General features: G+C 37.5%; 1 long non-coding RNA gene and 1 pseudogene across 1 annotated transcript; both read left to right on the forward strand.

The window, feature by feature from the left end:
• Positions 1-26,654: 26,654 nt before the first annotated feature.
• LOC131493034 (uncharacterized) lies at positions 26,655-31,178 on the forward strand. The gene is made up of 2 exons (XR_009252405.1): positions 26,655-26,870; positions 30,881-31,178. It is a non-coding gene; the product is annotated as an uncharacterized LOC131493034 (long non-coding RNA).
• Positions 31,179-48,234: 17,056 nt separating this feature from the next.
• LOC131505945 (U2 spliceosomal RNA) lies at positions 48,235-48,346 on the forward strand (annotated as a pseudogene).
• Positions 48,347-72,089: the final 23,743 nt, after the last annotated feature.

The following is a 72,089-nucleotide window of genomic DNA, read 5'->3' on the forward strand; positions in this document are numbered from 1 at the left end:
TAAAACTATTTATAGCCAATTAAGCTATTTAATTTTTCATGTTTATTTTTTATGCTAATGATTTGCTAGTGATTCATAAATACTGTCATTTTTAATTTTCACATGGAATAATGACAAATGGTTACTCTGAAATTTACTGAGTATAAATGACAGTTTTCCAAATAATAGTATTTGGTGGATTAGATATAGCTACTTATTGGAAATACAGAAATGTGAATTACAATAAGAGGTACAATCACATCAAGTTCTTTGCTAATAGTAATAGCATTCTCTAAAGAGAAATACATTTTTGCTTCCTTCACCTTATTAATGGTCCATGTGGGGCTATTAAATAGACATGCCTAGATTCACAAGTATGAAAAATATTTTTATCTAATTTCTATGATGAGAATGTCTTCCAGCACAAATTGGATTTTCAGTCAGCTTCATGGACAAGTGAAAAGCAAAAGTGTGATTTAAAGAATAATTGCCAAAGTTTAGATGCTAGTGATCTGGAAATCCCATAAGGAATAATCATCTTGAAAAATTTATACCTTTTTCTCTTTTTGCTTGAATGAAGTATATTGTGAACAAGCAACCTGTCTCTTAGAATTTTGTCACTTATGTTACCAGCTGGTTCCAATCAATATAAAGATGAAAATCCAAAGCTCAAACCATCCATGTGTTCATAAAATGGCAGGGCAGTTCTTAAACATTTATTAAGAGCTGGCAATGTGTTAGGTGTTAAAGAAATGCAGGTGAGTATCTTAAGACTGTAGGTAATGCCAAATGTATGTATTGTTCACAGGAACAATACATAAAAGTGAAAGCCATAATGTTGTAGTTCAGCTGTGACACAACATTCAGTTGGGAGAGAGGTGACAGTTGGATAATCCCTCTGCGCTGACTGGGATACGGGCCATTTGGTTTGCACAGAGGGCCGGAGTGAACCGATAATGCAGTTGTCTGAAAGCCTCTCTGGTTTTCCTGTTGCTAATTCCTGTGTTGGGATAAAACCTGAACCTAGAAAGTCCTTTCTTTACTTGCTCTCTGGACTCATTCAAATTGTGGCAAACATTTCAACCTAAGTAAGAAATACCAGGGTATCAGTATCCCGAACATAAATGACTATAGTTTCATAACTTTAAAAGTTCTGCATTTGCTTCCTTGTTCAGATTTAAAAAAAAAAAAAAAAAAGAAGGAAACTTTAGCCCTTCAACTGTAGTGTAAAAACTAGATTGAGGCTGGATGTTTGTAATCTTCTCTAATAAAGCTGACCCTGTGCAAAATCGTATATGCTTTCACAGTAACCCTAAGTCAAATACGCACTTCGAAGAATCCCAGTCCACAAAAGGTACCAAAATGTGTTTCAGTCATTTCTTGCTTTATCATCTAATATACAAACCTGAAGGAGGGATGGGCTTGAGAAAATTGTTAGATATTGACATGTATACAAATATACTGAAAACCCAGCAGTAGGTCTATGTCTAAAAGTGCAGTGCATTTGAAAAATATAGGTTACCGCCAATAGTTGGTCTTAAGCTTTTTCCTGTAGAAGGGGAAATGGTCATCAAAAGGGTTTGTCATGAAACAGGTTAATTTCTTAAAATATATTTTTTTCTGTTGCATATTGATTAAGAACTTGATCTCTGAGCTCCAACAGCCTAGAAATGAATGTCTGTTTCATCACAGAACAGCTTACTTCTTAAGGGTGCATTCTTGCTCCTTCCTTTTGCCCTGAGGGAAGCAAGTTGCCATTAAGCCAGTGAAGGGGCCTGCCAAGAACCAGGAATATGAGCGTGAGACACGCAGCTAGGCTGTGACTGATTTCCTAACTCACAGTAACTATGAGATAATAATGGTTATCGTTTTAAGCTAGGATATTGGGGGATAGTTACACAGCAATAGTTAATAATACAAACTAGGATAATAACAATCCCCTTATAGGATGGTTGTGATGATTAACTGTGATAACGTATGAACAGCCTAGCTCAGAGTCTGACACACAGCACAATCACCATAAAGGACACTTGTTATTTTTTGCATTGAAAGGGAATTACTATAATCTGAATGTTTGTCTCCCTCAAATTCGCTTGCTGGAAACCTGATCCTCAAGGTGATTGTATTAGGAGGTGTGGCTTTTGGGAGGTGATTAGTATTAGTGCCTTTATAAAAGAGGACCAACAGAGTTCCATAGCGCTACCACCATAGGAGGATGCAGTAAATGTCCGCGACCCTGAAGAGGGTCCCCGCTTGATGGTGCTGGCATCCTGATCTCAGACTTCCAGCCTCCAGACCTGTGAGAAATAAATTTCTGTTTATGAGCCATCCAGTCTGGGGAATTTTGTTATAGCAGTCCAAACAGGCGAAGATAAAAATGAAAACTTCTTAGTTTTAGTATGTTAAAACAGAAGAAAGCTAATTAAGCAAAACCTGTTAAGTTAGGGTAACTTTTTCATATATAACTGCTCTTATTTTTGTTTATAAAGTCTGTTTATAAGTCATATCTTTTACTACTAAAGCCTCCTTACATTTCCCTTTCTATAAGAGGGAAAAAAACTTCTGTGATTAATTTCACGATATCATCCTGGGATCAAATTATTCAGAACACCCTTTTTTTCTCCCACCAAGAAAGCATCTAGTTAACCCACAACCTCCAAACCACACACACCACCCAGTATTTTGAGTTGCCCACACTAAACTGGAGGAAAAAAACCACTACTGCTCTTCCTGTGTATGGGGTGCATGATTGTGGAAATTGTGCTTTGTATTCATTTGAAAATCTCTGTGGGATTTTGTTACCGCACATTTTTCTAAGGGTTTTTGAAATTTTGTCTGGAAAAATTAGATTAATGAAAATAACTAGTAACTTTGCAGTATCCATTCATTTTTCTAGACATCTCTTTTGTAGCAAAACTCCAGCTTTCAGAAGACAGCTCTGACAATTGAAAATTCTGATGGGGTCATTAAAGTACGTCCAACATCTCAAACAGTAGGTCATGTTTGAAGATAGAAAAAGTATAGACAAAGAAGAATTTCTCTTGTATTTCTCTATGGTTTCTGCACCCTTTCATGTAGATAGTTGGAAAGAATTCCTTTTGTATGAAGTGGAAAAACTTGGTGTAGGACCAGAATTTTTAAAACCCCTCACACTCTTTAAAGTACAACATCATTATTCAAGTGCCATAAAAGTCAAGGCATGTGCCTGGGCCATGGTTCAGCAAGGATTGTGACCAGCTTGTGGATTCCACAGACATTAACAATACACTTGAGTACACTGTTCGATAGGTCAGGGACTCTTTTTCCAGACAGCCATTAGTGCACTTGACCTTTCCCAAGGAGGAGTGGAAATCATGAAGGACAGATTTTGGAGATGTCTGTCTGCCAAGCCCAAACATATTATTTAATTCATTAGATTGGCAATAGCTAAATAATCATTGGAAATTTCAATCTGTTCTCACAAGGTTTGGCTTAGGATTTCCATTCACACCACTTTACAAGAAGCCACTCTGTTGCCTTTGGATGTTTTAGGTAGATCAAAGTCATGCTTAGAGAGGCTGTGGAGTGTAAAAGAAAGATACCAATTAAGTTTTCATTTCTGCTACTGGTCCTATCTTTTTGTGTGACATCAGGTAAGTTTCTTAATCCTTCAGAACCTCTTTTTCTTATCCACAAAATATCTGCCCTCCTCCAAAGGGTGTCCTGGGGATTGGGTCTTGTCAATGAAGGGTACATATCATTAGTTAAATTAGTACATGTCATTAGTTAAATTCTTGACCGCAAGTTATATGTCTCTAAGTCAAATGAGCATAAAAAATACAAAAAGTATGTATTATTTTTGAGAATATGAGATGTCTCACAGAAATAGACTAGATTTGGGGTACCTGGGTGGCTCAGTCAGTTAAGTGTCTAACTTCAGCTCAGGTCATGATCTCACAGTTTGTGGGTTCGAGCCCCATGTCAGGCTCTGTGCTGATTCAGCCTGCTTCAGATTCTGTGTCTACCTGTCTCTCTGCCCCTCTCCCACTCGCTCTCTCTCTCTCAAAAATGAATAAACATTAAAAAAATAAAAAAAGAAATAAAAGAAATAGACTAGATTATACCCATGCCTCAATAACAGCTGTATCCAGGGATTCGAGTACTATTACTTCTCCTTTCTTGTGGGGCATCCTTATTCTTCTGTTCCTTACCTTTGTGTGTGTGTGTGTGTGTGTGTGTGTGTGTGTGTGTGTGGTTTTCTTGTTTTGTTTTTTGTTTTTGTTTGTCTTGTTCACAACGTAGGCAAGAGCTGCTAGTAACTCCTAAGTTTTATGGTTTAGCATGGATCAGATACCTCCAAACTACTAGTGAAGCAAGGAGATGGATATGTGGTAGCTGAGGAGAGGTTGGGAGGAGGAAGTTGCTGGGCAGATAACACGTAGGGCAGTCGTCTGTGGAGGGCCTCAGACCAACTGCTCCAGATGCCGAGGGGAAGGATGGCAAAAATGTGGAATGGTTAGAAGTCCTGCCAAATCGGTTGAAAGAGAGTGCCAAAGCACTGGTTCTTAGCCCTGACTTGAATGTTTAAATCATCTGGGGAGCTTTTTAAAAACCTAAAGCGAAGTTCTGTGTCTGTTGTCATCAGAATCACCTGGAGAACTTCTGAAATTTGCAGCCTTTTCAGATCTACTCGGACCTATTCAGTCACTCTCTAGAGTTGGTGGGGAGGGCTTGGGAGGAACCCAAGACTCTGCAGTTAAACTCCCCAAGGATTTTTTGCACATTGAAATTTGAGAATCATTGCTATAGATTGGTGATTCCCAAGTTGTGACTCTCAGACTAGCAGCTTCAACTTCACCTTGGAATTAGTTAGTAAAGCAAATTAAGGCCCACCTCGGACCTACTTAATCAGAAACTCTTTGGTACAGTCCAGCAACCTGTGTTTCAAAGAGCCATCCAAGAGGCATCTGGGTGGCTCAATCAGTTAAGCACTGGGCTCTTGATTTTGGCTCAGGTCATGATCTCACTGTTGGTGAGATTGAGCCCCATGTCTGCTGACAGTGCAGAGCCTGCTAGGGATTCTCTCTCCACCCCTCATCCCACTCATGTTCTCCCTCTGTCTCAAAAATAAACAAAGAACCATCCAACTATTTGTAACGCCCACTAAAGTTTGAGAACCATTGCTCCAGACCCATTTTATTTCTACAGTATTTTACAACTGTATTGATCCTGGGTTTTGGCATTTAAAATAAGCAATTGCTTTTCTTTAAATATTTGGTTTGAAAATGACCCTGTGACTGAATCATCACCCCAATGCCATTTAAAAATACAGTGTTGCACCAACGGAATGGGAAAAGATATTTGCAAATGACACATCGGACAAAGGGCTAGTATCCAAAATCTATAAAGAGCTCATCAAACTCCACACCCGAAAAACAAATAACCCAGTGAAGAAATGGGCAGAAAACATGAATAGACACTTCTCTAAAGAAGACATCCGGATGGCCAACAGGCACATGAAAAGATGTTCAATGTCGCTCCTTATCAGGGAAATACAAATCAAAACCACACTCAGATACCACCTCATGCCAGCCAGAGTGGCCAAAATGAAGAAATCAGGAGACTATAGATGCTGGAGAGGATGTGGAGAAACAGGAGCCCTCTTGCACTGTTGGTGGGAATGCAAATTGGTGCAGCCGCTCTGGAAATCAGTGTGGAGGTTCCTCAGAAAATTAAAAATAGACCTACCCTATGACCCAGCAATAGCACTGCTAGGAATTTATCCAAGGGATACAGGAGTACTGATGCATAGGGGCACTTGTACCCCAATGTTTATAGCAGCACTCTCAACAATAGCCAAATTATGGAAAGAGCCTAAATGTCCATCCACTGATGAATGGATAAAGAAATTGTGGTTTATATACACAATGGAATACTACGTGGCAATGAGAAAAAATGAAATATGGCCTTTTGTAGCAACGTGGATGGAACTGGAGAGTGTGATGCTAAGTGAAATAAGCCATACAGAGAAAGACAGATACCATATGGTTTCACTCTTATGTGGATCCTGAGAAACGTAACAGAAACCCATGGGGGAGGGGAAGGAAAAAAAAAAAAGAGGTTAGAGTGGGAGAGAGCCAAAGCATAAGAGACTGTTAAAAACTGAGAACAAACTGAGGGTTGATGGGGGGTGGGAGGGAGGGCAGGGTGGGTGTTGGGTATTGAGGAGGGCACCTTTTGGGATGAGCACTGGGTGTTGTATGGAAACCAATTTGAGAGTAAATTTCATATATTAAAAAATAAAAATAAAAAAAATACAGTGTTGCATAAGACACAAAAAGTAAATTATCAACATCTATACAACTGAGATTAAAGATAGCTTTTGTCATGTTTTTGTTTCTTAATTATCATTTCCTCAACATCTCTTGAGTGTATTCCTCCCTTCTGTAAGTCTGGGAACTCTAATGTTTGTTTAATAATAATTTTAAGCATCTTTAATCATAGCTGCACAGCCAAGTGCATAGCTGACAGCCAAGTCAGTGCAGAACCTGATGTGGGGCTTGAACTCACAAAACCATGAGATCATGACTTGAGCCGAAATCAAGAGTCCCACACTTAACTGACTGAGCCACTGAGGTGCCCCCTAGAACAAAATACTTTTGAATCATAAAATAACTTTAGATAAGTGTAAAAGTTTAGAAAGCTTTGTAAAACAATTTTGAAATATCATTTGCAAAACAAGACCATAAAGTGTATGTACTTATTGTGTTTCCACATAGGGGCAGGGAAAACTTTAGAATTCCAAATATGATGATTTACTGAATGAAGTGGTTACGAAGATCTTAACAGCTATAACAGAAGATAGCTAACAAGAGAGTAGTGGAGATACTGAGGAAAAGGTAGATAAATATCTGAAAACACATGTTTATGTCCTAAACCTACTACTTTTGAAAACTGTAGAGAAGAAAGAATATACAAGTACACAGTTCATTAGCCAGTAGAGCAAGGATGTCATCCCATGTCAAGTGGTCTCTGGGAACCTCCAGTCTACATTTATGGCAGAAGAGCAATGTGAAAGCAAGTAATGTCTTAATACTATGAAAATAATTTTACCTCAGAGATCCTCTACCAGGATATTGCGAGCTTTTGGGCATTCCAGAACTACAGTTTAAGAGTGGTAAACTGGGTCAAATCCATGTAGTTCAATTCAGATCTTTCACTCTGATAAATTTGACCAAGCATAAAGTGCCATAGTAATAAAAAAGTTGTGCCAGGGACATGTGGTCTTGTCAGAGGAGCCAGGCTACAGACATCTGAAGTGTACTGGAAAGCTATTTTGTTTCAAATTTTAGTGAAATATTATGAAGTTCTTGTTAAGAAACAGAGATTCGATATACCTGTTTTAGAAGAAACAGATCTGTTTAGAGTCTCTACAGGAGGAAAGCTTTAACGGTTGAGAAAGGGTGTTATAACTAAGGGAAACTAAGAAAGAAAGAAAAATAAGTATAATGGGATACAGGAAGGTCAACAGAAACCTACAAAAGAGAAGTACTCAACAAGGTAATCAGAAGGAGGGGGGATGAAGGGGTGGGGTAGGAAGAGAAAACACAAAGGAGACCTCAAATCACTAAGTAAATCATCACATATGAGTAAATCATAATAAAATAAACATTGGTGATATCGAAGACATATAAAACTCAAAGGTTAAATCTAACTAAATAAGTCTCTGAAAGAAAAGGAACTCTGCATAGCTTTTTATAAAAGTAAGTAATGTAAAGAAAAAAAAATTGGCTTGGACACTCAATGTGAGAGACCCGCTGGGATAGTCAGAGAGGAAAACCATATGAATGAAAGTTTTTGGTATAAGAACAACCATGTGGATTTTTAAAAAAGGTTTGTGAAGTTTGGGTGGGCCAATGCATGATCATAATTATGAATAGATGAAGGGAAGTTGGGTTTCTAGAAATGAGTGTTTATTATTCAAAGAATTAGAATGTGGGGGGAAGCCCTTTAGGAATGTGGTGGCCTTCTACCGCATCAGCTTCAGAAAACACATGTCTGGTCCCAGATCCAGTGCTCTCAGCAGCCCTCAACTGCTGGAGCCTATTTTTGAGGTCTTCTTTGTTATACCCCTTTCTCACATGTCTCGCCTCATGTACATGTCTTTCTCCCTACAAAGCCTATGAACGATCTGGAAGAAATAATAACAGTTTATGTAATGACAGGCTAAGGTACAGTTTTTGAATTTTCTAAGACAATTCAAGTCCCAGGGCACCTCTGTGGCTCAGTCGGTTGAGTGTCTGACTCCTGGTTTTCGGCTCTGGTCATAATCTCATGATTCATGAGTTTGAGCCCTGTGTTGGGCTCTGTGCTGACAGTGCAGATCCTGCTTGGGATTCTCTCTCCCTCTCTCTCTGCCCCTTGCCTGTGCTCTCTCTCTCTCTCAAAATAAATAAGCTTAAAAAATTTTTTTTAATTTAAAAAAGACAATTCAAATCCCATATTATCTATGTGGCAAAATTTTGGCATATGAATTTCTATATGGTCAAATAATCAATTTGTCAACAGAATAACTAAAAGCACAATTATGTCTAGCTATGAATCACCATAATTGAATTTGTTTCTCTGTTACTTGTGTCTGCAAATAATTTCATTTCACATACTTCTGTGTATCTTATAAACCCCATAACACATAACTGTTATTGCTTTAACCAGTAAAATGAGTATTGTAAATGAAAAATGCATTGTATATTTCTGGAGCTCTTCCTTCCTTTCTGAAGGTCAAGGCTTCCATATGGAATAATTTCCCTTTATCCTGAAATTCCTTTACTGTTTCTTGTAGTGCACGTGTGCTGGTAACAAATTGCCTCAGATTTCGTTCATCTGAAAATATTTTTATTTCACTTTCAATTTTGAAGGATGTTTTTGTGAAGTATGGAATTTTAGATTGACTTCCCCCGCACCCCCCACCCCCTGCCTTACAGCGCTTTAAAGTATCAATCCAGTTTCTTCCAGCTTCCATTATTTCTGATGAGAAGTCAGCTCTAATTCTTATCATTGTTCCTCTAAATGTAATGTGATATTTTGATTTTACTTTTTTTTTTTTTTTTTTTTAAAGATTTTCTGGTTTTTGTTTTAGGAATTGTGGCTGTTACAGGCTTTGGTATGGTTTTCTTAGCATTTATCCTAAGCTTTTCTTCACTTCTATTAAGCCCCTCCAACAAATCATTAATTCAGATATTGTATCTTTGCTTCTAGAATTTCTATTTGTTTCCTTATAAGAGTATTCATTTCTCTGCTGAAATTCCCCATCTTTTCCTCTAAGTTGTTTAAAACTTTGTTTTATTTAAAAAGTTCTTTTATGTTAATTTTTGCATGTGGACCATCTGTGGTTTTGCTTCTGTAAACTTTTTTAAAAAAATCTCAATTGTGGGTCATATTCTCCTAAAAACTATATTATAATATTTAAATTGTATGGCAGATACTGTGTCTTAAAGGGCCCATAGGTACTAGAATAAATCTTCTTTTCCCCAGAGAGGTCCTGCTTTTTTCTTTGTCAGAGACCTAGAGAAAGAGGATGATTCCTTTGATCCAGTCAGGAGTTGAGCTAGATCTGAGGCTGGGTTACAACTTTATTAAGTTCAATTCACCTGTTGTGTCAAATGTCCTGACGGCAAAATCTGTTCTATGTGTATAGAACAGCTCTTTCTAGTGAGGCTTTGGGATCTAAGCACCATTAGGACTGTAAGAGATCCTTCCTTGCTTTGCATCCCAGCACTGAGCATCCTAAACCCCTACAAACTTGTGAGATAGAATCAATAGGTCCACTTGGGAGGACCTATTTCTGCATTTGAGATGGCTTTAGATTCCAGTCCTTCAAGTAGTCTCATGAGATTGCTGAAAGTCTGGCTGACTTCTCCTTCCCCGGCATATCATCCCTCCGCTCCCCCTGGCCTATGGCAGGCAAGGTACTCTGCTTACTCATGCCCAGACATGGTCATTGCACCTATGGATGAAAGTAGTAGCTAGACTCAGATCAACTAGGGAGAGCTCATCCGTCTTTGCGATTCAGTTCCTTTGAGTAGATAGCTTACTGGTGGTTTAATATATGTGTACATATGTATATGCGTACCAATGTGTGTATATTAGCGGTCTGTTGTTACTCTATATCCTTGAATCCAGTTTCAATAGAATAATTATTACTCTAAAACAATATATTAATGAACTATTTTCAATCTTTCTCATTTTGAGTCCATTTGAACCACTTATGGGAGTGTTCTCATCTCATTTTTATTTTTCTTTGTAAAGCTTTGTTTGATCATCTAAACAATCTGAAACAAATACTTTTGACAATATTTTTAAAAGCTTATCCTTGTTTACTTTGAGAGAGAGAGAGACAGAGAGAGAGAGGGAGAGAGAGAGAACAAGCAGGGGAGGGGCAGAGAGAGAGGGGGAGAGGGAGAGAATTACAAGCAGGCTCCTGCACACTGCCAGATGGAACCTGACAGGGCTTGAACTCACGAACCATGAGATCATGACCTGAGCGGAAGTCGGAGCCTTAACCAACTGAACCACCCAGGTGCTCCACTTCTGACAATATTTGTGAACTATGGATTTCAAAAAAGATACTTGCCAGAAGTATTCACTTTCAAATCTTTTTGCTTTGGTTGCTCCAGGGGGAGATTTTATTGACCATTGGAATTTCTATGCCACAGTTTCAAATCTGTTTTCAGGGAAGAAAAATAATTTAGATTTGACTCTTTGATTCAAGCATGACTAAAATCTATAAAATTAGAATTAAAAAGAGAACAAATTTAGGGAAGTTCTAATATTTGAAATCACTGATTACCTTACAAGGTTACTTAGAAAATCTCTGTGTTTACTTAGAAGGCCTCTGCTGATAAGTTTGTGTCTGTGTACACAACTTCTGGGTCCCCAGTACATTCCATTTTAATGGAAGAGGAGAGTACCTCAAAACATAACGCTCTTCATGACTTAGACTTACAGACCTAAGTTACAGCACTTCAGAGAATATCTATTTATTCCAGTGTAACTAATTTGGAAGATTTAGACACTACATCATAGTTTTCTTCTTTTAAAGTTTTTATTTGTTTAGATTAAAAACCCCAGTTAAATTATAGTTTATATGTTGTTCACAGCAAGGTTATATAATAAAACCATTGAGTAGCAATCTGAGTTCTCTGCAGAGCAGGATACTGGGAAGTAGTAACACAGCTTGCAAATTCCACTTTGTTCCTTTTGCATTATTTAATTATCTTCTGGGCCTCAATACCCTGGCCAGCAATTATTGTTCTATCTCATATAAAAATTGTCCATGGGCCAACTGGAAAAAAATTCCCGTGTACCTAAATCTTGCCAAATAACAGCAAAGCTGTTTCAGAATAAGAATAACTGAGAAAAATATTAATTCTCAGTAGAACAGAATGCACTCACTTCTATTTATCACAATAGTAACTTGCTTTTTTCATGTGTTTTCTTGATTCCTATATGTACACTTAGTATGAAAACTCCAGTTTGGCTTTTCCTTGGGTTTGATGCAGAAGCAACTGGTGCAGATAAAAACCTAAATAGAAAGTCTTGGGAAGGGATGCAAGGGATTTGCCCACAGTGTTCTAGAATACATCACCTGAAGGCTGTAAATCACCTGAGCAAGAGAAGAGAATTATTGACTTAAGGATGAGTGAGCAATTGGGTGAATCCACTTAGCCTGAGAAAATGGAAATTTTCCATGCACCACTTTTCCAGCTTCATTTCTGTTTGATGATCATACCCTGCAGTATTTTAAACAGATGTAGGTGTTGAATTATGCTCCAAATGGATATTAAGCTGATTCTGATTTTTTAATCACATGGCAACATATCATCTTATGCTCTTTGTTACTGATGAACAGAGAGAATGCTTAGAGGCAAGGAGATAAAGGTGTGATGCTTTTGTATGTTAAACAAAAAACTTTATTTCTTACCAGGATACGTTCTACAGTTATATGTTTATCTAGTTAAAACCATATGGACTTAGGCCACTATTAGTAAAGAAATCATAGTCCCTAGCCTTGGAGTTCCAATGTGCTTCTTTGCTTTTTTGCTTCTTTCTTTTTAAGGCAGCTGATGGCACCCCAGGAAAGAGCTTAAAAATTGAGCAGAAAGCTCTGGTTTTTGTTATTGTTTGTTTGTTTTTTCCCAATGGAGAACAAGAGTAAACGTTAGTTATAATGAGTTGCCAAAAACTGTGTTCTAGTACTTCATTTTATCCTAAATGATCTGAACTTTGAGAAGTGTTTCTAATTACTGTGAAGTATTTCTGTTAAGTTCTACAGTATAACTGTGGTATTTCCCAAAAGATTAATGTTTCCTAAGAGTAAATTTATTTTTTTAATGTTTATTTATTTTGAAAGACAGAGAAAGAGAGAGAGTGAGTGAGAGAGGGTCAGAGAGAGGGACAGACAGAATCCCAAGAAGGCTCCATGGTCAGTCAGCATGGAGCCCAACTTGGGACTCCATCTCACAACTATGAGATCACAACTGTGAGATCACAACCTGAGCCTATATCAAGAGTGGGTTGCTTAACCAACTAAGCCACCCAGGCGTCCCTTCTAAGGACAAATTTAAAATGTGTTGCCTGATCAGAGGGAAAGAGGGGATTCTATAATAAATTTAGAAGTGACCTCCTTGTACCTTCTAAAAATGATATTTGGAATCACAAGAATTTTTTCTTCATATTGTTTTTCTCTTCTTAGTTTTAAACACTTTTTAGCAGAATACTAAGTCCTGAAAATAACCTTTGCTGAGTACTCATTATGCATCAGTGGCTCAGCTACACACCTCATATAATTTATTATGTATTTACAGAACACCATGAGGTAGAAACTGTTATGTTCTTGTTATCCAGTGGAGAAACTGAAACTCTGATTTGACCAAGAATTCAAAGCTGGCTAAGATCACATTTTTGGACTTCCATGTAGATGCGCTTTTTACTGCATATTTTATTTTCAGAATAATAAACAAGAAAGGTTTTGGAAATTCTTTCCCCTAAGGCCCAAGGAGGTGAACACAAGGGCACATTTATGAACATAAAGGCAACTGATTACTGGAGAGAGTTCAGTTACTCCCACAACAAGTAGCTGGAGAGTTACTGGCTGGCTTCTTCTCCATTTTTCCTCTCTGCCAACCATTCCCAGTTGGTTATGAAAACACCTCATTGGGAGCAGCGACCCAACAGGCAGATATCTATTCAGAAATTAGATGAATTAATTAAGTGTTTTTTAGAATAGTAAACCTAATAAATTGAGAACCAAGTCCGTTATAGAGAAGGCGGTCAAATGTAGGATTATGTTAAAAATTTTACATTCAGGACATTTCAGAAAGTAGCTTCGGATAACCAGACATACTTTGGTGATTGAGATTTTGGGATTCAAAACCTAGCTTCAGAAATCCACCTGGTGTCACCAGGGAAAAGGCATTGAGCTATTTCAAGTAGGGCAATTTGCGACGTGCTGGCTTGGTTCTACTTGTCGGCCTTACCACTGAACATCTGTTTCAGGTGCTACAGTCAATTGAGAACTTGCCCCATATAAAAATACTTCATAAACATCTTATCCTCTAAGATTGAAATTGCTCTTGGAATATTTTGCACATCCTAAAAAGATTGATGGAGTTTGGGTAGATTATGAATGTGTGCCTTGAGAACACTGTATTTTAATTTTAATTTCACTGACTCAGATTCAATTTAGCAAAACAATGTGGGCTGAAAATCATTACAGTAAACTCCCAGATTTAGTGAACAGATAACCCCTCCAGTCAATAAAGCAGGTCTTAACTGTGAATCTTGTGCTTGTAATAAGAGAACTATAGTAAATTCACAGGGCTCAGTAGCTATGGCAACTGCAGATTTCAGTCAATACCCTTTGATCTTCAACATTAGATAGTCATGTCTGATTGCCGCACACAATCTTTTTCCCAAAAGAGGTCAATATGTTCTTGCTGAAATACTTCAAAGTATTCTGGTCTTTGGAAATGCCTTGGGGTTTTATATTAGTTACTCCCATTTTTGATCAATATTCCTACTTGAAAAGTTATGTGATGCTTACACAAACACACAAACACAAGCCTACATAGAAAATATAACTTGTGGATGTGTACATGTTCTGTGCTAAAGATGAACATTGTTGAATATTTATGCAAATGAATCCATATCCAATATATACAAACAGTATATTATATATACTATGTGTTTTACATAAATGCAACCAGACCTGAAAATAAAAAGCCAAGGAAAATATTAGTAGTAGATTTTTTTAAATAATGAAAACATCTTTTAAATAATGACCTCAAAATAATTGGAGGCAATTCAAGTACTATCGTCATTAATATTATTAGTTTGAGATAACAATGATACCTTTATTTAAATAAGTCTAATTAAAAATAATAATTTATAAAGGGACAATTTAAGAATGTGTCTTAATGTACTTATTAATCCCATTTTTATCTATTCAATGAACATTTTTTGAAATTATGCTTTATGTGAGGTACTTCTAATCCCGCATGGAATAAAATAGCAAATAAAAGATAGCTTATAATGTCAAGAAACACATAATACCCATTTAAGGCACATAGGGCACACAAAAAGAACATTTACAAGAATAGACACACTAAGAAGTACAAGTCAATGCTCTGGGTTCCCAGGAAGAAGAGGTGCCTTTTTGCAGCAGAGATTACAGAAAACTTCATGGAGGAAGTAGCATCTGCTCAGGGCCACAAAATATATGGAGAATTGTAAGTGTATGAGTGTGGGTAGGGATGAGGTCAGTGGAGGGGCCACATGCGAAAAGGTATGGAGGTAGGGAGTCCTGGACATCCACTGGGTGGGGGTATACCTTCAAGGGTGCAGAGTGGGCATCTAATGAGGGGATCCTGGTCAATCAAATCACCTAAGAGAACACTTCAGAAAACACGAATTTTACAGGAATGCCACCACAAAAATAAAAATATAAAAATCGAACACGTTTTGGACTATTTTTTAATTAGAATTCTAAAAAATACTTCTCATCCTGGAATACTAAAACATTCTCTTGGGTATTATGGTAGAAAAACAATTGTGTTTTACCTGTTCTTGGAAATAATTTTTAGTAGTAGTACTTCAGAACTCTAGTTCTTTTACTCCTTCCTCCTCTTCTTCTTCTTCCCCTTCTTGTTGTTGTTGTTGTTGTTGTTGTTGTTCTTCTTCTTCTTCTTCTTCTTCTTCTTCTTCTTCTTCTTCTTCTTCTTCTTCTTCTTCTTTTCTTCCCCTCCCCCCCTCCTCTTTGCCCTCCTCCTACTCCTCCTTCCCCTCCTCCTCCTCCCCCTTCTTCTTCTCCGTCTTCTTCTTCTTCTTCTTCTTCTTCTTCTTCTTCTTCTTCTTCTTCTTCTTCAACATGATATTTGAATGGAAACTCAAAGGAGGTGAGGAAGCAGTGTATGGGACTATCTGTGGAAGGAATATTCCAGGAGGCCTGAGCTTGGAGTGTACTCGGTGTGTTCAAGGACTCAAGGAGGCCAGGGTGGCTGGAGCATAGAGAGTGAGGGAAGAGCATTGCAAAGAAAGGGAGGCAGGGCTTGCCAGACTTGGTAGGCCACTATAATGACTTTTTTGGCTTTTACTCTAAAAGACATGCCAGGCTGTCAGAGAATATTGAAAAGAGTGCTATGAGCTAGCTTGTGTTTTAACGGGATCAATTTGGCTGTTGGGTTGACAAGCAGGGAGACCAGTTAGTATGGCCCTGTACAAAGCCAGGTGAGAAATGCTGTGAATCAGGGCAGTACTGGAGGGGATATGAGATGTGCTTGCAGAAATTCTGGATATATTTATTATTGTTTTTGCTTTTTTTATTTTTTTTCAATATATGAAGTTTGTTGTCAAATTGGTTTCCATACAACACCCAGTGCTCATCCCAAAAGGTGCCCTCCTCAATACCCATCACCCAACCTCCCCTCCCTCCCACCCCCCATCAACCCTCAGTTTGTTCTCAGTTTTTAAGAGTCTCTTATGCTTTGACTCTCTTCCACTCTAACCTCTTTTTTTTTCTTTCCCCTCCCCCATGGGTTTCTGTTAAGTTTCTCAGGATCCACATAAGAGTGAAACCATATGGTATCTGTCTTTCTCTGTATGGCTTAATTCACTTAGCATCACACTCTCCAGTTCCATCCATGTTGCTACAAAGGGCCATATTTCATTCTTTCTCATTGCCACGTAGTATTCCATTGTGTATATAAACCACAATTTCTTTATCCATTCATCAGTTGATGGACATTTAGGCTCTTTCCATAATTTGGCTATTGTTGAGAGTGCTGCTATAAACATTGGGGTACAAGTGCCCCTATGCATTAGCACTCCTGTATCCCTTGGGTAAATTCCTAGCAGTGCTATTGCTGGGTCATAGGGTAGGTCTATTTTTAATTTTCTGAGGAACCTCCACACTGTTTTCCAGAGTGGCTGCACCAGTTTGCATTCCCACCAACAGTGCAAGAGGGTTCCCGTTTCTCCACATCCTCTCCAGCATCTATAGTCTCCTGATTTGTTCATTTTGGCCACTCTGACTGGCGTGAGGTGATATCTGAGTGTGGTTTTGATTTGTATTTCCCTGATGAGGAGCGACGTTGAGCATCTTTTCATGTGCCTGTTGGCCATCCGGATGTCTTCTTTAGAGAAGTGTCTATTCATGTTTTCTGCCCATTTCTTCACTGGGTTATTTGTTTTTCGGGTGTGGAGTTTGGTGAGCTCTTTATAGGTTTTGGATACTAGCCCTTTGTCCGATATGTCATTTGCAAATATCTTTTCCCATTCCGTTGGTTGCCTTTTAGTTTTGTTGATTATTTCCTTTGCTGTGCAGAAGCTTTTTATCTTCATAAGGTCCCAATAGTTCATTTTTGCTTTTAATTCCCTTGCCTTTGGGGATGTGTCAAATAAGAAATTGCTACGGCTGAGGTCAGAGAGGTATTTTCCTGCTTTCTCCTCTAGGGTTTTGATGGTTTCCTGTCTCACATTCAGGTCCTTTATCCATTTTGAGTTTATTTTTGTAAGTGGTGTGAGAAAGTGGTCTAGTTTCAATCTTCTGCATGTTGCTGTCCAGTTCTCCCAGCACCCTTTGTTAAAGAGACTGTCTTTTTTCCATTGGATGTTCTTTCCTGCTTTGTCAAAGATTAGTTGGCCATACGTTTGTGGGTCTAGTTCTGGGGTTTCTATTCTATTCCATTGGTCTATGTGTCTGTTTTTGTGCCAATACCATGCTGTCTTGATGATGACAGCTTTGTAGTAGAGGCTAAAGTCTGGGATTGTGATGCCTCCTGCTTTGGTCTTCTTCTTCAAAATTACTTTGGCTATTCGGGGCCTTTTGTGGTTCCATATGAATTTTAGGATTGCTTGTTCTAGTTTCGAGAAGAATGCTGGTGCAATTTTGATTGGGATTGCATTGAATGTGTAGATAGCTTTGGGTAGTATTGACATTTTGACAATATTTATTCTTCCAATCCATGAGCATGGAATGTTTTTCCATTTCTTTATATCTTCTTCAATTTCCTTCATAAGCTTTCTATAGTTTTCAGCATACAGATCTTTTACATCTTTGGTTAGATTTATTCCTAGGTATTTTATGCTTCTTGGTGCAATTGTGAATGGGGTCAGTTTCTTTATTTGTCTTTCTGTTGCTTCATTATTAGTGTATAAGAATGCAACTGATTTCTGTACATTGATTTTGTATCCTGCAACTTTGCTAAATTCATGTATCAGTTCTAGCAGACTTCTGGTGGAGTCTATCGGGTTTTCCATGTATAATATCATGTCATCTGCAAAAAGTGAAAGCTTAACTTCATCTTTGCCAGTTTTGATGCCTTTGATTTCCTTTTGTTGTCTGATTGCTGATGCTAGAACTTCCAACACTATGTTAAACAACAGTGGTGAGAGTGGACATCCCTGTCGTGTTCCTGATCTCAGGGAAAAAGCTCTCAGTTTTCCCCCGTTGAGGATGATGTTAGCTGTGCTTTTCATAAATGGCTTTTATGATCTTTAAGTATGTTCCTTCTATCCCGACTTTCTCGAGGGTTTTTATTAAGAAACGTTGCTGAATTTTGCCAAAGGCCTTTTCTGCATCGATTGACAGGATCATATGGTTCTTATCTTTTCTTTTATTAATGTGATGTATCACATTGATTGATTTGTGAATGTTGAACCAGCCCTGCATCCCAGGAATGAATCCCACTTGATCATGGTGAATAATTCTTTTTATATGCTGTTGAATTCGATTTGCTAGTATCTTATTGAGAATTTTTGCATCCATATTCATCAGGGATATTGGCCTGTAGTTCTCTTTTTTTACTGGGTCTCTGTCTGGTTTAGGAATCAAAGTAATACTGGCTTCATAGAATGAGTCTGGAAGTTTTCCTTCCCTTTCTGTTTTTTGGAATAGCTTGAGAAGGATAGGTATTATCTCTGCTTTAAACGTCTGGTAGAACTCCCCTGGGAAGCCATCTGGTCCTGGACTCTTATTTGTTGGGAGATTTTTGATGACTGATTCAATTTCTTCGCTGGTTATGGGTCTGTTCAAGCTTTCTATTTCCTCCTGGTTGAGTTTTGGAAGAGTGTGGGTGTTTAGGAATTTGTCCATTTCTTCCAGGTTGTCCAATTTGTTGGCATATAATTTTTCATAGTATTCCCTGATAATTGTTTGTATCTCTGAGGGATTGGTTGTAATAATTCCATTTTCATTCATGATTTTATCTATTTGGGTCATCTCCCTTTTCTTTTTGAGAAGCCTGGCTAGAGGTTTGTCAATTTTGTTTATTTTTTCAAAAAACCAACTCTTGGTTTCGTTGATCTGCTCTACAGTTTTTTTAGATTCTATATTGTTTATTTCTGTTCTGATCTTTATTACTTCTCTTCTTCTGCTGGATTTAGGCTGTCTTTGCTGTTCTGCTTCTATTTCCTTTAGGTGTGCTGTTAGATTTTGTATTTGGGATTTTTCTTGTTTCTTGAGATAGGCCTGGATTGCAATGTATTTTCCTCTCAGGACTGCCTTCGCTGCAGAAATTCTGGATATATTTAAAAGAAAGAACTGACCAGATTTGCTGATGAATTCCAACAAGGGGTGTGAAAAAAACATTCAAGGATAATACCAAAGTGTTTGGTCTGAGGAAGTGGAAGGAAGACATTAACAATAACCGAGAGGCTCCAGTGTGGAAGAGTGTGGGTGGCGCATATTAGCAGAGGGAATGATAGTTTCTCTTTTGAACATATAAAGTCTGTGGTACCTGGTAGTGTGTTTGGCCAGTGAGCAGCTGGATGTAGGAGTGTTGCATCTGGTCACTAAATTCAGCAAATGAAGGTCATTGGTGACTTTGACGAGAACTATGTGAAGAGTAGTGTGATCTGATTAGGGTGAGTTTAACCTTTATGAAATTTAAAAGTACTAGTTCAGTATCTTCCTATTACTGAAAGATAGGCAAAAAACCAATCTTAGGACTTTTTGATAGAAATATGGTGCCCAGATTAAGGCAGGGACACATCCAACTGTATCCCATCAGAGTTGGACTTTAGCTGGAGCTATGCATTTTAAAGGTCACCTTAGCAAACTAGAGCTCATCCAGCCTGATAAATGATCCATCACTGTTCCCTATGAGAAATGGGAAGGTATCTTCAGGATAGAAAGAAGTAAATGTTCCTAGGTATCTAGGATCTGAATAGACTTTCACAAGGAGGAAGTTTTCTCCAAAGGGCAAAACTTGAATGAAAGGGTGGGGGGTGATAAGATGTAGGATTTCTTGAAATTTAATTTAATTTAATTTTTTAGAATATTTTTGTTTTTAGAAGAAATGTAAAAAGGAGTCTTGGCCTGGCAGAAGCTCAGATTTCTGGTGATGAATCCAAACAGTATTTCTTCTGCTGAGTATTCAATGATACTCATCAGTTTAAACCTGTCCAAAACCAGGTTTGCGGCATATTTTAAAAATATTACTGATGGAGTAGCTCTGTGGAAGTCAGATTGCAAGAAAAGACAAAGTTGGCCCTGTGAGAGAACAGATCATTTAAGAAAATGTGGCCCAGGTGCAGTAACTGGGTCTGCATGCTAGAAAGTAATGACAGTTCTCGTTTATCCATTGGTGGTTAATCCTGTATTTTGTCTTGACCCCATCATTCTAGCTGTTTGTGCCTTAAGGGAAATGAGAATGTGTGTGTGAATCTAAAGAACCATTCTGCCTTAATAATCCTGTGTCTAAGCAATCTTGCCACAAGTTCTCTGACAGACCGAGAATAATACAGAAGGTGTGTTTTTTGTAAGCAAGCACATGTTTCTAGACTGAGATTCTGGGGAAGGCATCCAGTTCCAGTGATGAAACAGAGTTTGAGGTTGGGGTAGAGTCTTGGTAGAAATGTCTGGCATTGCTATGGAAACATCTCAGGTGGGCTGGATAGAGGGGTGAGCAAGGACTACAGGCACCCCTGAGAACTTCCAGGAATTATCCAGGGAAAACTGGACTTCCTTCAGTTGTGCACATGACAGATTGGAACCACTGAGAGTCAGCTATCAGTAAAGAGAACTATGTTTTTCACTGGCTGGCACAATTTCTATTCGAAGAAGTAGACAAGACTTAAATGTAAGGAGCCCACCATTATAAGCAGTATTTAAGGAGAGGCTGGATGTCTCTGTATGTCTGTGTTCATGCTCACACCGGGAAGGCTGTGTTATCGTATGTTTTGTAAATTGTAAGACATACTCTGCAGTGTAAAGATGCTATTATTGCTATGTATATTCTGAGGGAAGTATCATTGTGGAAATGAATGATGACTTTCATACTCTCCTTTTCAACTCGAGGAAACTGTGAATCCATCAAAATAAAGTAGGGACTTTTAACAAGTAAAAAATTATGTCATGCATGCAGATTCGGCAGTTGGTCATAGCTTAAGAATAAGCAGATTGATGGCTCTATTTTAAGTAGTAGGTTTTGTAGATCTGTTATGTCTGCAAATTGTTAAGGAATGATCCGAAGGAGTCCATGACAAATTACTTTTTGATATAATTTTAGTTTGCAAAGATAAGGCAACTGGGGATAGATGAATCAGATGGAGGGGAGAAATGAATCTACTATCTGCTTTGAGCAGCCACACCTTAGTCAAACCCCTATGCGGCACTACCTGATGTCTTGACCCCAGGAAGTAATGACGTGGAGGATGTTTTTCGTAAAATCTGCAATACATATGACTTTGTATTATTCAATGCACAGAAACTTATATTTGAATGTTAACATTCACATTAAGACTTTCTTTTTTTTCCATTTCCAACTTTTATTTTTTATTTTTTTAATATGAAATTTATTGTCAAATTGGTTTCCATACAACACCCAGTGCTCATCCCAAAAGGTGCCCTCCTCCATGCCCATCACCCACTTTCCCCTCCCTCCCACCCCCCCATCAACCCTCAGTTTATTCTGTTTTTTTTTTTAATTTTTTTTCTTAATGTTTTAATTTATTTTTGAGACAGAGAGAGACAGAACATGAGCAGGGAAGGGGCAGAGAGAGAGGGAGACACAGAATCGGAAGCAGGCTCCAGGCTCTGAGCCATCAGCACAGAGCCCGATGCAGGGCTCGAACGCACAGACTGAGATCATGACCTGAGCCGAAGTCGGATGCTCAACCGACTGAGCCACCCAGGCGCCCCAGTTTATTCTCAGTTTTTAAGAGTCTCTTATGGTTTGCCTTTCAAAAGAAGACACATTAAGTAATTCAGATAGGCTTTGAAAGCTTTATTCTGTTGGTGTACAGCAATGAAAACCTGATGACCAGGTGACTGAGTTGACTCAGGGCTGAACTTTTACAGGGTAAAGAGGGGAGGGGAATATGTATCTTTGTGATTTGGCTCAGGTAGCAGTTTTGTCTTTAATTGCTGAGAAACTTGCTGTTAGAAGATTGTTCTGGTTTTCATGTTTCTTCAGGATTGTTGGTGCCATCCTGTCTGATAGTACTTTCCAAGAGCTGTTTTTTGCAAGCCTTGTGGTTTGGTGGTTAGTCAAGGTTTAGGGGGTAGGAGAGGTAGTGCCAGAAAAAAAAGGGTGGGTGGGAGGGAAGAGAAAAATCGGGAGACAAAGCCATAGTTGAAGGCAAAGGGGAAATAGAGAATCCTCCACCATGTCTGCTGTAGTTTTTTGTTTGTTTGTTTTTACAAGACACACTATGATTTACATTTTCTGTTAATGTCTAATAAAGAAGCACACAAATGTGAGGTCATGTGCTGTTTTCATAGAGATGAAGTAAAACTTCATAGTGATACTACTAGATATTTGATTTAGATTTCTTACTATACTACTGAAAATGCTCTTCTAGATTAACTGTTTTAAGGCCAGCAGAAAGTACCACATATCAAACAAATTGATCTCCTTTTCTCCTACTTAGTTTAAATGAAAACAAATTTTTTATGTTGAATTAAAATCCCTACTATATGGCCTTCCTCTTTAAATTTTGTTTATCCAGATTTATTGATCCCTTAAATATTCCTTTTCATGCATTCTCTTGAGTTAAGATAAAAATGGTTTCTTCCACCGCAAATGCAAAACACTTGAGAAGGGTAACACAAGAGGTACTCAGCAGTCATAACACCTTGCTAAAAATGTACTTACCAATTGCTCTCTTGTAAGATAGGAAATGTTTAGTATTATCTGGCTGCTGGTTATGTGGATCTGGCTTATTTAGGTGAAAGGAGACGAACAGGGAGAAGGAGGGCTATAACAAAATAGGAAAAAAGGAGATCAGTGCTGGAAAAGGATAAAAAGGCACAGAAAGAGGAAGGAGATCATTTGTAAAACTGTCTGCTTCCTTCACAGGTTGGCCTACAGTTTGAACTTTGTTACATACTTTGCTGACAAAAAACCCACACAGGGTTTTTCCTAAATCTCTGTAACATTAACTACCCTTGCTGGCCATATGTCGCTGGAGCTTAAGGAATTGTCGTGCTTTGATAGCTGGGAAAAATCACAACTGCATCTCTCACAGGGACACCTGATTTATTACCACTTGATGGGTGAAGCTTCTGTCATGGCCAGAATCAAACTGTTCTTGTTGTTGTATTTCAGACTTGTTCATGCTCTTTGAATTTGGCCACAGTCCAATTCTACAACTATTTATTCAGCACCTTCTCGTGCTGTGTAGGCACTGTGACAGGTACTGGAGGGAGAAAGGTGAGTAATCTAGACAATTCGCCACTCTATGGAGTGATATCCAGGCAATACAGACGAGAACAAGCCAAAGACGTAAGAGTGTCACATTCTGATTTCAGACCGTTAAAAGATCCTTCCTGCCCTGGGACCTGGGTTCACTACTGCCTCTGTCCCACTGTAGTCGGGGGTCACAGAGGTCTTGGGTGGTGCAGATGTTCTTTGCATGGCGGCCTTGTGGTCCAAGCAGTGAGACCAGGGAACTTTCTAGCTTGCACAAGAAAACTGACTAGTAGGAACTGAAAAGTGGTACCAACATTCAGTATCTCTCAGAAATTCAACTGCAGAGAATTTTGGTGAGATATCCTTTTTGAACTCTCTAGGTAACTAAGGCTCTAAACCCTCCCCTCTGTGAAGATGCTTTTAAACAGTTTGAATATGCCATGACTGTCCTGAAACTCACGTTTTGTTTTACCTTCTGCCTGTATTAGCCAAAAAGATAGTTTGATAAGCATTTCTCTGCTCCCACATACTATCAGTTGAAAAATGTTAGATATGTGGGGACAGACAGACACACACCTGGCGTTTAGCTTTCAGGCACACCTTGAAAAGTAAGTCCTTGTCTACATGTCTGTTTTCCTTCCCTGAGCAATATCTTACATTTTTTCTCATTCTTATTTTACTGCCGGCATCACCTTGTTACTGCTGTTCTTGAGACACTTGCTCAAATTAACTGGGTGATGGGTAGTAATGGAATCATTGCTTAAAAACTATTTGTAGCCACTTTTGCCTTCTAGAGGGCTTTGGAATCACTCACAACAGAAGTTAAATTTATATGGTTTCTTTTTTCTTATGGTGACTGCTGGGGTGAGAAGAAATGTAACACAGATGTTCGCTGGGGTCACTCTGCTCCTAAGCATCAGGATAGGACTGGGTCAGGTCAAATTGTGCAACTATGTTTTATGGAAAGTCCAATGCCCTCAGGGTTTTTGCAAATACATTTGTGCAAGTCACTTCTGACTCCAGTTTCCTGCTTTTGTTGAGTTCTCATTACTCTGAGTCTTGAGGCTGCTTTATCTCTGCCCTGGCTTCAAGTCAGATGTGGGAGCATTTCCTTCTCCTTTATTTTATGTCTTCCCTGTCCTTCTACTGCTCATAAGAGGCAGCTGTGAATACAAGAAATGCACTGAGTTTTGGGGTTACATAGTGAAGGGAGGGAGCATATACTAAACAGATAGCTGGGAATTGGAAATTAAATTTTTCTGGCCTCGTAAAGTTCCTTGACCATTGTATCCGAATCAAGCTTTGACTTCTGACCTCTCTCTACATAACCCTCTCTTTACCCCACCTTCTGTCCCAACAGCACAGATAATCATCTCAGTTCAACATGCAGAAAAAATGCAGCTCTCTTTGAACTGGACTATGATTTCTCTTGGTACATGTACTGTGAGCACTTGAAAACAGTGTATATTCTGTTGATGTTGAATGGAGTGTTTTATAAATGTCAATTAGATCATGTTTTTTTTTTTTTTTAACGTTTATTTATTTTTGAGACAGAGAGAGACAGAGCATGAACAGGGGAGGAGCAGAGAGAGAGGGAGACACAGAATCTGAAACGGGCTCCAGGCTCTGAGCTGTCAGCACAGAGCCCGACGCGGGGCTCGAACTCACGGACTGTGAGATCATGACCTGAGCCGAAGTCGGACGCTTAACCGACTGAGCCACCCAGGCGCCCCAATGAGATCAAGTTTAACAGTGTTCAAATCTTCCGTGTCCTTACTGTTTTTTGGTCTACTTATTCAATCAGTTGTTGAAAAGGGGTAATAAAACATCTAACTAAACTGTTGGATTTGTTTCTTTTTGTGTTTCCCACTGGGTTTTGCCTCATGTATTTTGAGGCTCAGCTCTTAGGTGTATAAATGTCTTAACATTCTTATCTCTTCTTGATTAACTGGCCCCTTTATCATTATGAAACGACTTTCTTTAGCCCTGCTGAAATCCTTTGGTCTGAAATCCTATCTTGTGTAATACCAATACTGTCACTCCATCTTTCTTTCTATTAGGGTAAGCATGGTGCTGTTAAAACCTTAAACTGCACCACTATCATCAGCGTGGCCTATCCGTTATAATCCATAAACCTAGATTAACACGTCATTATCACCAATGTCCGTAGTTTATAGTAGAGTTCACTCTTGGTGTATATATTCCGTGTGTTTTAACAGGTGTATAATGTCAAATATCCATGCGTATAATATAGAGAATAGTTTTACTGCTCTAAAAAATCATCTGTGTTCTGCCTTTTCATACCTTCACCCTTCCCTGGGCCCCTGGCAACCACTGATCTTTTTACCCCACAGTTTTGCCTTTACCAGAATGTCACAGAGTTGGAATCGTATAACATGTATCTTTTCTAGTTTGAATCTTTCACTTAGCAATATACATTTAAAGCTCTTCCATGTTTTTTTTCATGGCTGATAGCTCACCTATTTTTAGTGTTGAATAATCTGTTGTCTGAATGTACCACAGCCTATCCATTTACCTACTGAAGGAGATCGCACTTGCTTTCAGGTGTTGGCAATTATGAATACAACTATAAATCTGTGTGCAGGTTGTTGTGTGGCTGTGAGTTTTCAGTTCATCTGCATAAATACCAAGGAGTACAACTGCTGGATCACATGGTAAAAATATGATGAGTTTTGCAAGAAACTGCCAAACAGTTTGTACCATTTTGCATTTCTACCAGCAATGAATGAGAGTTCCCTTTATAACAGCACTCCAGCTGGTCTTAAGGGTTAATTTGCTTCAAGTTAACACACTCCTTGCTTGCTGACTTTAAGGCCCTTGATCTGTAACAGAACTAATTTACTTTCTTGGAGATTTGTAGACTGTTGGCCTTGGGGAATGAAGGAACAGAACGTTCCCAAGTCATAGGGGCCAGCAAGTCTGTTGTGCTGTTGTGCTGTTGAAGCCCCCTCAGCTTTCTGATTAGCCAGCACTCTTTTTTTTTTTTTTTTAATTTTTTTTTTTTTCCAACGTTTATTTATTTATTTTTGGGACAGAGAGAGACAGAGCATGAACGGGGGAGGGACAGAGAGAGGGAGACACAGAATCGGAAACAGGCTCCAGGCTCCAAGCCATCGGCCCAGAGCCTGATGCGGGGCTCGAACTCACGGACCGCGAGATCGTGACCTGGCTGAAGTCGGACGCTTAACCGACTGCGCCACCCAGGCGCCCCTAGCCCAGCACTCTTTTAGCAAAAGGTCACACAGATGACTTTATTGACCTCCCTTTGTGCATCTGTAGACCTTGCCCTCCTTTGCAGAAGAACAGAGTACTCTCACACAACCCCTGGGTACCAAGGAACTAGAACTTCTTGTGCAACTTCTGAGCACTGAGATAACTCTGTAGCTGGCATCATCGAATCTGCATGTAATCAAGAAATGTCAGAGACCTGTGCACTCCTTTAATTGATTAAAGCCCTTTAAAAATCTCGGCACCAGGCAGAAACTTTGGAGTTGGACTTTGGACAAGAGTCTGCCTTCTCCCTAGGTGGCCAGCCTCTTGATAAAGCTCATATTCCGTTCCAGTCAAAGCTTGTCTCTTGAGTATTGGCCTTTTGAGTGACAAGCATAGCTCATTTATTGGGTTTTGGTAACACTATCGCTCCACATCCTTGTCGGCATTTGGTGTGGTCAGTGTTTTGGATTGCAGCCATTTTAATAGGTATGTGGTAGTAGTTCAGTGTTATTTAAATTTGCATTTTCCTAATGAGATATTATGTTGAGTGTCCCTTCATATGTTTATTTTCATCTGCATATCTTCTTTGGTGAGGTATCTGGTAAGTCTCTTGCTCATTTTTTTAATCAGGTTGTTCATTTCCTTATTGTTGAGTTTTAAGAATTCTTTGTGTATTTTAGATAATAATCCTATATCAGATGTGTCTTTTGCAAATATTTTCTCCAAGTCTGTGACTTGTTTTCTCATTCTCTTGACCTTGTCTTTTGCAGAGGAGAGCTTTGAATTTTAATAAAGTCCAGCTTTTCAACTATTTTTTTCATAGATGACAATACGGTTTTTAAGGGAAAGAATGTCATATTTGTATTTCTGTCTTCTGCTTCTGGCCAGTGACTGGCGCATTTTAGACACTTAGTGTTGAATGAGTGAGTGAATGCCCTGTTCCAATAATCATCTATTTAAAACAGGATCACCCACATTATTATATTAATAACGAAGTTTAATAGATTAACAAACAAAAAGAGTAATAACAAGTGATTGGCTATTTGCTTATCAAGCTGATTCAGCTCTGATATTTGTACATCTTGCTATCTACTTTCCTCCATGAGTTATACTAGAATGTTTATTATGTTTACCAATTGTCCCTACTTCAGATATGAAAAACTTTCTGTTAATCACAGGAAACCTCTAAACTTCTGGTGTGATTTGAGTCCTGAGGATTTGTCTGTTGTTCACAAATTATCTCATTTGCTATTACCCCAAAACTATACCTAGATATGAAAGTTGCACACAAGAGTCAAATAGCATTCTCTTATTAAGTAAAATCTACTCTCTGCCTCTTCATAGTATTTTACTATAAGCATCAAAAAATGCTTGATAGTGTATCGGACGTGTTATTTTTATGAAATTAATGATGCTCAACTGTTAATTTATTTCTGAATAAATCCTAAATAATGACAAGTATATTGTGATTGAGCCCTAAACCTGAGCATGACTATTATGTAGAGATATTGAAAATATTTTTCAGACTAAAAGTGTTGTAAGATTATGAACACATTTATGTAAGTGTCTCTCAAAGCTTTAAATATTCCATTTAACAATTTCTGGAATATAAAATGAACTAAATAGGAATTGCCTAAGAGAACCAAAACTCATGGCTTTTGGATATATATAGGGGAAAATCATTTATTTTGCACCTCATTAATTAGAAATTTAAAAATATTTAGTAAGGGAGCATATTACAGCAAAACTTGGTTTTAAAGCCTTTTCTCAACACGAAATGCAGATTGCAATCTACCTAAGACTGTAAAATTACTGTGACATATAATATTAACAAATGATTTCAATCTATACATTCTTGAAATTTACTAATAAGCAACACTAACTCTGTCTGCACTGTAATTCCTTAAGGATATTCAATAATTTATACGTTTCTTCATTTCCCCATTTAAACTGACTTTTCTCCTAGTTAACTTGAATTTGTGATTAAATGTATTTGACTTTTTAATGTGAATTTACTTTTTACAGTGTTATCCAAATATAAGTTTCGACACTATTTACTGTCACTAAAAGAATAAAGGATGCACGTGTGTCTATTGTAAGTCACTTTTCTTTACTGACCACTTTCTGCGTGCTAGGCACTGCAGAATATAGTTGAGGGGACACAAGGATGAATTAGAGGGTCTGATTTTTATTCTTTATATTCAAGTAGCTAATAATCTAACCAGCTCAGACAGTTCTACACAAATAACTGCGATGCTAGGCAGATGTTAGGAAGGAGTTCTAAATAACACAAAGAGATCATCTCAGGGTCAATTAACAAGTACTTTGTATATGAAACCACGAATCATCAATAGTCTTTAAAGACATATAGTATTACTCATGAATGGGTTTTTCATTATTAGAAAACAAACTCTGCATATGCAATATTTGCAAACAATAGAATCATAGCTATTAACCAATTTTAACTCTTAAAATATTTTTTAACACATTTCATATAGTACTACTATATTTAACCTTTTGGTGACTATTACATTATAATCATTTGTCATTGTATAGTGCTACCATCAGAGGCCAGTGAAATATAGCAAGTTGCTTACTCCACGCTAAATGGCCACAGACTGGTCTACTCTTGGAGCCCTGATTTCTGCTTTCTAAAACCTTTTTTCTTTCACATTCCTTTTTATCTGTCATCACAGCTTGCTGCCATTAACGTGCATGTCTCAAAATGAGGTCCTGTCTGCAGCCAGCTTATTACTTCTAATTTGCTTTTAGGCAGTAAACCAGTTAACCAAGCTTGTTAGAAATTTCTAAAATAAGAGTTAATTAAATCTGATTAGGACTTCCCTAGGAATGAAATGTATGAGCTTTAATGGATGTATTTCTTGGTAGTTAATATATAATGGATAACTAATCATTTATTTGCATTTTCACTTATTATTTCACATTTAGCTTTATACTCAAGCCCAACATTATAGCTTTTCTGTTCAATATTTATAATATCCATGGAAATATCTTTCATGAAAACCTAATAGCACATTTATACGTCTGTCACTTGATTACTTTTTTTTAAATTTTATTTCAGCAAAAATGAACAATCTCAAGTCATTATATTGGTTCCAGTCAAAGCTGGTATTAATAGCTACAAGTATATTGCTTAAATATTCCAAGCATGGAATATTATACCAGGTGCGGGGAGGTTAAACATGAGCAGCAATATGGTTGAAAAATTCTCTTATTTCAAATTTATGAGGCTAAAAATGCCGTGTGGAATTCTGCTAATTTTCCTTCTTAATCACATGATTATAACTACCATAATTAGTGCAAAGTCTAAACGAGAGCCATTTATTGAGAATTCCTATAAGAGCAGATGTTATTTTGTGTGTGGGGGGGGAGGGGTGTTGAATTGTTTGCATGACTAAATGTCGATCATAGAGTTTTCCTACCTAATAACTAAGAACAGTGGTTCTTCCAAGTATTAGCAGAATGCCTATTCTGTTGGTAATGTCTACCAGTTCATAGCGAGCCACCGTGGACTGGTTATTTTTGGATTTGGAAGTTCTTTGATTCTGATGAATTATAATTTCTAAGTATATGTTTTGAAAGTTGAATTAACAAAATGAATTTCTATTTACATAGTGAGATCCTCGGTTCTTCCCAACCATGAAATATTAGTACTTCTCACAGTTTGGGCCTCAGCATTTAAATCATATCTCAACTTTTCTTAGGTGATCTCACCAATTAATACTTTGCTTCAATTATCATCCATCTGGTGAGGACTTCACCCTTTGGAATTTTGGACCCATTACACAACTACCTTTTGGGCATTTCTTTTTTCTTTTTTTTTTTTTTTTCATATATGAAATTTATTGTCAAATTGGTTTCCATACCCTTTTGGACATTTCTATATGAGTGTATTTCAAATTCAATATATTGAAAACTAAACTCATAATTTTTTCATGCCAACCCTTGCTCCCACACTGGTGTTCCTGCCAATTAGCAGTCCAGGTTCCGAATGTGAAATCATTCTTTACTGATCTTTTCACACCACCACCACCCCACCAAGCAAGAACAAAGTCCTGATTACTAAAGTTTAATAAATGCTTGAAAATCTACTTCTCTCCATTCATCTGCCAAATCCTTAGTACAGAACATTACCTTTAACTTGAATATTGTCACAGCTTCCTGTTCTCTTCATTTTGAGACCTCTTTTTCTTTTTAATTTTTTAATGTTTTTTTTTTTAATTTTTTTTTTTTAAATTTTTTCAACGTTTTTTATTTATTTTTGGGACAGAGAGAGACAGAGCATGAACGGGGGAGGGGCAGAGAGAGAGGGAGACACAGAATCGGAAACAGGCTCCAGGCTCCGAGCCATCAGCCCAGAGCCTGACGCGGGGCTCGAACTCACGGACCGTGAGATCGTGACCTGGCTGAAGTCGGACGCTTAACCGACTGCGCCACCCAGGCGCCCCTTTTTTTTTTTTAAATTTTTGACAGAGAGAGAGAGAGAGCAGGAGCAGGAGAGGGGCAGAGAGAGAGGGAGACACAGAATCGGAAGCAGGCTCCAGGCTCCGAGCTGTCAGCACAGAGCCCAACACGGGGCTCGAACTCACAGACCGCGAGATCATGACCTGAGCCGAAGTCGGACGCTCAACTGACTGAGCCACCCAGCTGCCCTGAGACCTCTTTTTCTAATAAAACATTTTTTACGCAGTTTTCTTTTTCTACTTATAAAGTTTTTAAAAACTTTTTTAAAGATAAGTTGACATACGATAAAAGTCACAGGTTTGAAATGTACAGTTTGATAAATTTTGACATATTTCTATACCTGTGAAACCATCACCACAATCAAGAAAGTAAACATATTATCCACAAAAGTTTTCTTGAGTTCCTTTTTAATCCCTCCCTCTGCCCCATCTACTATCTGATACCAAGGCAACCGCTAATCTGCCAAGGTCACTATTGATTAATTTGCATTTTCAAGGATTTTATTTATTATTTTATTTAAGTTTTTTAAAATCTTATTTATTTTGAGACAAACAGAGACGTCATGAGTGGGGGGAGGAGCAGAGAGAATCCCAAGTGGGCTCTGCACTGATATTGGGGCTTGACCTCACAAGCTGTGAGATCATGACCTGAACCAAAAACCAAGAGTCAGATGCTTAAACCAACTGAGCCACCCAGGCTACCCTTTCTAGAATTTTATATATATGGAATCATACACTATATTCTGTGGTCTGGGTTCTTTTTCACTCTTAGTTATTTTGAGATTCATCTATGTTGTTGCAAAAATCAGTAACTCGTTCTTTTTTGTTGCTGAGCAATATTTCATTGTAAGGATATACTACAGTTCAGCTATTCACCAACTGATGGACATTTTGGTTGTTTCTAGTTTTTTACTATCACCAAAAAAAGCTATGAACATTCGTGTACAAGTCTTTAGATATTTGCTGTCATCTCTCTTGGGTAAATACCTAGGGATAGAATACTGGGTCCTAAGGTAAATATATGTTTAACTTTTTATGAAACTGCCAAACTGTTTCTCAGCATTAAGTTGAATTCTAATAACTTCATACTCTTACCAACACTTGGTATGGGAAGTTCTTTTAATTTTAGATATTACTGTTATCACATTGTGATTTTAGATTGTAGTTTCCTTAATGACTAATGATATTGAACACCTTTTCATGTGCTTGTCAGTGGTACAGTTTTTGATGAAGTGTCTCTAGATTTTTTGCCCACTTGATATTAGTTCTTGCCAACTTAATAATACTGATCCTTCTGATCCATGAACACAGTTTACCTCTCCATTTATTTAGATTTTCTTTAATATCTCTTAGCATTGTTTTATATTTTTCAGCATAAAGGTCTTGCACATATTTTAATATATATATCCAAAGTGTTTCATATTTTTGATATTTTATAAATAGTATTTTTAAAAGTTTCAACTTATGATCTTTTTAGTGTATACAAATACAACTAATTTTTTAAAATTTTGATTTCATATCATATAACCCTCCTAAACTAACTTATTCACTCTAGTAGCTATTTTTTAGGTCCACAGATGACCATGCCATTTTTTTTTAAATTTTTTTTAACGTTTTTTATTTATTTTTGAGACAGAGAGAGACAGAGCATGAACGGGGGAGGGTCAGAGAGAGAGGGAGACACAGAATCGGAAGCAGGCTCCAGGCTCTGAGCCATCAGCCCAGAGCCCAACGCGGGGCTCGAACTCACGGACCGCGAGATCGTGACCTGAGCTGAAGTCGGACGCTCAACCGACTGAGCCACCCAGGCGCCCTTTTTTTTTTTTTTTTTTTTTTTTTTTCAATTTTTTTTAAGACCATGCCATTTTTAAAGAAAAACCGTTTTAATTGCTCCTTTCTAATCTGGATGCCCTTTATTTCTGTTACTTACCTTACTTAACTGGCTACAAATTCCAGTACAAAGTTGGATAGAGGGAAAACAGACTTCCTTGCTTTGTTTGTAATCTCAGTGAGGAAGGTTTTAGCCTTTCATTACTATTTATGATGTTAGCTGTAGATTTGTTATACATGCCCAATATTAGATCAAGGAATTTCTCTTGATTTCTAATTTGATAATTTATGTCAGAAAGGTGTTGAATTTTGTCCATTGCTTTTGTTGCATCTATTGATGTTCTCATGTGTTTTTTCTCTTTTGCTTATTAATACAGTAAATTTCATTGACTTTTTTTGAATGTTAAATCAACTTTGAATTCCAGGGATAAACCTCACTCAGTCATGATGTGTTATGCTTTTAATATATTATTGTATTTGGTTTACTCAAATTTTGTTAAAGACATTCACATTTATGTTCATGAGAGATATTGGTAGATAGTTTTCTTTCCCAGAAATGTGTTTATGTGGTTTCGATATTCAAATACTACTGTCTTCATAAAATGAGTTCAAAAGTTGTCTTTTCTTCACTTGTCTGGTAGAGTTTCTACAGAACTGAGATTATTTCTTAAATGTTTGGTAGAATTCCCCAGTATAGCCATCTGGACCTGGAGTTTTGTTTGTAAGAGGAGATTTACTATTTTTTTTTTAATAGATGTGGGGCTCTTCAGATTATCTATTTCTTCTTGAGTGAGCTTTGGTAGTTTGTGTCTTTCCAGGAATTCGTCCATTTCAACTCTGTTGTATTTATTAGGGTAAAGTTGTTCATAACATTCCCCTATTCTTTCAATATCTGTGTTATCTGTAGTGATGTCACTTCTAATATTGGTTATTTGTGTCTTCTCTGTTTTCCTTGACCTGTATAGACAGAGGGTTACCAGGTTGTACTGATCCTTTTAGAGAATATCTTTTGAGTTGATTGATTTTCTGTATTATTTTTCTGTGTTTTAACTTCATTGATTTTGGCTCGGATCTTGATTATTTCCTTTCCTCTGCTTCTAGAATTGCTCTTCTTCCACCACCACCCCAGCTTTATTGAAGTATAATTGTCAGATAAAAATTGTACATTTTTAAGATGTAAAATACAGTGCCGTTTTGATATATGTATATATTGTGAAATGGTGGAGCTAATTAATATATCCATCACCTTTTATTTTTCTTGTGAGAGCACTTAAGATCTGCTCTTTTAGCAAATTTCAAGTGTACAATACAGTATTATTAACTATAGTCACCAGGCTGTACATTAGATCTCTACAACCTATTTATCCCACATCACTGAAGCTTTGTACCCTTTGTCCAACATCTCCCCATCTTCTCCACACCCAGACATTGGTAGCCACCATTCTACTCTGTTTCTATCTGTTCAACACTTTTAGATCCTACATATAAGTGAGATGACAGCATTGCCCTTCTTCATTCTCTGTGACTTATTTTTCCTCCTCTGGAAGATGTAAGTATTTCTTCTATATCCCTGGCATTTTGAAATTTTACAATAGTGTAACTTGGTGTGGAAATGCTATTTTCCTGAGCATTCATATAGTACTTTTAGTTGAGAAATGCATGTTCTTCAGTTCTGGGAAATGTTACTGTATCTCTACAATAAATCAGTATTCCCTAGTACTAGTATAATTCAAATGTAGGACCTACTGGATTTATCTTTTTCTTTTCTCTTTTTTTCCAACTATGTTTTTGTTTTCTTATTTGGGACAGTTTCAACACTTTTATCTTTCAACACTTTTATTCTACTTAAATCTCATGTTCTCATCCTCTTCCATTTTTATGACTTCTTATTCTTGTTATAGATGTAATATCTTTTATCTTAGGATATAAATTATAGAATCCCGTTTTGAAGTATTCTCTTATATTTCCTCTATTCTCTTTTCTCTTCTTCCTTTTTTCTTGTCTTTTTTTTTCTTTTTTCTTTTGTCTCTGCCTTTCTGCCTTTTTATGCAGGAGGCTTCTCTCATGTGTCTGCATGTGCAGTTTTCTTGCCTCCCTGTTCATACTTGAGATTGAGGCAATAAAAGATGTATGAAAGTTCTGTGTCATGTGTGTTTATGGTGTGTGTGGTTGTGTGTGTGTGTGTGTGTGTGTGTGTGTGTGTGTGTGTTGTGGGGAGAGATGATTGTCATTTAGTTGGCTTTATGGTAGGATGATTAAGGGAAACTTGATCAATTCTTTGGGAAGTCATAACTATCCATGTCTGCATTTCTTTTCTCTAGGCTAGCTAGTTTTCCAGAAAGAAATCTGTTTCCCAGTATTCTGTGACTCAAAGAAGAGAGTTCTCACTGTTTAGGATGTAGAATTTCACTGACCTTTTTTTTTTCCTAAATGGATCTCATGTCCACCCTTCACTAAATCTTGTGGTACTGATTTTAGAGCTTTTCCACGTCCATTTCTTTTTTTTTTTTTTTTTTTTTTTAACGTTTATTTTTGAGACAGAGAGAGACAGAGCATGAATGGGGGAGGGTCAGAGAGAGAGGGAGACACAGAATCTGAAACAGGCTCCAGGCTCTGAGCTGTCAGCACAGAGCCCGACGCGGGGCTCGAACTCACAGACTGTGAGATCATGACCTGAGTTAAAATCAGACGCTTAACCGACTGAGCCACCCAGGCGCCCCTCCACGTCCATTTCTTAATGGAATAAATATCTGATCGTCCTCCAGGTTGAGAAGAATTGTATGAGCTGGAGTGGAGACTTGAGACCTAGACTCCTCATAAAAGCTTCAAATCAATGCTATTTGAAGCTACATCATTCTCCCCACAATCTCAGACACCCTTAGTCTCTGTTTTCTAAGTGTAGTGTTTCCTAAGTGTAGCATTCTCCTGTGAATCATTCTGATGCTCATTCCCATCCCTCCCTGCAGGCATTCAGACTTCAGTTTTCTCTGCACTGCATAAATACTCTTCTTGCTATCTTGCAAAGATCTATTTTCTTTCCTTGTTCTATTTCCTGTTCTTTTTTAAATTTTCCTCTTGGCTTCACACCATTCTTGTTACATTATTCCTTTTGGTAAGTTTTAGGGAGGAGTCAGTATATATCCATATGTTTGGATCTTTTGTGTTCAAGGGACAATCTCTCACATAGATCTTTCAATACTTCATCCAGAGCAATCTCTCTAAAGTGCAACTTTAACAGGAATTTAATCATTTCACTGCATAGATATTACCATGTCCTGCCATTATCTGCAGCAAAATTCCTTGCCACATCATTCAGGGCCCTTTGTGCTCCATTCTTTGCTTTATTCTGAAGCTCTGTGCTTGTGAGATGCCACACTCACGCTGTAATTGTACTAAAACCCACTCATTATTTCACTGACATGTGGCATTGAAGACTTTTTTTTTCTTTTTTACTGACATTCTCTCTGCCTGAATGCTCTTACTTCTGGACCCTTTCTAATCATGACTCAGGTAGATCAGCAAAGATGAGCATGTTTCCTATGGTATTGAAATTGTTCAGGTGCTTGTATTTCACTCTGGCTAAACTATTAGCCCTTGTGATAAAAGACTATCTTTTCATTGATTTATTCCCAGAAACTACTAAAGAACCTGGAACAGAGTAGCCAAATCCATAGGTTGACTAATAAGTAAACTTATTATTACTATAACAGAATAAACCTGGTGAATGGATAATAGTGGCATTTATTTTTAATTTGAGAGAGAGAGAGAGAACACACAAGCAGGGGAGAGGGGCAGAGGGAGAGAGAGAGAATATCTTAAGCTCAGCATGGAGCCTGATGCAGGGCTTGATCCCATGATACTGGGGTCATGACCTGAATTGAAATCAAGTGCTGGATGCTCAACTGACTGAGCCACTCAGACGCTCCAGGGGTGATATTTTAAAGGGATTCCTGTAAGATAATTTTCAGAGTTCCTCAAACTTAATTTCTAAGGCTGCATACTATAGTGTGAGTATAGTTATGATTTTTAGTTTGGTCTCTCCTAAAACATCTTCAGTTACTTAATAATATTTAAAGGTTTGATATAAAAATATTTATTTAAGTAGGGCTTTTTGAAAAAATTTCTTTTGTTTCCCTGTTTTCCCTTTTCCCCTCAACTTGTTTTACATATTACTGACAAATTATGAATTGGATCCCAGATAACCTGTTCTGGTTCAAAGATCAAGCTAATAACTTTGCAGTACACTTTTGATATATAACCTAACCTTTTAAAATACAAGACTATCCAAAAGTCAGAGAAGAAGGTGAGGTATGCTTGCAAATCACAGTAAAATTGCTCTTTACAAGCACTCCAGGGGAGAGAAAACAATAGTGCCAGGAGACAACACAAGGACTTATATCCAGTGAGATAGTTTCATGACATATTTACTTTAGAATAAAGCTAACTCTTTAGCATTCTGTGTGTGTGCACGCACGCGCGCACACACATGCAGTCATTAAAACACAAGACGTTAAAGTCAATCCTCGAGTGTTCTTTCAGTTGTCCAGAATTAGATGTCATTGCTATATAAATATGCATCTATATTAATCTATTTTCATGGGATTAGTAGAAAAGAACAGATAACTGTTTACTAATATAACATGATAAGGAAATATGATTTACTGTAGTAAGAGGAAGAATAGAATATGAGGTATCTGTTGGGGTTTGGGGATAGATAGGGAAACTGTGGAGGACGGTACATCAAATTTTACTATAATTGGCTTCTTAGCTTTTAGAAGACAATATAAAATCATAAAAGATAGTGACAGTTTTAGAGAACAAGAATATTTAAGAGGAAGAGACAAGAGTGAAAGAGGACAGAAAAAGAAATGAGAGTGGAGTGGGAGAGATCCTTTTCTTTAAAAACATACAAGGTATGGTCAATGCAGCCACATGGGAGACCTCTCCTAGAGGCAGATCTGTAGCAGTCCTGATGACTTAAATAATTTCACAGGTAATTGCTAACAACCATGAAATGCCCTTTTCACTTTTTCGTGTGTGGAGCTCAGGTTGTTCAAAATGTCCAAGTTAATTAACATGAACTCTGCTTTTTAGGTGGAGAAGGTGGATGGTCCTAATTAGCCTTGCTTAGCTGATGAGTCACATGGTCACAGAGGTTGGGACCCTTGCTTGAGGATATTCTGCAGCTCAACTGTGCAATCTGAATTGAACACAGTGTCTTGATACCCTGTAGCCTAGTTCCTCCTTCTCTGTCTCCCTCTTCTCTGTCTTTCTATCTCTCTCTGTCTCTCTCTCTCTCTCTCTCTCTCAACTGTATTCAAAACTAAGTCTATAAATGCTGAGAGAATCTTTAATCTCCAAATGAGGAATCCATTTCATTTCCAACATTCGCCAGCATTTGTAACAGATAAAGATGAACAGTTTTTTATTCCCTTCTCTATTTTCGTATTAACTTGACTCAGTTTCCCTTGAAGTGGTTTAACTCTCCGTACACAGTGGTAGGGATGGTTGAAAATTTTTTAAAAACATTTTCTGAATCTGTTTGCTTTTAGTTCTGGGATTTATTATTATTTTTTTAAATCTGTTTTGGATCGATTTGCCATTAAATCTCAAATCTGAATCTCCAATCAAGCTCACTAAACTGATTATCAATGGTCAGAGGGTCTGGTTTTCGTTGCTGGGTTTATCCCCAAGGGTTGGTTTGCTCTAGCATTTGTTCACAGGTAAAAAGTAGCCATTTGGTTCTGAAGAATAGTTTCCTTTACACATTAAAGTGATACAGGGTGGGGGGAATGTCTCCCTCTTTGTCTAGGTATTCTCCATTTCTCTAGAGTTGTACCAAGCTTCTGCCCTGGGTAGAACACTGCAGATTCTTGGGTGAACTATTACATTGTTGAGCTTGTGTTCTGTGGTCTATAATATGTTTTGGGCCACATCAAAGAGAGAGGAGCCATATGGAGTGTAACAGCTTAAACGAAAGGCAACTGAAATTGTCAGAAGAAGTTAACCCAAAGGCAGCATTGAAAGACAGGGGTCAGGGGAGGGGGCAGGAGATGTGAGCAGAGCTGAAGCAGACAACAGTGGGACATGCGTTGGGTCATAGGATAATGTTCTCTGGAGGAGAAGGATACTTTTAAGCCCTTAGAAAGAAATGCAATAAACGTTTCACAAGCCTGCCAAGAAAAGCAAGAGGTGGAAAAGTTATTTATTATCCAGAGACCTCCATATAGTTGATTTCCTCCTATACCAGGAAAGGAAAAAGTCTTTTAGCTTATCTTTATAATATGATTTTTTTTTTTTGCTTGCTGAAATTAAATTGGACTGAAGTAAGGAAGAACCGTGGACTATCAAAAGGCTCAAATAAATAACAGATGCATATTTGACTACAGCTTCACCCCTAAGCATTTGTAAAATAGACAAATCATGTAAACATTATCTGGCAGTCAGTAACTGAAAAAAAATCAAAGGTATTTAGCCACAGTTAGGTGAATATAGATTTCTTTTTTTCTGTGTAAGACCATGGTAGTTCTGGATATCAGTGTTTTCTTTCTCACTGTTTACAGTCGCAGGTTGCCTGTTTGATTCCATTTTTTCCTTTTTTTGCACTCAATGGATCATGCATTTTAAGCCAGTGAAAGGATATCTTAGTATGCCATGGGCAGGAGACTAGGTAGGTCATGGGTGGTTGGCATAATAGCAACCTTCCCAAAGTGACACTTAAGCTCAACCTTAGTAAAAGTGAGTTGGCAGAGGTAGGTGTCCCAGACAGGGGGAACTGCAGGGGCAAAGATGTCAAGATGAGAAGGTGCCCGCTGTGATGTGGGAACAGCATACAGTTCAGTGTGGCTAGACTATGCTGTTATAACTCTAAGTCACTAAAGGCTGATAAAACACAGCAAACTAAATACATGCAGTGTCCAAAATGCTTGGGATCGAGATGTGACTCTGCTGCTTCCAGGCTGTATAGCCCTGGACAATTCCAGGCTGTATAGCCCTGGACAGCCTTGGCCTGTCTAAGCCCCAGTTTTCCAATCTGTAACATGAAATGATAATTGTACCTCCCCCTGCGTGTTATTATGAAATCATTCATTTGAAGTGTTCAGAACAGTGCCTATCAGATCATAAGGGATGGGTGTGAACTCTTGACTGTAAGTAATAATCCCAGTTTTAGTATTAGTTTACCTCCCTAATTATGCATGCATGCGTGTTTTTCCATTAATGGTGATTGTTGCTAAATTACCCTGTTAGTGCTGTTTGATGGAACACCCAGTTTTCTTCTGTTGGCTCCAGGGATTTCTTTACTATTCCAATGAGATTGATGTCTGTATTACATTTGTTACTTGCGGACTAATAAAAGAGTATTATAGGCTTCACTTTGAAAAGGATTCATTGGCTGGAGTCTATGAAAGTCCTTTGTTAGTGTTTCTGTTATATGGTCCAATTAATTTAGCTGAAGAAGGGACCCATATTTTACGATTTGCAGCCCTCATAGATTTGATATTACTGAGCATCCTTGTTGGGTATAAGCTTTCTCTTGGAGTGTTCAGCCCAAATGCTGGGTTGTAATGAAAAACATAACCTCACAGAGAAGCCTGTATAGCTAGAAAACTTAGAAGCATCACCTTAAAAATATGCCTGTCTCAGTTAAGAATAAAAGGGTTACAAGTTTTGTTAGATGCAAAAAAAAAAAATAGAGGTTACATTAAAAAAAAAAGAGAGAGAGAGTGGAAATGACATGTACCTGGCAATTCTAAGGCCTTGTGTGGGGCTGCTGAAGAAAACAGTGTGATCTGAACTTGCAGCAGCTGGTCCTGCTTTGCAAAATTGAATAAAACAGAAGAGTTGTTTCTAGAAGTGAGCAGTATGGGAAGACTTTCCATAAAATCGTACCATCATCAGTTTTAAATAATGGTTATAATTAAAGTCCTTCCACCTCAGGATTGTTGGAAAGATTAGGTGATATAAAACGTGCAACATATTTTCCATAGTGCATTGAAAAACAGGAGGGCTCAATAAATGTCTCTGGTTACCACCACAGTTAGCATAGTTTGGTGATGAAATGAGGTATAGCTTGAGATTAAACTCAGTTTATTAGTGGGAGCTGTATACCAGCAGGCAATGGCTTATTCTTCTATGCTTCTGTTTCTTTGCTGAAGCCAGACATTCATTGTTATCCATCTCAGAAGGCATTGTGAGGAGTATAGAATGAACATCCAGAAAGCATATGTAGTAGGGTCTGGCCCATAGTAAGTGCTAAACTAAATATGAACTCTTAACAGCAATAATTCTGTTGCAAACAATTTACATCTGCCTGAAAAGCACAGGATTATCATACTTTTCCTTTAATTGACATTTTTAGATAAAATAGTTCTCTTGACAGTTTGCAAATTTGTAAGTTGTTGAAACTAATATCATTTGTATCTATTTAATAGTCAGATTCTATATTATTCTGTATTATTAATATTCTAATATTAACTGTTTCACACACATTACTGAACCCTTTGCTGACTTACTTTTTGGCCTTCAGAAGTATAATCCAGATTACATTTTTTTCAAGAAAACAATTCAATAGCTCTTCATTATCTCCTCTCCTTGGGGGTCTTGGTGGTGGTAGTGTAAGAAGGTGGCATTGATTATTTACTGCTTTTACATTTTATTTTGTCCGCGAAGAAACAGATGGGTTGTATGTGAGTGACACTAGTCTTAGGAGCTAAGGACACATTTTTGGTTTGTTTTTGGTATTAAAATGGCCAGGAACGCAAGGCTTCGAGAAACATTTTTTGAGACAAATTCTGCCACCCACTTTCCTCCTTTTATATAACCCCTCTTAAAAATAAACAAAAGCCTGTAGCTAAACTGTATGCTGAATCATCACAGCAGGATGTCAAAAAGGATTGAAACAATGTCAAAAATGATTGAAACTACTGGAAAGACAGAGAGTTCTGTCCCATAAACCTAGCATTCTTGTTGAGACTCTGAGGAGACTAAGTCTAATCTGTCTATGACTGGGAAATCCATAAAGAAAGAGGTGAGGAGAGATAATGTAGCCAAAGAGAAGCATTTCAGGAAGGGAGATTCTGAAATCTAGTAGCAGAGAGAATGGGGAGAACTCCCCCACATGAGAACAGGAGCTGGGACACAGATCTCTCACTATGATGATAATGGGTGAGGCGTGAAGTAGGTGGTCAGAGCTTGAGATGCTGGCTTTGCAAAAAGCAGTGAGCATCTACCCCGATACCCGGAAATTGAGTCTTCAAATTGGATCCGTTCATACATGCAGGAAAATGGCCAAGGATGAAACTATTTAGTATAACTAAAAAGACTGGCAGTGTGGGCCTCTGACACTGAGTCACAAGTGATTTGGATTCCAATCATTCATTTATTCATGAATATTTATTGAGGGACTGCTATGAATTTAGCACCATTCCTGACCCTAGATACACAGTGGAGAGAACAAAAGAGATGAGATTCCTGCCCTCATGGAGCTTATAGTCAAGTGGGATAAGACAGATAATAGGAGAACAAATGGATGGATGGGATGTTTTAGAGGATGGTAGGTACCATAAAGTAGTCACCCATCCATGTGGAGAGCCAGAAGCAGAATATTCTAGATGGGTCAGCATGTACAGGGAGCATGAGGCAGGAATGACCCGGAAGAACGCCACTGTGGCTGGACAAAATGAGAGGAGATGTGATCTAAGAGGTGGGCAGGAACAGTCACTCAGGGCTTTGCAGGCCATGGTGTGGGGTATAGATTTTATTCTAAGTGGATGAGAAGCAGAAGAGAGACATGACGTGATGCATGTCTTATGCAGCTCCCTTTAGCTCCTGGGGGCGGAGAGGCAAGAAGGGAAGCTGCCGCCCCCCCCACCCCCCGTTGGGAGACAGTGCCCATGAAGAGAGGAGGTTTTCCTAGATGTGGATGGTCTCCATGGAGATGGGCAGCAGTCAGGGACTTATGGCGCACTTTGCAGATGGACCTACAGGTCTTGACCAACTACGTGTGAACAGGAAGAGACACAAAAGTTGAAGGAAGTTTCCTGGATTTTGTACAGTGATGGCATGAACTCAGCAGACTGGATGACAGGGGACAAGAGGAAAAAGACTTTTTGGGGAAAATTAAAAGTTCTGTACAAACTGGATGACAGGGTAGAAAAGGAAAAAAAGACTTTTGGAGGCAAAAAAGAAAGGGGGGGGCCCGTATTAGCCATATTGAGTTTGAGATGCTAGTGGACAGCCAAGTGTAAATGTCGTATTTGAGGATAGATACTGGAATTTGAAGCTCAGTGGGGAGGTTGGAGATAAAAATAGAAATTTGGGAAGCATGGATGTGTAGTTGGGTTTTAAAACCATGGAGATAGTCTGCCTTTTTTTTTTTTTTTTTGAACAGACAATATCTAAACCAAAATAAACAAAACACCTGCAAAATTCCATTCCAGTCACTGTTTTACCTTCAGACTTTCAGATACCATTCTCTTTCAAGGCCATTGCTGTTAAATACATATTTCATTGGATATGTTCACATCCCCTGTTACTATCAGGAACGCCCTTCACTTCAAGTCTTGATCGGTTTCTCTATCTCTAGTTTTGTTTCTGTACCTTCAGACCCTTAGACAAAGGCAGCTGATGCTTTGTAATTCCCCCAGGCCATGAGTGTCTTAATGAGGACCCCGAAGAAGCATCCGAAGAGTTAGACAATAATTTATTTGAGCATGAGCAGAAAGATCCATATTTAGATAATTCTCTTCCCACAGCGTCATTATCTCAATACTTCTGCTGACAGCCTTAGAGATAATAGCATTCAAAATGTAAATAATGGAACAATACACATGGTAATGAGCGAGAATCAGAAAATACAGTAGTAATGAAAAAATCACAAGACAGCGATTCTAATATTGTAAATACACAAGTTTGCATTAGTGACAGATTATCTCTGTAATGCCAAGCTGAAATAATTTAGAAGCCAGTGTAACAACTGCTGAACAACATACAAGGTGTCAATCTAGTGCCAGTTAATCCATTTAGAGGATGAGGCAGGCTCTGAATAATTAGGAGTGTACGCAGATCGGGAATGGACAGGTTGCTGGAAGTAGGAGAGTGGCTGACCGTACATTAACTGACATAAAGAGTGCTTCTGGGCAGGAGCACTGGGAAATCAGAGGCAGAAAAGTATCAAAAGCCACTGACTTGGCTACAAATGCAAAAAATGTATCAAAAAAACCCCATTGTAACCACTTTGTTGAATCGCTGAAATCTGTTTCCTACAAATGGGCAAGGGCTTAATTATTTTCCAACCTTACTCTTCCAACATGCTGTGTTGGATTTCTTTTTCCGTACCCCTTGGTTTCCTTGTAGGCAGAATTCATGCTCTTCCAATATCAGAAGAGTCACATCTTATTAATCAAGACTCATGTCTTGGTAGTAAAAGTTTCAGTGTTGTCTAAATCAGTGTCGCTTTTAATGACACTCCCTTCCTGTTGTTTTTAGGCCTGACTTGCCACAGAGGGCAGCACTTGGTGTGTTCTCTCACTTCTCCTTGTTCTTCACGTCAACCCCAAATATCACTCCTGAGTTTTCCAGAGGGGAGGAGAAAGTTGACTCAAGGAAATTTTGACTTGCTGGGATTCAATGTCATTGCCTCTTAGAGCAGAGGTTCGGATGTTGGGTCCTTCATGGGACACATTTATGTGGTGACTTGGAAGCCTTCTGGGAGCTCTGACTTGGGCCATGTTCTCCTCAATCTTCTGAGATGCATGCACCCCCACTCCACCACCAGTATTATACCTCCAAGCTTCTTAATGCTGGGGTCCCTATGGCCCAACAAGCCATCTCCTTGGGTAGGATATATCCACTTCCTAATCCCTGGAATCTGAATGGTAATGGTAAATGGGCCTTTGTAGGTTTGAATAAATTAAGGATCTTGAGATGGGGAGATTAGCCTGGATTATCCAGCTGGATCCAGTGTAATTATAAGGATCTGTGTGAGAGGGGGGCCTGGAGGGTTGGAGTCATATCCAGAACATGTTAGGACAGAAGCAGATGTCAGAAAGTACAGAAGGTGCTGCACTGCTGGCTTTGAAAATGTAGGAAGGGAACATAAGCCAGGCAACATAAGTAGTTTCTAGAAGCTAGAAAAGATAAGAAACAGATTCTACCCTAGAACTCTAGAATGTAAGTGGCCCCAGAGACTCATTTTAGCCCTCCGACCTCCAGAACTTTGAGAGAATAAATCTGTGTTGTTTTAAGCCATGACATTTGTGGAATTCATTACAGTAGTAACAGGAAACCAATATAGGTACTTTCCAGATGGCTTGGGTTTTGCCTGACATCCTTTTGGGCTGGTCTTGCCAGATGATCCTTGCACAGACTGCTCCTACAAGTGTTCCACCTCCTCACCCTTCCACAATGGCTCTGGCCCATCTCCCATCTTTAGAATTCTGAAGGCAGAGGTAGGCACAAGTTTCAAGGTGCCCTGTTGCCTCCCAAACTCAAGGGAAGCATGTCAGAGTCTCCCAAGGATGTTTTCACAGTGGCATTTGAACTGCTGCTTGTGACTATTCACATTGAAGGGAAATGGGCATCTTTTTCTTATTCTTCTAATTATCACGAATAGTCTACAGAACCTTCTATACTTTCTTTAAAAGGGGAGAGTCCTCACTACACCCCACTGAGAAAAGTCAAAATGTGTCCAAGACCTGGTCGTTACTTAATCTGAAGATTCCCCCCTGGAATTGCTAGCCAGCTGTTTGTATAGGCTCTTTGGGGTATTTGGAGATGAGGACTGATTTTTGTCAACCTTTAATAATTCACATGGATGTAGTTAGCAGATTTTTATAATGTAAGGCTATTTAATGCTTTTTGTCCTGCTTAGGACTTGATTTCAAATTTCAAGGTAACAAGACAACTTCTATTTAACATATTGAACAGTTTGTAAGCTGAGTTCAAGGCTGATCTTCTAAATAAAGAGAAAGGGTGTGTATTCTTGGATTTGAAAATTCTAGGACAGTCATTTCTATTTAAAATCTGTCTATTTCTGCTTAAAATTCTTTAGTAAGTGTCTACATCTTTGGGTTAACAACCTTCAAAATACTTTAAAAATGCAGCAAAGTGGGATTATAGATAATGAGTAAGGGTTAATCTTTCTTACTATGGTGTTTAGTAAATTGATGATAGTAATATTTTTCTACTGGCTAGCACAGTGCCTGGCACTAAACAGGCATTCAGCATATGTTTGTTGAGTAACTGAATGAATAAATCAATCATTATATCCATTTGTGTCTTAATAAATAAACTACCAGCTCCTAAAATAAGATGTCATACACAGCTTGATCTGGGAAAGACTACTTAGGGGGAAGACTGAAATAAGGCATTCTTTTTGTTGTTGTTGATGTTTATTTATTTGTGAGAGAGAGAGAGAGAGAGAGAGAGAGAGAGAGAGAGAGCGCTCAAGTGGGGGGAGGGACAGAGAGAGAGGAAGGCAGAATCCAAAGCATGTTCTAGGCTCTGAGATGTCAGCACAGAGCCCGACATGGGGCTCAAACTCACAAACCATGGAATCATGACCCGAACTCACGAACCATGAGATCATGACCTGAGCCAACGTTGGAAGCTTAACCAAATGAGCCACCCAGGTGCCCCTGAAATAAGGCTATAAAAGCTATGTATATATATATAAAGCTAGCATGAAGGGTAAGGACTCTGGAATGCAGGAGGTTGGGGAAAATATGCAGGAGGGAAGTGAGAGCCTGATAAGGACCTCATTTGCTTTGGACTTTTCCTTCTTGTTTTTGACTCTGACTGTTAAGAATGTACAAATGTTCATCAACACATTTATTATGCCAAGCCTAGAGCAGTAACGAGAAGGCCTTTGGTAAAACAAAACACTAAAAATAGTTGTGTTATTTCCCCCACGAAATAAAAGACTAAATTTGGTTTCTGTCTTGATATGGGGTATTGGTATCTGGCCATTTGGGAGTCATTTCAGAAGACATTCTGTGTATCGTCATAGATAATGGAAATAGAACTCTTGGCTGAGCTTTCAGGGACCACATGGGGTCATTTGGAAGCTTTTATTTGGTTTAGTGCAGGAGGATCCATGCTCTGTATAAAAAGTGAAGCATCGTAGATGTGTTACCCATGTTTCTATCTTACCTGCATTCTGTCCTTCCATGGCATCTTACAGGTTTTGACCCTGAGATTTTTAAAAAATAAGCTGAAAATGCAATACAATAAAGGTTGCTAATAACCAAAAGTTTTAACTAGGATATTCAAAGTATTCTAACCAGTCAACACTTAGACCAAGTTCTAAATTAGAATCATAAGAATTAAATTAATGTGTAGGAACCAGGCACAGATATATAAGATTATTTTGCTTTTAAGATATTTATTTAAGTTATACTCTGAAGACAGCATTTCATTATGTTTAATACTTAATGTAAATTTTTTTCACTCACATATTTAGTTGTATCATGGAGTTTTAAATATCTGATTATATTGATAAATTTAGTGATAAAAAATTGATTCAATTTGTCATAAAAACATAGATTTGATTTATTTTTATTTTTATTTGATTTTATTTTTTTAACGTTTACTCATTTTTGAGAGACTGAGAGAGGCAGAGTGCATGCAGGGGTAGGGCAGAGAGAGAGGGAGACACAGAATCCAAAGCAGGCTCCAGGCTCTGAGCTGTCAGCATGGAGCCTGACACGGGGCTCCAACTCGAACCGTGAGATCATGACCTGAACCAAAGTTGGAAACTCAACTGACTGAGCCGCTCAGGAGCCCCTAGATTTAATGTTCTATTTCATGTCATGCTTCCTAAAATTAGTGAATGACATACTGGTATAATTTCATATTTTGGTTAGATAGATTTACCTTAGTCTATGTATACCTTACCAAGTTTAAATTATTCAAATATAGTAAAATAAACTTATGCTTAGAGTAAAGTTGAATATAACAAAAACTTTCTTTGAAAATGAAAAAAACACCCTTTGTCTTTCTTAGGTATGAGAATTACCTTGTGAACATTTATAGTGATACTTGCAAAGCACAGATGTGTTGGTTAATAAACAGTGCTGGAACCATTACTACAATGAATGAAATATTGAACTAGTTGAAGTGTATCCAGGAAGTAAGTTGTAGTGCATATTGTGATGTGCTAAGTTAAAGAATTTTTAAACTTGGCAATTACCCTTGACAGCTACATGTACTATTTAAATGAGATATTGCTCTAAATTACTAAATGTTTTACTATGGAGGCAAAAAATAAATAATTAAAGGGGCACCTGGGTGGCTCAGTCGGTTGAGTGTTCAGCTCTTAATTTTGGCTCAGGTCATGACCCCAGGGTGGTGGGGTGGAGCCCTGCATCAAGCCCTGCATCAGGCTCTGCACTGAGCATGGAGTCTGCTTAAGATTCTCTCTCTCCCTCTGCCCCTCTCCCCTGTTCATGCTCTCTCTCTCTCTCTCTCTCTCTCAAAAGTAAAAAAATGAAAAAAAATTAAGTAAGTACTTAAAGGGGTATTAAATTTGTGTAGCTATCGCTTCTCGGCCTTTTGGCTAAGATCAAGTGTAGTATCTGTTCTTATTAGTTTAAATTTGTGTAGCTGTGGGTCAACGAATGATTTCTAAATAATAGATTTTTATTTATTTATTTATTTATTTATTTTGTGGAGGAAAGAAGAGTAAGGGAAGGAGATTAAAATAAAAAAAGTGAAACAATGTACTTAGTGGGAGAGCTTGGGCCTCTCAGTAGCTGCGTGTACATGACAATTTATTACTTCTTGTGCCTTAATTTCTTCAATAATAGAGTAAATAATTCCTGCCTTCCAGGACACTTATAAAAACTAAATAATGTATATAAAGTAAACTGCTTAGTGCCTGGACTATACTTTTGGCACAACAAATGGTAATTCTTTTCTCTTCTCTAAAGAAACCAAACACACATGAGACTGTCCAAATGGAATCATAAAATTATAGAATTTTAGAGATATATGGCTCATTTAGAAATTACCTATTGCAATTCCTTTTATTTTGGACATGCAAAATAGGTTTTGCGGATCAGAAGCAGCCCATGAAGAGCTAGAGGAGGAATTTATTTGCCTAGTCTCATTTCGCATCTCATTTCTCAATGATCACATTTGCTCCATAGGAGGCTCAGGCTCTCCCACTTCCAGGTAGGATTATGCAGCAGCCTGGTGTCCATTTGGCAAGCCAGAGCCCTAGGGTACAGGTTTCACCTAACGATTAAGGGACTCTGCTGACTAACAGAAACACAAATGGAGGTGGTCAAGGGAATCTGAAAAAAAAAAATTTGCACCCAATACACATGCATTATCAAACTGAATCCTTAAAACAGTCTTAGGATATCAGTATTACTATTTTTTTCATTGTTGTATCCCAACAATGGCACCCTGTGGGCAGTCAGTACATGTTGGTCATCTGAATTACTGAATGACTAAATGAACAGATAAATAAAACTCTACTTCCTATGTCCCAACTCAAGACACTTCCCATTATGTTGTAGTGCCCCATGTCGAAACAATCCTGCATTTGTATTTTTGCAGAGTCTGACATAGCAAGTAAGCAAAAGATCGAGAGTCATATTCACGTACCTGGTCCATCTGTCTTAAGAAAACATGGGACCATTCAAATGGATCTTCATTTGGGACTAGATCATCAAGCTCAACTGCTTTCAGGGACCCATCAGATAATGTAAATGAATAAGTCCAATATAAAAGCAATGGGTCACAGACAGTGCAAGTGCCACCTCATGTCACTGAAATTTAAACTTCAGCCAAATAAAACAGGTCTGAGGCCAAAGTAGGGCCTTACCAATTAGCTCTTCACTTTACATTAATTTGCCTTATGTTATTACAAATAAGTTAGATGTCTATAACCAAAACAGAAAGTTTTTTTTTAAAGAAAATTAAGATTACCTCATGTTTATACTAAATTAGTATGTACAATCACCAGAAGTATCTTTCCCAAAATGTCGCAAAGCCTTTTTAGGACATCTTCTGGCATTCCTGGCTGGACTTCTTTCCATTCTCTCTGGAGTCTGTCAGCCCAGACCTGGAGCCTGGGATCTAACATATTACCCCTAAGAAGCATTGGTATGCATATTAGGAATATGTAATGAATCTTAATAGCATTAACTTATTATCCCAGAATGCTCAGTCATACTAATGCAGGTTTGCACTGGCACACACATGCTCGTAATTACGGAAGGGATATTTCTTTACCCTTCTATCTGGGCTTCTCTGATAAGTTGTTATGCAGCTGGCATTCAATGCAAATTGGAGTTTGCTGGCTTCTGATATGCATACTCTTACTAATCAGCAGATTACTTGTGTGGAGGCTGCCCACCCCTAAGCTATGCTGTCACATTTAGAATAAATAATAGAGTCTTGCTTTGAATTTATAAAATACTGAATAGCCTAGTTCAGACCCATAAAGTAAAGCTTGGTGAGTATGGTTTTCCTGTGTAAAAAGGACATTTGCTAGACGTAAAGCCTGGAAAATGAACACTACCCTATCATTTTAGCAGTGATTACCATTGAGCAAAATTTGGCCTAAAGTGGTTACAGCAACTGAAAGTAAAGAAAAGTTATTAATGTAATATGGTCCCTGTGGTCTGGACCAATAAAACCTTTACTGAAAATGCTAACTATCGCCATTACAACTGGAAGATTAAGTTTCAAATACCCGTTCAAATTGACTTTAAGCTACTGGGTCTTCAGTATAGAGAGTGTCCTTAACTCAGACTGGTGACTTAATATATTCATTTCTTGACGATGAGCAAAAAGAACTATTGACAAATAATAGGTTCTGAATAAATAACAGCAAGAGAAAAACTTTAGTAAGTACAACTGAAGAATTTTTTGGTAAAATTTGGAATGAGCTAGAGAGATGAAAACAATTCAATTTCAGGAAAAATGTTAATAAAAATAGGTTCTATGAATTATATTAGAACAGTGAAACTCTGGAATGACTTTAAGTAATCATCATCTTGGCTCTGAAAGGATTTTCTTCTTAGATGAGAAAACTGAGATGCATAGATGTTATTTATTCAGCTGATAAATGGTAAAGTTGGCATTTTAGACTCACCTCTTGTGGGCTCCAAAATCTTTGTTCTTGGCCCCATCCATAACCACCAGGCTGTCTTGGTGGCAGGTTGAGAACAGTGTTAGGTAAACAATAATGTGAACCTGGCTCTGAAGAGGGCAGTTGTTTTTTTTCAGACCTCTGTTTACAGCTACAGCTTGATGTTAAAAGAAAACATGCTTTCAAAATGTAAAAAAAAATAAAATAAAATAAAAACAAAACAAACAAACAAAAAACATTGTGCTCCTGGGTTTTCAATAAGGATCTTCTTCTAAAACAATTTAGCTAAAACCAGAAGGTTGTTCAATACAAGTGAAGGCAGATGTTAAATTTACAATAGTCTGACACCTGTGCAAAATACATATGTACTACCAGATGTCAACTTTGTCCCTAAGAACCAGATTCTTCTTTTTTTTTTTTTAAGTTTGTTTATTTTTGAGAGAGAAGGTGAGCTGAGGAGGAGCAGAGAGAGAGAGAGAGACAGAGAATCCCAAGCAGGCTCTACTCTGTCAGCAAAGAACCACTGTCACTAAAGAGCCCGATAGGGGTAGGGGCTTGAAATCAGGAAGCATGAGGTCATGACCTGTGCCAAAATCAAGAGTCAGATGCTTAACTGACTGAGCCACCCAGGCGCTCCAGAACCAGATTCTTCTAATCTTTTAGGAAAGAGATTCACAGTTTCTGTGAGTGAATTATCATCATGTACAAACAAGTTTATTTTTTGCATCTTCAACTACTAAGGGGCAATTCCCACTACTCCGGTTTAATCCTTAGGCAGCCAGTGTCACTCTAGATTCTTGACAGTTTATGCTGCTAATTATAAATGTAAATGTACATGTGTCAGAATAAAGAAAGATACTTAGAGATTTGAGAGAAGCCTTTTTTAGACAGCATATGGTCAAGATACTTTTCAGGTCACCTATCAAGTGACTTTTGAATAGTAAACAAAAATATTATTTATTGGATTATTATTTGATTGGATTAGTATTTTTTGAACTGAGGCATCTATAGTGCTATATGTATTCAGATACCAAGGTGGGTGACCATTACCTAAACCATCTTTATCCTTGGTAGTGTAGTTCATCTTTGTATCTAGGCTGTATTAATTTTCTAATGCTATATCACAAATTGCCACATACTTAATGGCTTAAAACAACACCCATTCATTAGCTCACAGTCTTTTATATGACAAGCCCAGTACAGCAAGGCTGAATTTTCTGCCCAAGGTCTCATAAGGTCAAAATCAAGGTGTTGGCAGAACTGAGTTCATGTTCTGAGACAAGGGAAGAGAATCTACTTCCAACTTATTCTTGCTGGCAGAATTACATTTCCTGCAGCTATTGGACTAAGGTCCCCATGTCCTTGCTGATTTTTAGCTGGGAACTATTCACAGCATCTAGAGGCTGCGGTCAGGTCCTTTCCATGAGGCCCCTTCTGTCTTCAAGCCAAGAACCTTGTTTCAACCCCTTCTTCTGCCAGAAATCTGATTTCCGTCTCCACTGCTCACTAGAGAAAACCATCTGCTTTTAAAGGGCTCATGTGATTAGGTCAGGCTCACCTAAATGAATTTCCCTTTTCATTAACCAAAGTCAACTGACTATAAACTTAATTACATCTGCAAAAGTCCCTTTTGCCATTGTATTAGAGTTCTCTAGAGAAACAGAACCAGTGGGTTATTGAATCTAAACATAGGCCAAAGCTTCTTGGTCCACTCCATCTAGCTCAAATGAGGTCAGGAACAAAATGGTCAGGCCTTAGTGGCAGGGGAATAGCAGAGTGCAGAAAGGGTTAACCAAAGGTGAACTGAATCAAATTGAGGATATGGCTTAGCTCCAGCTCAGTTTAGTTTGACTTTGAAAAAAATCTAAATCCTCATCCACTTACTCTAAATGCCAAAAAGAGAAAAAGGCTTAAATTATCTGGAAAATAAAATAAAGCAAAAAATAATCATACTTAAGCCTCTATTCCTTTATACACAATGCCTGTAACTCAATTAAAACATATGGAAACATTCAAGGAATCAGGAAAATATGACCCATAATCAAAAGAAAAAGTAGTCAGCAAGAGCAGACCCACAAACACTTGGAGCCCCAGAAAAAAATTCATATAAAGAATATTTCAATAAGTAATGAGCAAAACTTTTCTAGTTCTTAAAAGTTCATTGAATGCTTCTCATAGCCTGAACTCCCATACCACATCACACCACACATACACATGTACACACACAGGTATGCAATTATCAATTTGCTGAAATCCAAACCAAAAGAGAAAAATATTAAAATCAGCAAGAGAATAAAAACACATTAATACTTATTTTGCTTAGCATAATACACTCTAATTCCATCCATGTTGTTGCAAATGGCAGGATTTCATTCTTTTTGATGAATGAGTAATATTTCATTATATACATATACCATATCTTCCTTATCCATTCATCAGTGGACTCACTCAATGGAAATTACAGATAAAAAAATCAATTGTTATTTCTAGGTATGAAACATTAGTCAAGAAAATAGCTTTCATTTTTTTATTAAAAATTTTTTTAATGTTTATTTATTTTTGAGAGACAGAGAGTATGAGTGGGGGAAGGGCAGAGAGAGGGACACACAGAATCCGAAGCAGGCTCCAGGCTCTGAGCTGTCAGCACAGAGCCTGTCATGGGGCTCGAACTCACGGGCTGTAAGATCATGACCTGAGCTGAAGTTGGAGGCTTGACCGACCGAGCCACCCAGGCGTCCCAGGAATAACTTTTATTAATGACAAGTAGTACTTATTTGAAAGTCAATGATACTTATTGGAGAAAATCATCTCATATTGGTAAATTCAACTCAGTGGAATGTCTTCTCTTCTTGGTCAATGGATTGTCTCATCAAGGACTATGTTTGTTTGGAAAATATGGCAAAAACTGAGCAGGCACTGGAAAATTGAAGTGTGTGTGTGTGTGTGTGTGTGTGTGTCTGTGTGTGTGTGTGTCTGTGTATGTATGTATATTTGTAGGAATGTCATGGGTTAGAAATGTGAATACCTTATTTGGAATAAATTTAATATAAGAAGGATTATAGTAGTATCCTAAAATACTGATATTAAAAGATCTTCTTTGTACTAGGTTTATAAAACATTGGAATTTTATAGTAATTTCTAGGCTTTCTATATTACTGTTTACTCGTTGTCAGCTCACTTTTTACTAAAATATGGGGAAACAATATGGAGGTTCCTCAAAATGTTAAAAATAGAACCAGCCTACAACCTAGAAATTGCACTACTGGGTATTTACCCAAATGATACAAAAATACTGATTTGAAGGGATACATGCACCCCAGTCTTTATAGCAGCATTATCAACAATAGCCAAATTATGGAAAGAGCCCAAATGTCCATTGACTGATGAATGGATAAAAAATATGTGATATATATACATATATACATATATATGTATATAATGGAATATTACTCAGCCATCAAAAAGAGAATAAAATCTTGCCATTTGCAATAATGTGGATGAAGCTAAAGTGTGTTCTACTAAGCAAAAAAAGTCAGAGAAAGACAAATACCATATGATTTCACTCATATATGGAATTTAAGAAACAAACAGATGAACATAGGGGAAGGAAAAAAAAGATGGAAGCAAACCATAAGAGACTCTTAACTATAGAGAACAAACTGAGGGTTGCTGGAGGGGAGTTAGCGGAGGATGAATTAAATGGGTGATGGGCATTAAGGAGTGCACTTGTGAGGAGCACTAGGTGTTATATGTGACAACACTAAATTCTACTCCTGAAACCAATATTTTGCTATATGTTAACTAAGTAGAATTTAAATAAAAACTTTTTAAAAAAAGGGTGGGGTGCCTGGGTGGCTCAGGCAGTTAAGCTTTGGACTCTTGAGTATGGCTCAGGTCATGACCTCGTGGTTCGTCAGATCAAGCCCCATGTCAGTCTCTGGTCTGATGGCGTGAAGCCTACTTGGGATTCTCTTTCTCCCTCTCCATCTGCCCCTTCCCCACTTATGCTCTCTCTCTCAAAATAAATAAACTTTTTTTTAAATAAAGGGCATACATTTTCTAATTATAAAAAATAAAAACTATGAAATCAAATTATAAAACAAAAACAAAAGATAAAATACGATAACACTTAAAATAACAAAAAACAAGGTCTCTATGAAGGACTGGAGAATTTTAAGGACTGCAAAGAACTTGAATTAAATACACTATGACCTTTGGAAAAAAAGAGAGAGAGAGAGAGAACTTATTTTTTACAGAAGTTTTAAATTCATAGAAAAATTGAGCAGAAAGTATAGAGTTCTTATATACTCCCTACACATGCATAGTCTCTCCCATTATCAACATCTCCCACAGGAGTGGTACATTTTGTTACAACTGATGAATCTACATTAAAACATCATTGTCACCCGAAGTTCATAGTTCATACGTTAGGATCTGTTCTTGGTGTAGTAAATTTTATGGATTTGGACAAATATATTATAACATGTATCCACCATTATAGTATCAGACAGAGTATTTTTAATGCCATAAAATTTCTCTGTGCTCTGCCTGTCAGTCTCTCTCCCTCAAACCCCTGGAACCACTCATCTTTTTACTGTCTCCACAGTTTAGCCTTTTTCAGGATGTCACATAGTTGGCATCACACAGTATGTAACCTTTTCAGATTGGTGTTTTTCACTTAACAATATGCATTTAAGATTCTTCCATATCTTTTCAAGTTTCAATAGCTCATTTCACATTGAATAATATTTCATTGTCTGGATGTACTACAGTTTTTTCACCTGTTGAAGGACATCTTGGTTGCTTCCAACTTTTGGCAATTATGAATAAAGATGTTATAAACATCTATGTGCATGCTTTTGTTTGAATGTAAGTTCTCCACTTCTTTGGGTAAATACCAAGGAGTATGATTGCTAGATTGTATGGGCAGAGTATGTTTAGTTTTGTAAGAAACTGCCAAATTATTTTCCAAAGTGGCTATAAATGAGAATTTCTGTTGCACAACATCCTCACCAGAATTTGGTATTGTCAGTGTTCTGGATTTTGGTCATTCTAACAGATGTAAAAATTATCTCATTGTTGTTTTAATTTGCATTTCCCCAATGACCTATGTTGTGGAATATGTTTTCATATGCTTATTTTCCACCTGTATGTCTTCTTGGGTGAAGTATCTGTTAAGGTTTTTAGCCCATTTATAATCAGATTGGTGATTTTCTTATTGTTGAGTTTTAAAGAATTCTTTCTATATTATGGAAAACAGTCCTTTATTAGATACATATTTTGCAAATATTTTCTCTCAATCTTTGGCTTGTGTTTTAATTATGCCTGTGTTTTTCACAGAGAATAAATTTTTAATTTTAATAAAGTTTAGCTCATCAATTCTTTTGTTCATGGATTGTATCTTTTTTTTAATATATATAAGTTGTTGTCAAACCCAAAGTTATCTAGATTTTTCTCCTAGCTTATATTCTAGGCATTTTATAGTTTTGTGTTCTATATTTAGGTAAGTGATCCACTTTGAGCTAATTTTGGTTAAAAGTGTATGGTCTATTTCTGGTTCATTTTTTTTTTTTTTTTGCATGTTCATGTCTATTTGTTTCAGCACCACTTGTTGAAAAGATTATCTTTGCTCCATTTTGTCTTTGCTCCATTGTCAAAGATAAGTTTACTGTCTTTGTGTAAATCATCCGTTCTGTTCCTTTCATCTATTTGTCTATTCTTTCACTGTTACCATTTTGTATTGATTATAACTTTATACTAAGTCCTGAAGCCAGGTAGTGTTAGTTCTCCAACTTTGTTCTTTTCCTTCAATAATGTGTTGGCTAGTCTGGATCTTTTGCCCCTCTATATAAACTTTGGAATGAATTTCTTTAAAAAAATTTTTTTAAATGTTTGTTTATTTTTTAGAGAGATAGAGACAGAGTGTGAGTTGGGGAGGGGCAGAGAGAGAGGGAGACACAGAATTCGAAGCAGGCTCAGAGCTGTTAGCACAGAGCCCAATGCAGGGTTCAAACCCATGAACCATGACCTGAGCCGAAGTCAGATGCTTAACTGACTGAGCCACCCACACGCCCCTAGAATAAATTTCTCAATGTCCACAAAATAACTTGTTGGGATTTTGATTGAGATTGCATTGGCTTTATAGATCAAGCTGGGGAGAACTGACATCTGGACAAATCAAATATTTCTATCGGTGAACATTTATTTAATTCTTCATTGATTTCATCTATCAGAGTTTTGTAGATAGATAGATCTTCCTCATATAGATCTTATATTTTGTGAAATTTATACCTAAGTATTTTATTTTTTGGTTGCTAATGTGAATCCTTAAATTTTAAATTTCACTTGTTCATTGCTGGTATATAGGATAGCAATTGATTTTTATATATTAACTTTGTACCCTGCAATTTTGCTATAATTTCTTATTAGTTCCAAGAGATTTTTTTGTTGTTGTTGATTCTTTTGGATTTTCTACTTAGACAATCATGTCATTTGTGAACAAAGAAATTTTATTTCTTCTTTCCCAATCTGTATGCCTTTTATTTCCTTTTCTTGTCTTATTTTATTAGCTAGGACTTCCAACAAAATGTTGAAAAGTAGTGCTAACAGAGAACATTCCTGCATTCTTCTTCCTGTCTTAGAGGGAAAACTTCTAGGTTCTCATCATTAAGTACAATGTTAGCTGCAGTTGTTTTGTAGATGTTCTTTATCAAGTTGATGAAGTTTCTATTCTAGCATCCCAGGTGTTTTTATTATGAATGGGTGTTGGATTTTGTCATATGCATTTTCTGCATTTGTTGATACAATAATGTGATTTTCCTTATTTAACCTGTTGAGATAATGGATTACATTAATTGATTTTTGAACATTGTACCAGCCTGCATAGCTGAGATAAATCTCACTTGGTCATGGTGTATAATTCTTTTTATATCTTGTTGAATTCAGTTTTATATATATATATATATATATATATATATATATATATATAGAGAGAGAGAGAGAGAGAGAGAGAGAGAGAGAGAGGATTTTGCTTGTATTTTCATAAGAGATATTGGTCTGTAGTTTTCTTGTAATTTCTTTGTCTGGTTTTGATATTAAGGTAATCTGCCTCCACAGAATGAGTTAGGAAACATTCCTTCTGCTTCGAACTTTTCAAAGAGATTGTAGAGAATAGATAGAATTTCTTCCTGAAATGTTTGGTAGAATTCGCTTGTGATACCATTTGGATTGGGTGATTTTTGTTTTGGAAAGATACTATCAATTGAATTTCCTTAATAAATATAGGCCTGCCCAGATTATCTATTTCTTCTTGTGTGAGTTTTGACAGATTTTGTCTTCCAAGGAATTAGCCCATTTCACCTAGGCTATCAGATTTGTGGGTAAATAATTATTCAGAGTTGCATGTTTCTCTTTAGATAATGATTATTTGCATCTCTATTCCAGTAACATCTATGATTAATTGTTCATAATCTTGAGTAGCAGCATTAGGAGTTGAGTGTCTGTATGCCAAACTTTCTATTCAGAAAGAATAGCTAGGAGGGTTTTCATGAGTCAGGATGGCATATCACCACGAATTTTTAAAAAGTTTTTATTTTATTCATTTTGAGAGAGAGAGAGAGAGAGAGAGCATGCATGCACGTGCAAACACACATCTGTGAGGGGAGGGGCAGAGAGGGAGAGAGAGAATCCCAAGCAGGCTGTGTGCTGTCAGCACAGAGCCAGATGCAGGGCTCAAACTCACAACGTGAAATATTGACCTGAGCCAAAATCAAGAATTGGACGCTTAACTGACTGAGCCACCCAGGAGCCCCATAGCACCATGAATTTGTATCTCCACAGATATTTACATTACTATTAGGTGTGCTCACTTATTTGTTCATTCACACATTTGAGTTTTAAGTAAGCATCTTGGAAAGACCTACAACTGAGTTGGCATAGTTTATTAAATATAGGTTATTCACTTGAGAAAATTAATATTTTTACCCTTTGGCCAAAACATACATTTGTAGCTTTCAAGCAGGCTTGGTGCAATCTTGCCAGGATATCATGTGTTGTCTTATTTAAAAAGCACCAAGAAATGGAAATGTTCTGATGCCAGACTACTGTATGATTGTCTTATTTGAGCCATAGGTCAAAACCCACACACATATAGGTGGAGGAGGAATTTTTCCTAAAGGGAATGGAAAGTCGTTAGTCTGGAATCAGGAAATAAAGACCTCCATGCTGGCCATGCATGGGGGTAGGGGTAATAGAAGTGGTAAGCTGCCCCCTAGCATATGATTCCAGGCTGGAAGCAAAAGAAAAACTGACCAAGAAGTGTCCCTAGAATGCATCTGAGTCTAACAGGACTTTTAGGCTAGTTTGTTATCCTTGAAGTTTTCGTAAGTTCTTGTTGAAAGATATAGCCCAGTCTCTCCTATGGTAACATATTTAGAGAAATAGATAATAGGATTGCATTGTTTTTTCTTTTATCTATTTTCAATATTGCCCACTAGTTATGCCCATTAAGTGTCATGGAGCCCAGCAGAGAGCTCCCAAGGATCACCTGAGGCAAAGAGCTGACAAGTTAAGAAGGCTGGTTGGAAAAATCTGATGGTCTCATGAGAGACAGGACAGTGCCTTAAAACCTCTAATAGATAGCTGGGGAAAATGTCAAAAGGAGCTAATTTCAGGCAAAAATGCAGACGTGCGGCATATAATTTGGATTAGACATGCAAATACAGAAACTCAAGGACTTACCAAAATAGTACCATTGGCACCCAGAACAACATTTGGATGGGTTGAGTTAGGAGATGAACAAGTCTGCATATAACACTTTCTGGTATTTCACTTCTGTTGTCATTTTTCTTCTTTTCCTAAAGTATTATAATTTTAAAAAAATATGATCATTTGCTTTGTCCCCAATTCACCAAATTAAGGATTTTTTAGAGAGGAAAGGAACACAAAATAAAGGAACTTAATTGTGATCAGTCTTTATTTCCTAACATATGCCTAGTACTGTCCTACACATTCAGTAAGTGCTGGCGACAGGGATTACTATAGTATGGCATAGTCCTTAAGGGCCTGGCCTCAATAATCAGCCTAATTGGGTTGAAATCCAGGTCCCACCTGTATTAACCAATGTTAATTATGATATAAACTACGCTACATGTAAGTTTCATTTGAGGCAGACATGACCCCTTGCAACTAGATGCTGATATCCTGTGACTAATTTTAGCTGATAGGATATAAGCAGGGGTAATATGTTTCTCTTCTAAGTTGGGGTAGTTGTATGTCTCGTGTGCCTTCCTCATGTTCTGTACCTCTCAACTCCATCTCTACCTGCTGGTTGGATAGCACTAGTGTGATAGTGAAGGTACAGAATAGCAGAGCCCCAAAAAGGAGGCGGTCTGGACCCCCGAAACAGCACTTAAAAGAATGCTGCCCAGGAGAGCCCCTCAGTCTGTGTATGAGAACTATACTTTGTAAGGGAAATAAATGTACTTTCATTGTAGGAAGCCACTGAAGTGTTGAGATTGTTTTTACATTAATTAATGCTGATTACCCTGAGACATGATCTTGGGCAAACTCCTTAACCTCTCCAAATTTCACTTTTCCCATCTGTAAAATGGAGATAAAATGAACACCTATTTCATAGTGTTACCACAAATTTTAAAAAGGGTAAAACAACAATTGTTTTCATTTCAATAATTCTGTAAAACAGTAACTTTTATGTTCAATTTTATAAACTAGGAAGCCAAGGCATAGAAATAATAGGCAGGTTGTATCAGTCAAGATTCTCTTGTTGCTTGCTTAAGTAAACAGAATATTTTGATCTTTTTACTAGGAATTTTGATGGGTGAATCTGGCTTTTTGGTACACACGGATTCAAAATTAAAGCACTTTTAGAAGAGTTCTCTATGTATCTCTCTACATATAGACCCTCAGCTTTGCTTTCTTTTGGTGGCTTAACTCTCATGTATAATCTGCCTTCATGGAAAACATGACCACCATCAACTTAGCAGTTACATCAAAAGTGAAGAATATTCTTCTTGGCCTTGTCTGGCTCACTCCCATTATTAGACATGTTACTGTTACTACTTTGCAGGGAATGGCTTACAGGTATTGAGCATCCCGGTCTTGAACTCAGTCTGTGACAGGGAAGGTTGGACTAAAAATTGTACCGTCGCACCCAGACTGTATGCTGTCAGGGTGGGAGGACTCTCCAATAGAAAATGAAGGCACTGTTACACAAAGACAAGGTGTGCAGGCAGAGCAACAGATAGTTACCATAACAGTTGTCAGGGTCTACACCTCATAGTAAGGACTTCAAACTAGGCCTATACGATTCTGAGACCAAGATGCCACAGACAGACATTTTTGGTTGGTGACAGACTTAAGTTCATGATTTGTGAATATCTAGAGTTTGTCTCCCAGTACAAATCTAACAGGTTGAAAGGATAGGGGTGACATGCAGTCAGATGGTTGACTGTGTTTTAGGTGTTCAAATTGTTGCTTTTCCTAACAGGGTAGGTGTTTCTTCCTAACTGTGCTCAAACTATAATCAGGGGTACCTGGGTGGCTCAGTCCGTTTAAGCACCCGACTCTTGATTCCAGCTCAGGTCACGATCTCACAGTTTCGTGTGTTTAAGCCCCGCCTTGGGCTCTGTGCTGACTGCGTGGAGCTTGCTTGGAGTTCTCTCTCTCTCTCTGCCCCTACCCCACTCATGCTCTCTCTGTCTCTCTCAAAATTAAAAAAAAATATCTGTAAAACTACGATCATAATTAGTATTGATTTATTCTTTGCCCTTTACTGTATATGAAGTGAGGAATACAATTTACACATATTAGTTTCCTAAGATTCAGCCATCATCTTTAAGCACAGAAGATTAGTTTAACACCTTTGGCATGTATTCCAAGCAACAGAATATACTCTAATTAGAGCTGCAAAAGCTATTACCTTGATTACCAGATATACTAATTATCTTGTCAGTCATTGATCTTATAATTATACAGGAGGATGCTGTTATTTTCGAATGATCTGGACTAAATTCTGTCCTTGAGTTCAGGGGCCTTAATTGAGTCCCAGCCCAGTAGATGTTTACCTTATCCTTGTATACACAGTAATTAGCTGCAATTCTTTATCCTACAGGCTTTAAAATTAAATACTTTACAGTTATACCAAAAAGGTTCAAATCACATAATCCCGCCACCCTAACATAATTATTTAAATTGAAATCCATAAGTGATGAGAAAAAGATTTATATTCAGTCCCTGATTAATTAAATTACCTTAATTTTAATCAGTATACATTATGTGTAGATTTTTCTTAATGTCTGTCACAATTTGTACCAAGTGTTCTATATTATTGATTGAGATGATAATAATCTTTATTTTCCCTTGTATGGGCTAAATAAAGAAGTATATTTAACTCTATTTTGCTGTGTATTTGCTTTTAGAACATCACATGTGCAATCACTTTCTGTGGGTAAAGATTTTAACATTTTACCATATGCAGCTTCAAGGTAGCAGTTAGATCTTTTTCATCTTTGCAACATTCACAGGCCTTAGGGCTGTACTTCACATTATTAGGTGCAACGCATATCTGCTACCTCTTTATAAAACAGGAGTGATGACTGGACCCTTAGAGACAAGCTACTGCAACGGCACACCTGATCTTCTTGTTCCTCAGTCATCTTCCCTGCGCTCCTTTCTCTGGCCTACTGGCTTTCTGGTCACTATCAGTAAGTGGCCTGTTGCAGGAAGACCTCTTGTTCAAGTCATTTTTTTATGTTGAGCTGAAAATCTGATTTGCTACAACTTTTTTTACCTGTCGGACTAATGAACCTAATATAACCCCAATGGAAGGGCACAGTTCAAGTCTAAATCCTCTTCATACTACATTGTTGGTGTAGAAAGGTCATGAATGTGCTTGTATTAGATTTTTTAAAATGTGATATTATGAACAAGCCTGAGATGAGGGTTCAGTGATCTGGACTGAAGCCCTGCCTCTGCCACTTCCTCCCTGGGGTGGTTAACAGACCATTTAGACATTTTTAGCCTCAATTTCCTTATCTGGATATTAAAACAGTATGTCTTTTTTATCTTCTAGAGGTTTATTTTAACTCATGTTTATGGTTGTATAATTTTCATGCTGAAAATTTCACCCTCATAAAGTAGAGTTTATCAACTTTTGACAACTGTAGAGCCATGTAACTGCCACCACAATCAATATATCATCTCAAAAAGTTCTCGTGTCCTTTGAAATCAATTCCCTCTACCAGCCTCAAGCCCATAGAAAAATGACTAGTTCTAGGGAAGGGACATTTTTTTTTGGGGGGGGGTGCCATAAAATAAGAAAGTTCTCAGAAAAATAAGGATATGTCAAAAGGGCACAGGAGCCAGCATGGAGTGGCTCACTAAGGCCAAATCTGGGACCAATTTGTCATTTAAATGATGATAGGGAAGCATTATAAACCATTGAATAAAATAAAATTTGTGATTCCCACAAAGAAACACATACATACATATATACATACATACATACATACATACATACATACATACATACATACTTACTTACTAAGGAAAAGCTCTTTTAACAGTAGAAAGCCAGCCAATAAGTGGGATATAGGGGACCCTGGGTGGCTCAGTCAGTTAAGCATCTGACTTTTGGTTTTGGTTCAGGCCAAGATCTCGTGGTTTGTGAGTTCAAACCCCATGTGGGACTCTGTGGTGATAATGTGGAGCCTGCTTGAGATTCTTTCCCTCTCTCAACCCCTCCCTTGCTTGCACACATTCTCTCTCTCAAAATAAATAAATATTAAAAAACATTACCATTTGGCAATCTTCATAATAATATTTGACTCAGTCAAAAATCAGTTGATACTAATTAGTGGTTAAAAGTGTGAAAAGTACCAGGATATTTACAGAGCCTCAACTTATGTTCCCACAAGATATTTATTAATTAAAAGACCAAATATAGTAACTTTACACTGGGGAAACTCAACAGATACTACCTGAGGCAAATGAGAAAAATTAACGTCATCAGCAATGGGACAAATTGACATCATATGCCTCTTCCTTCGTGTGTTGTACCTAAAAGAACAAAACACTTTTATGATATTCTGGCCCCAAAATACATGTGTTGAATCTAATCATAGAGAACTATTAGATAAACCGAATTTGAGGGGCATTCAACAAAATTGTGAGACTATACTTTTTTAAAATATCCCTGAAATGAAAGAAATATTACAACTGAATATAATATATAAACTGGGATTTTTCTTTTGCTGCAGGTAACATTGTTGAGATAACTGGTAGAACTGAATGAGTTCTATAGATTATATGATAGTATTTTATTGATGTCAATATCTTTACATTGATAATTGTACTGTGACTATGTAAGACAATAGTCTTGTTTTAGGATATACACAGTGAAATATTAAGGGGTATATACAATATCTTGTCTGCAACTTACCTTTAAGTAGTTCTAATACACCTATTAAGAGTCGAGACGATAAGGTAGATATGATAAAATGTTAATATTTAGACAATTTGGATGAAGGGTACATAGGAATTTTAACTCTAGCTACTATTCTTGCAACCTTTCTGTAAGCCTGAATTTATATAAAAAATGAACAAAGAAAAATTGTTTTCTGTCTAAAAGAATCTGAGAAATGCCTCTTTTCTCTACATATGAAAGTGAGTAACAACAAAGAAAATACTCATGCTTTCTATTTATGCTTATGAAATAATAAAACACGTATATTATCAATATCCAATTAATGCAAAGTGGTATTTTAAAAAATAATCTCATTATAAAAGAATATTCATGTTATGTCTTTGCCACTTTTAATAGTATCATTAAGGAAAGACTGTATTTATTGCTTAATATATTTTCTATTTTCTTGACTCAACACATTTATTGTTTCATTTTATTCACACCTTTCAGTGATAGATATTGACATTGGGTCAAAAATCTATGGGTTTTTCTCTGTAAACTCTGGACTGTATTTTGAAAAATATATCAATTTAAGCACCAAGGAGGCAAATGGATTGCTTAGTTGTTAAATAATCTTAATGAGATGTCAACAGCAGAAAAATATTCTCAGTCCTCAGCAAGGTCTTCAGGTAATGAAACATTGATTTTTTTTTTTTAAACTCTACAGCCATTTTGCTTACTGTATGGGAAGTAAATGAAAAATAGTTATTTGTTTCCAAGAGCACAATACATTTTAGATACTTAATTTAATATTTAAAATTATTTCTAATATCTGTAACTTCATTAACTATATTTTTAGTTTACACCATTGCCTTTTTGATTAAACATCCTGAGTTCATTCTCAAAGGAAGTCTCAGACTAAGATCCTGTCTTAAATCATTAGGGAGATTATGCTTGTGGGGAAGCATCTATATTTTAGTTAGAAAATGCTTTAGGAAACCAATGAACATGATGTAAGAATGTATTGTACAAACTCATTTATTTTTCTTTCATGCATTTAAATATTAGCACAACTGAAATTACTTTGATATTTGGATCAAAAGTTTATAGTATTCGCGAGAACTATTCAGCATCCAAGATCTCTTGTTTACCCAACTTGAATTTCTTAGCCTCGGTTCTAAGCATTATAACAAAACAAAATAAAAAATATCCATTATTTAGTAATTTGGAAGAATAGTAGTTGTCTATTGACTATCTTGTCTATGTTGTTAAATAAGAATCACACATCTTATTTTTGGGAAATAGCATTGTGTCTAAGTAAGAGATGCATATTAGCTAAAACGGGTATTTTCAGAATGGTAAGGAGCCTCTGGTCTCTGGAGAAACATTTCCAGAGTATAAACTTTGGAACTACTACTTCAGCAGGGATGGGAAGCCATATTTTTCTCAGCAAACTCAACAAATGTGGACCATTTTCACCTACTCTCATTTCCAAATAGAAGTATTTTCCTCTGTATTTGAGGATGATAAGCACAGTAAAATATGGCAGTGTTTTGTTTGTTTGGTTTGGGGTTTTGCCTTGTTTTGGACTCCAGGAGAAATCCCACATATATATTTTTAGCTAGTCTTGTTCCTCGTTTTCACAATGAAAGGCCAATGAACCAGCTAACTGTTGTTGAATGAGAACCTACTTCAAAATGCAGTGGCTTTAAACAAGAATCATTATCACCCCTGTGTCTCTAGGACTTTGGGAGTTTGGCTGATATAGGCTGGGTTTGGCTGGGCAACTCAGCTTCAGATTGCAGAAGCAGAGCCTGCGACCCCACTCTCACTGTTTCTCTGTGGGTCAGTGGGGGAGGTTCTGGTCTTACCACCTGTCACTCATCTTCCTTATGTGGGCTAGCCAGAGCAAGCTCTTCTCATGGCAATGAAAAAAGTGGTAAAGAATGACTGGAACATTGTTTTTATTCATATCACATTGGCTAAAATAAGTCACATGGTCAAGGTCAAGGGGCAGAATTGCAAAGTCACACGATAAACAGCATGGATACTGGAGGGATGAAGAATTGGAATAATAAAGCAACCTATACTAACATGAAGAGATATCTGATACGCTGCTTTAGAAACTATTCCTGTTGCACATATTATTTCTACCAGTGCTTTTTGATCATGAAAAAGGAGTTGCCTCACCAAGTTACAATTATGTCACCTTAAGAGAAAGATAAGCTTTTGTCTTATTTTAAGACTGTTAGGTATATCAGATTATTACTTGATATTTGATATTGATTTGATGGCCAAATTTTATGAGAGATTCAGTTTTAATACTTTTCAGAAGAAAGGATTTTATAATTCATTTGGAGCAAAGAATATCAAGAAATGGTGAATTGGCAGGAAAACCATCAGCTCTGTATTATAGAGGTGCTAGGCAACATGAGCTTCTAAGGAAGCTTTGTCTCCTTACATTTAGAACTCACACAGCCTGGTTCTTGTGATAAGAACTGTCCTCTGTTACCATGGGAGAGAGGAATATTCACTCCAGGGGAAACAGAAAGACAATGACAAAGTGAAATCACTTCAGAGGGCAATAATTCTGATGGGTTGTTATATATACAGAGAGAATAAAACCATTCTTTCAGGATTTAGTGACGATTTTAAAATTTAAATATATTGCAAAATAATTTAAGAGTGATAAACATCCCCTTTCTTTTTGATAAAATGTTGTAAGTGCCTGAGATGGTTTTGAATTATCAGCAGATCTTTCTAAATTCTTTTTATTGCTGAGGGTTTTTAATGCTTCAGATGTCTGAATATGAACAGAATGCTTATGAGCCTGTTATAAACACCTGAAGATAGAGTGTTTACAGTGACAACACCTAAGGAATCTTAACAAAGGGGCTAATATCCTGCAATGACAAACAGCATCCATTTCCAGCAGTGGTGCCATAGTGATAGCATGAGTTCACAGGATCTGACTGGGGTAACTGCTAACATGTCATCTGTCAAATCTGAGTCACAGTTACAGTTATTCACAAGACATTGATTTTTCTCCTGTTGACAGAAGCATTTATCATTTTTCTCCCAGGATGGATCTGATTTAAGCATATACATTATATTCTTGATTATGCTGGAAATCAAGATCCTTGTGACCTGGGATCTCCTCTTTACTTTCCCAGCATCTACCTATGTGACCTGTGGCAAGCCCAGTTTTCAGTTCCTTGTCTAGGTAAGGAGGGGATGGGAAAAGATCATTTTTTAGATCACTTTAAGCTGTAATATTTCTCTAAATCTGTGCGGGCTCAGTGTTCATGGAGGACTCCCTCTGACCTACATGGGAAATCTTCCCTAGACCCTAAGTGCTTCCTCAAGTAATATGTAAATTGTGACAGAACTATGATCTATAAATGGGTTCTAGTGTCATGGAAATCCTATCGAGTTAATGTTTCAAACATTTGGGAAAAACATGAACTATACTTCTGATAATGAGAAAAATACAAGGAATATTCTTGTGGTCTTTGAACTCTAGTTTAATAATGCAAAACACCCTCTGTAGTAACTGATCATAAGGGGAAGGACTGAAGAGTTACTGAATTTCAAGATCAACTGAATCACTCCTCATTTTGGGGGGATGACAAAGGTAGTAGCTATGTTCTGTGACTTTATTTGCTAAAATGGAGGAGAATGTATTTTGTGTAACTGGTGTTCAGGGCTGGCACATGGGGCTGTGCAGGTGGTATACCACAACATTCCCAGAGGATGCAGTTCTCTAGCCTGTGACATGCATGCCCTTTTGTTGTGTGTTCTGTTTAACTGAATGTGGAGGCCCTGCTGGGTAATAGCTGGAAATGGCATTTCTGTGTGCTTGACCTCACCAGACTCTATCCAAATAGGTGAAAGCAGAGCTGGCTTCATGACCAGGTAACACGTAATTGCAGAGGCCCCTGACTTAGAAGGGCTCCATAGTTGGTTTGATGCTCTTTTGTCACCATCTTGAAATCTAGAAAAAGTTTTAAACAAAGAGCACCATATTTTCATTTTGAATTTTTTTTTTTTTCAACGTTTTTTATTCATTTTTTGGGACAGAGAGAGACAGAGCATGAACGGGGGAGGGGCAGAGAGAGAGGGAGACACAGAATCGGAAACAGGCTCCAGGCTCCGAGCCATCAGCCCAGAACCTGACGCGGGGCTCGAACTCACGGACCGCGAGATCGTGACCTGGCTGAAGTCGGATGCTTAACCGACTGCGCCACCCAGGCGCCCCCATATTTTCATTTTGTACTTGGTATAAAAAATTGTGTAGCTGGTACCGAATGGTTGTAGGAGTGGGTTAAGACTGTAATAGCAGAATACAATTAGTAGCAGCAGAATACAATTTAAGGCTGTAAAGAGGAAGAAATAATTACTTTTCAACCTCTGCCATCCAAAGTAGAATTTTTCCACTGAGGCAATTGGCTCGAAAGCCAGGCTTTTTTGAGATAGTAAAATATTTTTCTAATTTCCTTTAGTATGTCATAGATTAAACATGCAGGATTCAGATTATAGAATGTCTTATAAATATAGAGGATATGCCCATTTCACATACGAGCCATGTCACAAATGTTAATTGTCAATGTTTATAATTATTTTATGTTTTAGTGTAAGTGGTAACTTACCTGGACCAGAGAATACCTTGTGTTTGCCTTTGTCACAAATTTACATATAGACTTATACTCTTGCAACTGGGCTCAGCTGAATTAATCCACAGATGTGAAACCAAATAAAAAATTTTCCTATATGATTCTTTGTATTCAAAAAATATAAGTACTGTAAATGTATTTTTTAAATATTTATTTATTTTGAGAAAGAGAGAGAGAGAGAGAGAGAGAGAGAGAGAGAGAGAATGAGCCAGGGAGGGGCAGAGAGAGGGAGAGAGAAAAATCCCAAGAAGTTTCCATGCTGTCAGTGCAGAGCCTGACACGGGCTCAATCCCACAAATCATGAGATCATAACCTGATCTGAAATCAAGGGTCAGATGCTAACCGACTCAGCACCCAGGTGCCTCTGTAACTGTATTTTTTACATGTGTACAAAGAAACTAAAATCCATTTTCATTGTTGGTATGAACATTTTCTTTCTTTTGTTTTTTACCTGAAATGACTTGAAAGTGAGGTACTTAGGTTGATCATATTGAGTTGTGTAATAATATATTAACATGGCCAGCTCAAATAATTATGGTCCAAAGTGAAATTTTAATCTACATTATTCACTTACCTTAATGACCCAACTCACGAGAAATTCAAATACTAAAACATTTTTTAAAAATGGCCAAAACTAGTCATATTTCTAAAGAGGATTTGGCTGTGATTGCAATATTTGAATCATTCCAGTTGGTAACTAAGTAGCTGGTTTTCCATATATAGAGCAAAGGAGTGAGGGAGGGATGAAGGGAGGAACACTGGGAGGGAGGGAGATTGGTGATGATAAAATTAAATATGTTGTTGGCCCTACACCTGTCAGTGACATTCCAGTCCTTGTGGGCTAGATCAACATTTCTGAACCTCTGCACAATTGACATATTGACAGTGAAACTGGACAATTCTTTGTTGAGAGGGAGTGTCCTCTGCATTATAGGATATTTAGCAGCATCCTGGCTTCTACCCATTGGATGCCAATGTCTCTTGTGATAACCAGATATAAGTCTGGGCATTGCCTAATCACCTTCAGTTAGGAACCAATGGGTGAGATTTGACTAAGGATATCTTTGAGACGACTGCTTTTCTTTAATTAAAGTCCAAAAGCAGGTCAAGTAGTTGTCTTGGTTTCTTTCTCATAATCTCTTATCTTGATATTATACTTAAAATGTTGAGGAGGTAGCCCAAAGAAAAATAAATACATTTCCCTAAGACTTAGAACAGCTGATTAGCACTGACTAATGATGTATAAAATTGCTGAATCACTATATCATACACCTGAAACTAATATAACACTCTATGTTAACTATGCTGGAATTAAAATTAAAAACTTAGGGGCACCTGGGTGGCTCAGTTGGTTGAGCGGCCGACTTCAGCTCAGTTCATGATCTCACCATTCCCAAGTTGGAGCCCTGCGACAGGCTCTGGGCTGACAGCTCAGAGCCAGGAGCCTGTTTCAGATTCTTCGTCTTGGTCTCTCACTCTCTGTCTCTGCCCCTCCCCCACTTATGCTCTTTCTCTCTCAAAAATAAGTAAACATTAAAAATAAAATAAAAAAACTTAATTTAAGAAACCCAGCTGAACTCGACTGGCTATCCCAGTCTGGGCTTTTCCAGAATACGTGTGTGCGCGGGCACGCTTGTTGTAGGGAGGGTAAGAAATGACTCAAAGCTGCAGGCAGTCCCCGTCTACCTATTCCTACTTTATTTACACGGGAACAAGTGACCATATAAATGACCATGATCTTGAAGAGCACTCTGACCCAAAATGCACTGACTTAATACCATATTAACATAAGTTTTCAGCTTTGTTAGTGATTAAATAAAAAGATCAATTTCCTAGGGTTTTGGTTCTGCCTACATTGCCATCCTTTCTTTGCAGAATGCTCGGTTCATAATGTTTGGAAACATGTGAGTACTCCACAGACCTTGGGGTTCCTGAGAACTTGAAGATATAGCCTAAAAAAAAGTGAATCTTTCTTTCCCTAAGTCTTAGAACAGCCACAATCAATACTAACTGTGCTTAGTTACCTGGAAAATTTGAATTTTCTGCTCCACTTTAATTCATTCAAAGTCTAACAATTAGTTTGCTTTTTGATTAGTAGCATTACTATTAATTTTTAGGGCCTGTAATTATTTACTATTGGTTCTATGCTTCTCTGACATTGGGAAAATATACAGACCATGTCATATTAAAAAAAAAAAAACCTTCTGGCCAATAAAGAGAAGAGAGGAGGCATTGTGTATATCCCTTTAATTTCATAGGGAGTTCTAGAAAAATAACATTTTTCAGTGGTTTAACCTAGGAGTCGAAAGTGATTGTATACCACTTTATGAAGGAAGAATACATATCTTCAATTGCTTAACCATTTGTTGTGAAATATTTGACTAACTACTTGATGGATAAAAATACTGTCAAAATAGGTATTGCAGGGTAATGCAGCATAATTACTCAAATATTCCAGAAACAGATGAAAGCTTGCTATGTAACAGCACATGCTATTAAGTTTCTGTTTTTTCTCATTTTATTTTCTTTGTGGGATATATTATTTTTAAATAAGGGTTTACTATCTAGAGGCTTGGCTAAAATTTGCTTCAAAACCTAGAATAAGCCTCCTTGTATGTGAAAGTTACTTTTCCATTTTACATATAAGGAAAGAAAATGCAAACAGGCAAGTGGAGAGATTTGCCTACATTTGTAGAGTGAGCTAGCGAGTTCTGTACCAGGCTAATGGCACCTTTCATGACCATTCTCCATGTTTAATCTCATCACTTTGGCCCATGCCCTTATGGAAGCAACACGAGAGGAGGGCATGTAAGAGTTCTACCCCTCTCCACTTGCTGAAACGCTGAGGTATTCCTCACATTTTACACTCCGTATTTGATCATACTGCCTACAATTAGGGTCATAGAAGAAACATCAGAATGCTAAGAGACTAAAAGTAACTAAGTTTGGCTGAAAGATAACAAAATTTTTATTTTGATAAAAAAATGAAAACTATCACCCTAGGTGGTTTTCAGGTTGTGTCTTCACATGTTGTGTTCAGGGTGTGTTCGAACAAAGGAAATAAACATTGTGAATTAGAAATCCACAGTTCTACCCTATGACCCAGCAATAGCACTGCTAGGAATTTACCCAAGGGATACAGAAGTGCTGATGCATAGGGGCACTTGTACCCCAATGTTTGTAGCAGCACTT

The sequence above is a fragment of the Neofelis nebulosa genome, chromosome 2, assembly GCF_028018385.1.
Source record: "Neofelis nebulosa isolate mNeoNeb1 chromosome 2, mNeoNeb1.pri, whole genome shotgun sequence".
Taxonomy (NCBI): domain Eukaryota; kingdom Metazoa; phylum Chordata; class Mammalia; order Carnivora; family Felidae; genus Neofelis; species Neofelis nebulosa.